Consider the following 61,001-nt stretch of genomic DNA (forward strand, 5'->3'; position numbering starts at 1 on the left):
TAAACGGCGGCAGCTGTACAAATACTAATGTGGTTAGATGCGGATGTCGTAGGGCGGTTGACCGGTGAGCATCGGGCGGTCGTAGGTGGCGAATGGTCGGAAGCCATTCTTCGGGGATGTCAATGCCGTTATCCCTGTTGACATTATTAGGATGTAGACGAATTTGGATAGCCTCTTTAACACGCCGTGCGTACCAGTGCTTATCCCGCGCTATGCAGCTCACCTCGTCCCAATTGGGAGGGTGATCTGCATTCCAAGCATGCTCTGCAATTTACTGCCAAACTATCTATGCGCCGGTGCTTGACATCTCTGCGATGTTCTAGCATTCTTTCGCTAACGGGTCTGCCCGTTTCCCCGATGTAAACCTTGTCACAAGCCCCGCATGGTATCTTGTATACAACGCTATCGAGTCTGCCGGGCGCACTAGCTGTTTACAGATAGTAGTGTCGGACTTGAAAACAGCGCGTATGCTATGCTTCTCTAAGCTGGCGGGAAATAGAATCGACAAACGGTAGGACAATCTAAGAAGTTCAGAGAGATCGGTACGGTCGGGTAAACTAGCGTCGGCCTTCAAGCGCTGGAGGGCGACATCACATGCTTAGCAACGGACGGAGGATTCGATCTTAGCGATAATCTCAACAGCCGGTATACGCTTGGGAGCTATAGCAAAGTTAAGCCCTTTGCTAAGCATGTGATGTCGCCCTCCAGCGCCTGAAGGCCGACGCTAGTTTACCCGACCGTACCGATCTCTCTCCTACCCAGGTCACTGAACTTCTTAGATTCGTGTTGAAGTCCACGTATTTCATGTACAACGGACTCTTCTATGAACAACAAGAAGGCGCGGCCATGGGAAGCCCTGTTTCTGCCGTCATTGCTAACTTATACATGGAATCCTTTGAGGAAGACGCGCCTCACGCTTGCCCACCCGAATTCAGTCCGAGAATTTGGAAGCGCTATGTCGATGATACCTTCATTGTTACCAACAGGTCTACTACCGATTGCCTTTTAAACTATGTGAACGCATAGCAATCGTCTATCCGTTTCACTATGGAGACAGAAGACAATAACCGCATTGCCTTCCTGGATAATATTGTACACCGGGATAGTGAGGGCGGCCTCACCACCACATTGTACAGAAAGCATACGCACACCGATCAGTATTTAGCTTATGATTCGCATCATCCCCTGTCCATCAAACGTGGGGTAGTCAAATGCCTTTATGACAGAGCATCACGCATTGTGTTGAAGCCACAATGCACCGCCGCTGAGAAGCAACGCATTGCTTCTGCTCTCGTTTCCAATGATTATCTGCGCTCCTTTCTCAACCGTGTAACTAAGGGAAAGAACGGCGCCGATAAAGAATTTGTGCAATACAAGTCTACCGTTGTCCTATCGTTTGTCGATTCTATTTCCCGCCAGCTCCGCCGGCACTTAGAGAAGCATAGCATACGCACTGTTTTCAAGTCCGACACTACTATCCGTAAACAGCTAGTGCGCCCCAAAGACCCCGCGCTGCCCGGCAGACTCGATAGCGTTGTATACAAGATACCATGCGGGGCTTGTGACAAGGTTTACATCGGGGAAACGGGCAGACCCGTTAGCGAAAGAATGCTAGAACATCGCAGAGATGTCAAGCACCGGCGCATAGATAGTTCGGCAGTTGCAGAGCATGCTTGGAATGCAGATCACCCTCCCAATTGGGACGAGGTGAGCTGCATAGCGCAGGATAAGCACTGGTACACATGGCGTGTTAAAGAGGCTATCCAAATTCATCTACATCCTAATAATGTCAACAGGGATAACGGCATTGACATCCCCGAAGAATGGTTTCCGACCATTTGCGAACGAACCAAGACCATTTCCCGCGTAGACAATGTGATCAGATATCGTTATCGCTATTGATACTTTTGCACGCAGTCCAAAGGAATTATTTTGGTGACCACGTAGTCATGACGTGAGTGCGCGATTGACCAATCAGCAGTCTCTGATTTGCTGAGCGGAGGTCTATCCGATGTACACAGTTTATGGACAATTTACCACCGTGCAGGATGTGCACATAACTGTTTTGTGAAATTAAACGAAACTTTAAAATTTTACTTTCTTATTTTACATCCGATTTTGATGAAATTTTCAGTGTTATGCTTTTTGGTTAAGAGAAAGTCTGCTGATTAGCAAGAAGTCTGATCATCATTTGTATCATTATATGCCATTTTGGCGCAAGCCTCCTTTTTAATCCCAGACAAAAACATTCCGTGTTCGCCCAAGCATGAACAAAACTAAATTTTGTTAATGGCATTTGAAAGATAAGACCCTAGAGCACCTATTAACACCAAAATATAGACATCATAATTTGAAACAAAAATTTTATAGACTTTTCAAATCTGTCCCATTTTTTTTAATACGCACTGTATTATATGTTTCAGTGCTCCATTCGACCTTGTTAACCACCTTTTTGTTCGATTACACCGATTTACCGTTCTCTTTATAATTTAATAAACCACAATCCTACTCAATGATTATGTCAATTGTTACTCATTTCTTTTCCCCCTGTTCTTACTTTTTCCGTTCCATACGTGTTAAATACTTAATTTTTGATCAACCTAATTCCATATCGCCACTCATTTATGTTTCTTGTTACCTTTGGAAGGTCGAATGGAGGTCACTCTTTATTGTGTATTGACTGGCTGTTTCATATGTATTTTTTATCCATATATAATATATACCTTGTTTGTATATTTGTGTTTTGTGTCAATTTATATGTCATTTTTTTACCTTGTAGTTGTACTAGCATTTGCTATGTAGTTGTACTAGCATTTGCTATTCAGCCTTTGGCTGCAACGAATGTTTTTTGATGTATCAATAAAGACCATTATTATTTGGTCTCTCCGGCTGCTCGATCCTCACCCCCCCCCCCCCCCCACTCAAGTTCTAGATCTTGTTGCAAAGTTGTATGATCATGAATCAAACTCAAAGCCCGATTTGCAAAGGAGTCAGGACTATATTTCCCCCCAAATAACAAAAGCTAGCTAAATTTATCAGTCATGGAGATAAAATATATGGCATTTTCCTGGTTTAAATTAAGTCACCACTCCATTCACTGCTGTTTATTTAATTTAGTCAGCGGCGGTGACTTCTTAATCTTTCATCTCCCACTCCCAGGCATTGACTTTGTACACAACGAGCGCAGACACTCACTGACACACACAGAAGAGAGGGGACTTATTTCAGGATAAGGCCAAATCTACATGATGCTCGTCAACATGGGCGGAAATCTCTCCTTGAAGGTAGAGGGGACACGATTGAGTTTTCCGTTTTTATGTTCTACAGAATTACTAACTCAAACAAACGCACACATACATACATATATATATATTTATATATATATACATATTTTGAAGAGGGGAGGCATTCCTAACTAAAGATGAAAGGCCTCAATAAATAATGCGAGCGCGAAGCGCGAGCCCAAATATGTTGATATTTCATAAAATGTGACCTGCAAATTGAACATTCTGAACATTTTTTATGATCATGAACTAGATTCGAACCTATATACCTTAACCATTAATGTGAGCGCGAAGCGCGAGCTGAAAGTTTTTTATTTTCCAACCTAAAAGCAAGACATTCGTAACTCTTTTTCAAATCATGAACAGGATACAGGATAGGAATTTAACTAAATAATAGATGCTAGCGCGAGCACAAATTTTTTTTTGATTTTCCAGCCTAAATACTGGACATTCATAGCACTTTAAAAAGAATGTGAACAGGATAGAAAATCTAAACAATTAATGCGAGCTTGAAGCGCGAGCTGAAAGTTTTTGATTTTCCAACCTAAAATATTGGACATTCATAGATAGCACTTTAAAAAGAATATGAACAGGATATGAATTTAAACAATTAATGCGAGCGTGAAGCGCGAGCTGAAAGTTTTTGATTTTCCAACCTAAAAACTGGACATTCTTAGCACTTAATAATGAACGGAATATGAATCTAAACAATGAATGCGAGCGCGAAGCGCGAGCTGAAAGTTTTTGATTTTCCAACCTAAAAACTGGACATTCATAGCACCTGAAAAAGAATATGAACAGGATAGGAATCTAATCAATTAATGCAAGCGCGAAGCGCGAGCTGAAAGTTTATGATTTTCCAACCTAAAAACTGGACATTCTTAGCACTTAATAATGAACGGAATAGGAATCTAAACAATGAATGTGAGGGCGAAGCGCGAGCTGAAAGTTTTTCATTTTCCAAGCTTAAGTTAAACTTGACATTCATTGCACCTTAAAAAGAATAAGAACAGGATAGGAATCTAATCAATTAATGCGAGCGCGAAGCGCGAGCTGAACGCTTTTGATTTTCCAACCTAAATACTAGACATTCTTAGTACTTTAAAAAATACATGAACAGGATAGGAATCTAAACAATTAATGCGAGCATGAAGCAAGAGGTGAAAGATTTTTTTTTTCCAACCTAAATACTGGACATTCTTAGTACTTTTTTTTTAAATTATGAACAGGATAGGAATCTAAACAATTAATGTGGGCGCGAAGCGCGAGCTGAAAGTTTGTATTTTCCAACCTAAAAACTGGACAATCGTAACACTTTTTCAAATCATGAACAGGATAGGAATTTTACTAAACAATATTAGATTCGTGCGCGAAGTGTGTGCTGAAGATATGTCATTTCCGGCCTAAAAGTTTGTATTATTAGCATATTTTAAATCAAGGACAGGGTAGCTATCTAACTAAATTTTAATTAATGAGAGCGCGAAGCGTATCCTGATTTTTTTTTTTTTTTCCGACCAAACAAAGTCATCTTTTCACCTTAAAGCAATAAACAGGATAGTATCTGACTCAACCATATTAGTGATGCGAGTGCGAAATGATTTTTTTTATATTCAGATCTGAAAACTGGATCTTTCAAGCACTTTTGAAATAAAGAACAAGCAGTTTATCTCAATAAGCAATGCGAGCACAAATTATGAAAAAGATGGATATCTTCCTAATTAAATTATTTGATTTTATATATTTTTATCTAAAAAGTGAAAACAAATTTAAGCACGTTTTGAAATAAAGAGATTGCTGTGTATTAATGCAAAGCACGAGCGATTTTTTTTATTTTTATACTATGACTTGAAAGTTTTCTTTTTTCCAATTATTCCCCTCCCCTTCCATCATTTAATGTTCTTCCTTGTCCTATCTTTCTTCTTATTTTTCTCCTAACCCTACCTATGATGACCCCTCCCACGGCAGGAATTTTGTGTAAAAATGGAATATAAAAGTCTCGTTAATGGAGTATTCAAAAACAAATTTTGGGGGATTAAACACATAGTTAAAATTCACTGCGAAGGATTAATCATAACTCATGAAAACTATTTTTTTACTGAGTATGCGAACAATGAAAATATTCTTATAGTCCAAGTAAATTTGGAATAAAGGGAAAATGGATTGGTTTAACAAAGGTATGTTTTTACGGGGTGTGGAACATTCTCGTCTACCATCTATGCACTAAATTTTCTTTTAAGTATCCAGAGGCGATTTTCTTTTTTCTGCATTTTTACTTTATGAAATTGACAATGGCCATCGATGTCATCACTCTTTGGCTGGCATATAGGGCTAGATGCGAGTTCGAGAATATAGTCGGGCCGGTATGCCTTTTCTTTTCCTATCCAAGTTCTTAACAAAAACTATCTGTTTATATATATTTCGAAATTCGAGGATACATGTGTACAATTTCAATTTTGAATTATGTATTTTTTACATAATAAAAGACCACAAATAGTACTAGGTCTAGCTAGGGCCCGACATTTGATATTATGTCCCCCCTTTCCAAAATAGTAGGGGGGACGTGTCCCCCCTGGGATTTCCGCCCATGCTCATCAATATTCTTTAATGCCTGGAGTAGCCTCAGCCAGGCTATGGCCGACGTGCTCTTTACACAGATACATGCACTTGTTCACTGCAACCATCCTGCCTGTGGGGAATCTACAGGCAGGACTATGGCATGCCAATGCTGTACAGAGCACACACTTTAAAAATCATTAAAATATCACTTTTGTGACCAAAATTACTAATTTCCATACAGTTGCAATTTATTTTTCATTAGTAACTTGGGAATAATTTTTGTATTCACTAGAGCGCTCAAAAACTTGAATTTTGGGCATATTTTTGTGTACGCCCTCTATTGGTGGAAAGTAATATGGCAAGAAAATTTTCATTATTTAATCTCTATATTTAATTAAGAAAAACAGAGCGCGCGAAGCGCGCTCCCTAGGGGGTGGGTGCAGGGAGGGGGAGTTTCCCCCTCCCTTGCGAAGCGCGAAGCTTTTGGTGTTTCATAAATTAAAATGAAAAGGAGCCTTGTCTCTAGTAGCTATATTAGCTCCAATTCAGTTGACTATATTGTGATTTTGAACCTTGTTTTCATGAACCTTGTTTTTAAAAGTGATTGTGAACGCACAAAAAGGGAATACAATGGAGGAAATTAATATAATAATAATCCCGCGCGAAGCGCGGAAGCTGAAGTGTTTTATCAATGTTTTTGCCATGAAAAGGGTCCAGAGAAAAGGGTATTCTCAATGATATATTGAATACTTCCCTTGGAAAGATCAGATTTGATTACAAACAATTTAGCGACAATGCACATATTTAACTCGCAAAACAGAGGAGAAGAAACTTGTGTATATGCCGGGAGGAAGATATTCCTCCCCGCGCAGAGCAATGAAACTCTGGAATTTCAAAGAGCGGACGTTTCATCAAATGCAGATATCTCTAATACCCCATCGCCTCTAATTCAATTGATTTTCTAAGATGATTGAACTTCATTACAAGGAAAATAGTGCGCCAAAAGTTGAAACTTCTGTGATTTATATTGAAATTACATAAAAAAAGGATGCCTAATTTCTTTGACTTATCCTAAAGCGCTTCATTTTGAATTATAAAGAAACTTAAGTGTCATTCAAAATTTCAAACTGAGGGCGCAAAACAGGACAGGAGATGAATGTGCAGGGAAATGACATGAAGTTTAATAGAATTTGATAAAAAATATTGTACTTTTTTATTCAATACGACACGAATTTTATACCTTCCTCTTTTAGAATTAGGAACCTGTTTGCCCCGAAATTATGGTTGTTTAGTAATGAGCTGAAAAGCGGGAGAAGTTGACTTCATGGAGGTGACGGCAGAAATTGATATAAAGATTTTACACACCCGGAGCCGACCCGAACAGAAGTTGCGCGATCAATCAAAAAAAAGATAACTTCATATACTTCGGCCTAACCTTACTCTAATTCCATGCCCTAATGTATACATTTGAACTTTAAGTTACTGGCAAGAAACACATATAGCTGAGGTGGAAAAACAGTGTTGGGAAACAATGGAGAACTTCAGTATTGTCATTTAACCGCGCGCAGCGCGGAAGCAAAATTCATATATAAATTTAGAGCAAGAGTGAAGGAGTTTCTCTTTGAGAAAAAAAAAATAAAGAATAAAAAAAAAAAAAAACACAAACTTGACAAAGCTACCTTTCTTCCCTTTCCTCCCTTCCCTTTTCCTTTTCTCCTCTCTTTTTTCCCTTCTTTTTTTTTCTTTTTTGGGGACGTTTTTGGGGGGGCGACCGCCCCCACCGCCCCCCCCCCTGTCTACGCGCCTGTTGTTCATTGAATGAGTGGATACATGTAGGATGGGGGGTCGGGTGTCCGGACATATTTATATTTTTGAAGCCTTCTTTTTTGTCTTTGACTTTTGATTACACTCAAAATGTGAATTCAATAGTTGTAATCATCTTCTATTTTGTTCTCTATAATATTTTCTAATACTTTGTACTAAAAATTGATGAAACTTCTCTTGTAAATTTTTCCAAATGACTTTCTAAAATTGATCGTCCGGCCACACAACAACTGGGTAGTTTGCGGCTCGATCGCGATGCCCCGGCATAGGCATGGCTAACGCCGTCGCGCCGGGGGCCGAGCCGATCCTGATGCGGCTGCATGCTGTACCGGTACTATATTCTATAATGTAGAGAACATTAAATTGATCTAACTACGCCGGTACCGGTATCTGTTTTATTCCATACCGGTACTTGCTAATTTGTAAATGATCGCAAACAAAATGCGCTAATTAATTACCATTTTCCATCGTGACCTCCTAAAAATTAGACCTTGTCCTTGTTGTTCCACTAGTAGTAGTAGTAGTACGTACGCTGCCCAATTCTCGCTCACCCTCGACTCACAAGCGCGATGCGCACGCTGCTTATTATGATTATCATTTTAAATTCGTCCCAAATTCCTTATTGTTTAGTATACTCGCATAATTAAGCACCCAGGAGGAGACCATTACATGAAAAAACGAAGTGTGGAAAAATAAAATAAATCCCTTAATAAATCATCGTGGAATACTGCGTTAAATGTTAAGTAACCCGATAACTGTTTGAACTTCGATCACGGCTGTACCGCAACTGCACCAAATTAAGGTTTTTTTTCAATCACTTTAAAAACTCCTAAAACAGTGAAAAATGTTATATTCTTATATGATGAATGAAAATGTGAGAGTCGCAGGTGCGGGAGGTCCTGATACGTCGTCATGACAAATTTTTCTAGAATGAATATTTGTTGTGTAAATGAATTAGCGAGGGCATACCTTGAGATAGTAGCCTGCCCTAACTTCGCCCACCCTGATTGTAGTATGATAATCATTGTAAGAGTACCGGTATAGGGCCTAAACGGAATTGTCATAATTTTTCAAGTAGAATTTTCTTTAGAATCTGATTTTTTGTGTCATTTCCTCTATTTTGATGGTGCTGAACATGAATCCGCTTGCCTTGCCATAGTTTCATAAATGCCTCCTTCCGCCGTTGCCATGGCAACTGATTAATATCCCAGGACCAAAATCCAATTGAAACCAGTTGGATTTCCAACTGGTTTCAATTGGTTTCAACTGGTTTCAATTGGTTTTAACTGGAATATAACAATTTCCAATTGAAACCAATTGAAACCAGTTGGGCAACTGGAAATCCTAACTGGACCCAGTTGGGTAACTGGAAATGATTTCTGGAACCAGTTGGGTAACTGGAAATGACTTCTAACTGGAAATGATTTCTAACTGGAACCAGTTGGGTAACTGGAAATGACTTCTAACTGGAAATGATTTCTAACTGGAACCAGTTGGGTAACTGGAAATCCTAACTGGAACCAGTTGGGTAACTGGAAATCCTAACTGGAACCAGTTGGGTAACTGGAAATGACTTCCAACTGGAACCAGTTGGGTAACTGGAAATCCTAACTGGAACCAATTGGGTAAATGGAGATGACTTCTAACTGGAAAGGTGATTAACTGGAAATTAATTCTAATTGGATCCTGTTGGGTAACTGGAAATCCTAACTGGATCCAGTTGGGTAACTGGAAATGACTTCCAATTGGTATCCAATTGGAAATTTTCCAGTTACCCAACTGGTTCCAATTGAAACCAGTTAATTTGCATATTATCTGCCAGTGTGCACAGATTAATGTTTTATGTGATTCATCATCATTTAAAATGTATCTATTTAATTATTTTCTAATTCAAGTACCATACTTGTTTCAGATAAGTGTTTAGAATGCTTAGCAGTGAAAACCATGTTCATAAATGTTATAGATTATAATTAAAACAGATTATAAGATAATTAGTACACCACTAACTGTTACCAAATTACATCAAATACAAATACATATATTTGAAGATCTTTCATATAAATTTATATACATTAAAAATGTCTATTTTATCAATGCCCTTTACATTGGTATTAATAAACATATAGCACTGCTTCTTTGTTGGCATGAGCAATATAGTTAGTGCAAATTCTAATTAATTTGTAACTAATTAAGTCATTCCAACTGGAATTTCCAATTGGATCCAGTTGGAAACCAATTAGTTGAAACCAGTTGCCTCCAATAGGTTTCAACTGGAACCAATTGAAACCAGTTGCCTCCAATTGGATTCAACTGGTTTTAATAGGGAAATTGGAACAACTGGAACCAATTGAAACCAGTTGCCAACTGGTAGCTTAATTGGTTTCAACTGGAACCAATTGAAACCAATTGCCAACTGGTTCCAGTTGCCCAATTGGTTTTAACTGGAACCAGTTGGCAACTGGTTTCAATTGGTTCCAGTTGTTCCAATGTCCCTATTGAAACCAGTTGGCCAACTGGTTTCAATTGGTTTTGCTCTAATTGGTTTCAACTGGATTTTGGTCCTGGGTATGTTTTAAAAAATAACATATTGAGCCTATAAATGGCATATTACCCTGTCAATTTAAATGGTCCAATCTATCATTCTTAAGCCTTCCAAATTCAATTTCTTGATAGGCCTATCAAGTCATCAAGTATTTGCAAAAGATCCATTGCCATGGTAACGGCTTATCTTTCCCGCAGAAAAATACAATTGTCTTGATTGCCTGCGCTGCAGAGACAGGGCGTCGCTTTTTCCGACGGCGCCGCGCGGGCGGCGTCGTAAACATTGAAATTTTAAAACAGGACAAGTTTGTGAAATGTAATCATAAGTTTGAAATAGGCCTATAGGTTTCTATAGCTATTATGAAACTTAGAAATAAGGGAGTCAGTGAAAATCCTATAGTGAGTTTCAGGTCATGCCACGGTCAAATGTAATTTAAGGTCAATGAACTTTGGCCATGTACGTTGGGGGCATTTATTGAATTGCCATCATAAATCAACATTATGGTGGGAAAAGATGAATGGTGGAAAATGACAATGAAAATGCCAAAATCTACATAGGTTCGACCAACTCATTTAAATAAAATTTCGAAAACAACAGAGTGTTCTGCATGGATAAGTTCATTTGCATGCATGGTAATGTATGTTGCCATGGTAACGCCTGATTACTATACTTATTCAACTCGTGAATTAAATATGAGATGACAATTAAGTGTAAACAATGTAGGAATGTCTGAATTTATTTCAGGTCATAATTCAGTATAGGCCTATACCTCATAAGAAACATCGCTTCAATAAGAATAGTGGTGATATTTGCTTGTACAACTTTCTAAGAGAAATCAGCTCGATTGATCAGCCTATAATATTATGCTCATTATGTTAGCTAGGGCAGATTATAACTGTAATGCATGAATAATAAAGTAAGTCTTAAAAGAGATCGAAAAAAGATCGAGTGTCATATGAATTCATGAACAAAATTGTTTTGCTTGTCAAAATTTTCAGCCCCTTGCCCCCCCCCCCTACTTTTTGGGAGAGATTTCCGCCCCTAGAAAAATCGAGACATTTTAAGCACTTTTGTAATGATGTTTCATCTTACAAACCGAGAATGACTTGAAAACAAGACATGAATAATGAAACAAACGGGCAATGCGGGCGCGAAGCGCAGGCTGAATAGTTATTTTGTTCTAAATGAAGGGTAAAGGTATTTGTCGGTCCCCCAACTCTCATTTTCGTATTGTCTTCTTCCTTTTATTTTCCTTCCTCTAAATCTTTTTTTTGTATTTCATTATTTTCCTATTCCGACCTTGATTGATTCCTCTTCCGTTGTTGTCTTTTTTGCGACGCAGCCATTTTTCTCCTTTATACTCTTTTACATTTTCCTCTCACTTGTCCTTCGATTTCTTCTCTATATCTCCCCCCCCCCCCTCTCTGCCGTTCTCCCTTTAGCTGAGGGTGACGGCAAATAAAAGCCCCTCGGTCGTCAACGATTTATCATGGAGCAGGCAGATAAGCTGACGTTTACAGAAATGTTGAAAGATGATCAAAAGAGTTTGTCACTGTTCACCAGAAATATTTCGAGATTTAATTGTAATCATTGTCCCGGCCCAAAGTGTTTGGGCAAAAGTTTTACAAAAATTATCTTGCTCTATAACGAATCGTAGAGTCATCAATGCTAAAAATGAGACGTTTATTAATACCGACGTACAAACAACTTGGAGATAATTTATAGGGATATGTTTTTTTTTTGTTCTGGGGTGAAGCCCCTCACCCGGTTCCGCGGCCCCTGGCATGTCTTCTAGGCTATTATCGATCGTAATGCTGTTTTTTATGTGGCCTATTCATATTTTGATGATTACCAATATTATTTACTCTGAGTATGAAATTTAGGGATAATTATATTGGAATGAAACAAGGATTTTATACACGTCACCTCAAATAGATGTGTAATTAGGCCTGTGTGATAACTTATGAGCCTAATGATACATATATTTAATTCATATTAGGCCCATTATCTGCATGCCTATATCTGATTCATATCTATAAATCTAAATAAAAAAAAAAGAATTTAAATAAGAAAATTTTTGCCACTAATGGGCCTATATAGGCCTTTTGAACTCGGTCAGTAGTTTCCTGATTGATTTGAATAAATGAAACTTTGTCATGTTTCTGGAGATTTCCTTTTTTTAATTATGTTTTGTTTGAAAACGGAACAGGATTTAAATTGACCAATTTATTTTGAACGAATAGAATTTTCTTGGGTGCCTTTTCCCCTCTCCTATTATTGACGGGAGTTCGAATATGAACTTAACCCAGCGAGGTGATTAAATATTTATTGTTGTTTTTCAAGATTAGCTTTTTTTTTTATGAAAGTCAATATAAGGGAATCCCCAAAAAATATCTGAGTTCAGGGTTCAAGGTCTATTTACATCAACATTTCACATTTTCAAAAAATCAACAATTCAATACAAACAATAATATTATATAATACAAGTTTTCATAGATAGCATAAATAAACATCGTAAAAATATTAAATGTATACATAATATAACAATAGAAAAAAAGTACTAGAATGTATTCTTGTAATTGGTTCTAAAATCATGACAAAGAAAGAAAATGAGAGATGTGGATATGAGGGAGCTGAAAGGAAAAGCAAAGCTTGTTGGTTGAAGGCTCCAAAGAATATGCAGTGAGAGTCCCATAAAATATCAATACGACAAGAAAAAGTAGGGGAATAAATAAAGATCGAGTGAACGAAAAAGTAAACAAAAAAGTGGGATACACGAATACATACTTGTAAATAATGAGTCAAGACAGTGTAAAAGCAACAAATTTGAATTAGAACCTGAAGGAGGATGCAAATAATTATTTATAATAGTAAAAAAAATAATAATAATGGAAATGAAATCAATGGTCAATAGCATCAGGGGGAAATGAGCGGAAGGGACGACAGGGGGGGGGGGGGCACTCAAGTTGGATGAGTGGCGAAAATGATTACTTTGAATGGCGAATGTGCTAAAAGAGCTTTATAGCGTTTTATTTATAAGATGTAAATTCACCAATATTGATATTTTAAGTTAATTCAGTTAACTTAACTATATCAAGCATGTTATTCTATTATATATATTGTTCTTTAAACCTTTTTGTTCATGCTGACTCTTTTATCCGCTTCCGATTTTATGTTTCCAAGCACCCACTGGGTGCTCAATCTATACTCTGTTAATGTTGTATTACATTGTTCCAATTTCATATACTTTTCATTTCCGAAATAAATGAATAATAATAATACACTCATAAAATTCATGAATGGATTAGAATCATATTGATATTATTAGATTGAAATCAGCTAAAAGTTTGTCAGGAAAGGTTTTTTGAAAATATGTATTTTATAAAAAATACGGAATAAAGTTTGGAGGATAAAAAAAAATGATATAGGCGTAGATCAGTAACAAAAATAATTGCACTTGGCGAAAGGAACATTTTATACAGTGTATAGTACTATAAAACTTGTAAACAATACATTTAATCACAACAAAATTAAACACTTTCTCACTCAGAAGTGCAAGAAAAAAGGGTAGAAAAAAAGAGTTAGACAGTATCAGGCCTTATAAACTACATGTATGAATGCGCGCGCTAAGTGAGCGGAGTTAAGGCAGTGGTGAGCGGCGAATGGGACAGGCGCAAGGGGTGCCGAAAACGGCGAATTACACAGCGGTGCTTTGAAGACATATAATCATTATCCTATGAAACAATTTTCCAGTATTTTCTCTTTCAGGTGACATATAGAAGTAAGGGTATCATAGCTAAAGGAAAATACGTAAACTGAGCGACGATTGGGCAGCGTACGGTATAGTGAGTGATTGTATTACCGACCGGCCTTGTATTACCGAACACGCGCGCGCATCGTAGCGTCAGAAAATAATTTCATAAGCTCAAAACTTTGCAACATTCTTCCAAATGGAACTTGAATAGAAAGATGATGAAAAATGGTCAAAAACACATTTTCAAAGTATTAATATTCTAAAAATAATAAAATATGGTAAAAATAGCTCATCAGTAATTTTGTTGTTGTTTTCTCAAGTTTTCCCATAGAAAACACACGTTCGGTAATACGATTCCTTTTCAAGTGACCAAAATATTTCACATGCGAAGAGGGGTCCGATTTGAAGCTAATATCGTAAAAAGGAAAAACAATTTCGGCAAAATTTTTACATATTTATATTTTGTAGGTAATTGTGTATTGATGGTGAAAGTTTGGTGAATTTTATGAGAATAATGTGTTTGATATGATTGAATTCATGAAAAGTGTTCGGTAATACGATCCACTACCATACTACGCCTAACGACACTTGTTCACCGTGACTGAGTGCAACCATCCTGCCTGTGGGGAATCTACAGGTAGGACTATGGTATGCCAATGCTGTACACAGCACACACTTTAAAAATCATTAAAATGTCACTTTTGTGACCAAAATTACTAATTTCCATACAGTTGCAATTTATTTTTCATTAGTAACCAGTGAATAATTTTTGTATTCACCAGAGCGCTCAAAAACTTAAATTTTTGGCATATGTTTGTGTATGCCCTCTATTGGTGGAAAGTAATATGGTAAGAAAATTTTCTTTTTTCAATCTCTATTTTTAATTAAGAAAAAATAATTTAAAGAATCAAATTTACTTAAGAGTCAAGTTATATGATAAATAGCTGTAATGGAAACAGACAGTGTAAAAAAATCAAGCATTTGTCCCAAAGAAAAAGAGAAAATAAGCCAAACATTGCTACCCTTATTTTGCAACACATGGAGATGTAACTGAGAACACATTGAATGAGTGCCTGTAACGACAACGTTAGACTATTATCCGTTGTATTATGGTACGTGATCGTGAGCGAGTAGGTAGGTAGGTACTTGTGATGACAAAGTACGCTGATGGGCGATCAAATGTGCAGCTCCTACGTCACTCACAGTGGGACGGTTCGCCGATGAATATTCATTAGCCCGTGGTCGCACGTGTACACTGACAATAAATTGCATTATACACTGAACAATACTGGCGTGTGCCTGTAATCCAAGCTACGTGGGGGAAGTTACAAATTGATGCAGAGGTTCGAGCCCTGGGCTCTGTAACACAAAGGTTTGCTATCAATCGCTAAACATTATTTGTTGCGTGCGGACTTAAAGGGGAAGTTCACCCTGAAGAAAACTTTGTTGTAAAAATAGCAGAAAAAATAGTAAAAAATATTGGTGAAGATTTGTGGAAAATCCATTTATCTAAAGAGTAAGAAAGTTATTAGAGTTCAAAGTTTTGGATTTGTGACGTCATAGACGAGCAACTGCCCCATGTGTTAAAAATATAAAATGCATGAATTTCAAATTTTGCATGGTTCCTGATGGCTTATTTTTGTTTTTTATTCAAGATCGGGTGTGAAATGATTTGTCTATTGATATACAAAAAGTAAAGTGAAAACCATTTTCAATTTTCTGAGAAAATGACATTTCATTGATTTTTTACCATTCGCTATGTAGGAATGCTGCTCGCATATGACGTCACAAATCAAATAATTGGAATTCTAATAACTTTTTAACTATTTGATGAATTTTTCTCAAACCTTCGGCAATATTTTTTATCATTTTTTCTGCTATTTTTACAATAAACTTTTTGTCAGGGTGGACTTCCCCTTTAATTGTCGCGACCAATCAGTGGGCAGTGCGGTTCTTTCATATCCGCGATTCATCGCAAATCTTTGTGTCATGTCTTTCGATCGGATGGTGAATCCATCCCAAATATAAACTTTTTTTTATAAGAAAAAGAAAAATCAGACAAGTTGATAATTGAAAGTTTGAACAATATTGGACAAACAACAAGAAAGCTGTGATTTTTTTATAGTTGTAAATATTGGTAATCACTATACTCATGGAGACTTCAAATTGGCCTCACATGGGATGTCGTAGTGATGTAAGGCAAGGACTACTCTTCCATGTACTCCAATACATATTATGGCTAAAATGTGATTCTTCCCAAAAGTTTTATTTCAAGTTAGGCTTTCATGAGGGCATAAAACAATATACTACCTGGGATATATTTAGATTACTGCCCCAGGGGAATGGGTATACTTAGGAGAAAACCACAAAACCCTGATAATAAAGTACATGGCCTAGGCCTATGGGAAAGTTGTCCTTGCCCCTTGTCATAATTTACCATAGAGATATATCCTAATAACGTAATTAGTATACATCTCTATGTAATTTACTTACCCAGTTGCCAATTTGAAATCTACATAGTACTATAGTGATCTCAATTTTAAAGCAGTTATAACTTTCTTATTGCTTGTCCGATTTCTTTCAAACTTTCACTATTCTGTTTGGTTTATTTATCTCCTTCCCAACACAACACCTTAACGGGGTCCGACCACTTGACCGAGGGTCCGCGAGACCGAGGGCCCGCGAGACCGAAGGCCCGCGAGGCCGAAGGTCCGCGAGACCGGCTTTTTTCCCCTTCATCGGTTGCCGTGGTCGAGTGGTCTAAGGCTCCTCTTTAATTATTTTTTATATTCCGACCTGAAAAACCGGAAAAAACTTTTTAAGCACTTCATTTAACTATGAACAGGATGGATATACTTAAATATTTATATGTGAGCACGAAGCGCGAGCTTAAATTTTGATATTCTGGCCTAAGAACTGGATATTATAAGCACTTTTTGTAATCGTGAACAAATTGGTTTCTAACTAATCAATTGATGACGCGAGCACGAAGTGCGAGTTGAAATTTTTTGATATTTCAACCTGAAAACTAGAAATTTATCTTAGGCATGGGTGTCGATCACGGGGGGGATGGGGGGATATATCCCCCCCCCCCAATATTTCAAGTAGGGGGGATGGCCTGTATTATCATCCCCCCCCAATAATTTAGGGTAGAAAAATTATAATAATGATGATGAAAAAATGAAAAGTTTGATCATGATGATTATAATGATGATTATAGTATGCCATCAATCAGTTTGTTTCCCTCGCAATTTGTGTATATTGTTATTAAATGAAAACATTCTTTTTCAGGACTATTAAACAGATGGGTGGAAGTTCAAGATGAAAAAGAATGAAATGTTTATGTATATGATATTTTTTAACACATGACATAAAAGGACCCCAACGAAAAACAAATTTTGTTGATAGGGTGTTCCATCCCACCAGTGGTGAATGAATTAATTTTAATAAATCAATTAATTCAAAAGGGTGGAAAAACAAACGGGAGTAAAAGGGTGGCAAGATAAATCGTCTAAGGAATGACCATATAGCTATTAGAGTAATAGCCCCACCAATGAAAATATTTGGGGGGAACATATCGTTTTGCCCCCTCCCAATAATTCCGCATGTGCAACTAAAAATAAAATAAGATTGTAATGCTACACTGAAACCAGCAAGCGAGATTAAGATACCAACTCGATTTTGATCTAAAATCGTGCTCAAAATGTCTGCTTTTCAGATCGGAATATAAAAATTTTCAGCTCGCGCTTCGCGCTCGCATCATTTCTGTACCAAAACCCCATACTTTTCATGATTAAATAGGTGAATAGAATGTCCCGTTTTCAGTTCTATACCTCAAAAGAACTCCCGCTTCGATTTGCAATAATCTTTTGTTGGATATATATCTTGTTCTTTATTAAAAGCGTCCATTAAATTGTCTTTTTGTCCAGATCGAAATATTAAAATTTTCAGCTGACGCTTTGCGCTCGCATCTATTGTTCTTCTAGATACCCATCTTAATCATCGGTACCAAAAGTGCTTAGAATATCAAGCTTTCACGTCAGAATATAAAAATTTTTTAGCTCGCTCTCTAGTGAGATACATGTATCTATGCTCCTCATGAGTTACTACAAGCAAACCTAAACAGGTACATTTTTCCTGTTTTCATGTCATACTAAAAATTTTCAGCTCGCGCTTCGCGCTCGCATTGTTGGTGAGGGTGAGATATGTGTCTCTTTCTCATGATTCATATATATATATATATATATATATATATATATAATATAGGCCTATGTGTGGGGGGTGTAGGGGTGTGTGGGTGAGTTTGTTCGTTTGATATGATCGAGTGTCTTTGGAACGTTGATTCATGATTTTGCCCCCCCCCCCCCAATCTGAAAAATGGATCGATGCCCCTGTGTATACATCATGCTCAATCAACAGATCACTATGTACATGTTCCAGATAATTTTTGTCATTTTTTCTTTCGTATGAGTTTAGAATAGGCTTACTTGTAACACAAATTGGATTTAAAAAAAAATTATATATGTATACAGTACACTACAACAATGAAGGAATTTCCAAGAACACCATGCATATCAATCACTCCCAAATGTCCTAACTTGTGATTTTAGTGGGGGTAATGTTGAAAGATCCCCATCCACAAGAACTTTTGTGTCATCATCCCCCCCCAACCAAGAATACTGATCGACACCCATGATCTTAGGTACTGTATCCAACTAAAAAAAAATATGCGAGCGCGTAGCGCGAGCGAAATATTTATTGTCATAATTATATTGCCTGAAAATTGTTCTCTACATTTTTCCTGTCCCTGGTCAGCCCAGTCCGTCCTCACTATCGGCATGATCGGTACAGAGAGCTCTAAAAGTTGCATTGTGTAAAATTCACAATTCACCGATAAAAGTGTACATGCAGTTTCGGTTTAATTGACATTTACCGACAAAGATGGTGGAACTAAAAAACCGAATCAGTTGGAACAGCCCCGTGTGCCCTACAGTTTATCATTTTTTCCGACGGGTCTGCAGTCCAGTTTTTGTTAACCCTTTCTCTTAAACTCTTTCTTCTTTTTCCCCTTCTTTATCTCTTTCTTTTTTCCTCTTTTCTTTCCCTTTATTCGCTTCCTTTTTTTTCGTTTTGCTTGTGACTCGTCAGGGGGAAAAGCATTTTCTCCCCCTGCCCCCTCCCCTTAGGTACACTATAGTGGTGGGATGAGTACGTGTGTGTTTCTATGAAAAATATGGTTAAGATATTTCAAAAAAAAAATTTGAAACTTGCAACAGCCCACTTCGCGGCGCCACTGTATATGGGTTCATCAGTCTAATTGTTGTAACATTTTTTTGGTTTCACCTCGGTTGTGTAGATTTCTTCAAAGACTATGGTATGATTTCGCTAGACGATGAAGTGAGAGAGGGGATGGGGTGTCCGATTTCGTAGTATTATGACAAGCATTTTTTGCAAACTATTCCCAGTCTAATAATACTCCGGCAGAAGCTGAAATGTTATCTAAAAAAATGATATTAAAAATGAACAATTATATTTATTAATTGATTACACCCTCGTAGCAAAAAAACAACAACAAACAAACGCCACCCCCCCCCCCCAAAAAAGGGGGAAACGTGAGCGAGAAAATATAAAGGATACATGTAGGAGTACGTAAGACCTAACCCTACCCCCCCCCCCCCGCGGGAACACGCTAATTCGCGTGCTGACTACCCCGCCCCCTTGAATTAAATCCTAGCTTCGCCACTAATTTTAGACTTAGTTAACGGACAATTTTTGGCTGTGCCCCTCTCCATTTCAGGCAGAAATGTAAGAAGAGCGGATGCAGTTACTGGCCCACCTTCTTTGACTGGAAAGCAATTGTTGAACTGGTCTCCATATCAAATGGTCCAGTAAACATATACTAGAAACCAGTAAAAATCTACTGGAAACCATTTATTGGACCATCAGAAACACCAGTTTGATCAAAAACAATTTAACTGGTATTACTAATTGCTTCAACTGGAATGCAATTGTTGGAACTGGTCTCCAGTTGATTTTTACTGGTCCAGTTAAAAATCAACTGGCCCAGTAAAAATATAGTGGAAACCAGTAAAATTCTACTGAAAATCAGTAAAAATTCTTACTGGTCTTACTGGTTTTTCCTTCTGGGCAAGCGCTCTCTATATATATTTGTATTTATCCCTCTTTTGTAAAACCTAATTGTACATTTTTATCTTCTACACTTTACATACAACTACTCATTCTCTGTTAATTATACACACATAAACACCAGACAACTCTCTGCATATGCACACTCAGTATTGTACACACACGACCACGACCTAATGAATATTCATCGGCGAACCGTCCCACTGTGAGTGACGTAGAGCTGCACATTTCATCGCCCTGGCCCTCGCTCGGTGTACTTTGTCATCATAAGTGCCTACCGCGCGAGCTTGAGTGAAGTTTTAAATATGGCGAGGCCCATGGTAAGCTTTTTCCCAACACGTGTGCGTATATGATCGTTTTTTTCCTCCGAGATCATAACAACAATTGGTATAACTAATTTCTATCAGGTGTTTTCTAATGCAGATCTTTTTGCCTAGATCTAACTAAGTTAGCTAACTTAGGTCTAACTTACTCTAACTAGAAGTAGAAATAGAACTAGAAGCTAAGTTAGAAACTTATATTTGATACTTTGATAGTCCCACGTGCCTTTACTTATGTTGGATGACATTGTTAATAATGTTATTCATCCTGATTCAGATTGTGTTCAGAGTCTGAACACAATCAAACGTGCAACCACTTGTTCACTGCAACCACCCTGCCTGTGGTGAATCTACAGGTTGGACTATATGGGCATGGCTTGCCCCGGGGACCTCGACACGTCTTAAGACAGTGTGCCAATGGCAATGCTGTACACAATGCACAGACACAGAGCACACACTTTAAAAAATGATTAATTTAAAATATCACCTTTGACTTTGTCTTTGATTTTGTGACCAAAATTACTAATTAATAATTTCCTGTTTTTCAATACAGTCACAGTTGCAATTTATTTTTCATTAGTAACTTGGAATAATTTTTGTATTCACTAGAGTCTAGAGCGCTCAAATACTTGAATTTTGGGCATATTTTTGGGTACGCCCTCTATTGGTGGAAAATAATATGGCAAGAAAATTTTCATTTTTTCATCTCTATTTTTAATTAAGAAAAAAATAATTTAAAGAATCAAATTTACTTAAGTTAAGGGCCAAGTTATATGACGAATAGGTGTAAATGTAATGGAAACTGTCAGTGTAAAAAAATCAAGCATTTGTCCCAAAGAAAAAGAGAAAATAAGCCAAACATTGCCATCCTATTTTGCCACACATGGAGATATAAGAAAAAAATTATAACTGAGAACAAGGTTATAATCAATCATGTTCATTGAATGAGTGCGTGCAACTAACGTAAAGGGTGAATTGCCAATTCGTCTACTGCCATCCCGTCCACTCACCACATGGTCTACTTTCGGCAATCCTGTAATGTATTTTAGGGGTCTACTCTAAATTATTTTAGCCTAGGTTGCTAACTTCAGGCAACGGCTCCACGACCGCTGTTAACGGTAGTTCAGTAGTGCGTACGTACGTGCCGGGTATGGCGGGCCGTTAATGCCATTATTATAGGACTACTAGTATACAGCTACACGCCTATGTAGTAGATGTAAAGTTGTATTTACCAATGGGGTATCATGTGATATATAGGGGCCGGGGGGGGGGGGGGGGGTGGTGGTATTATAGAAATAGAATAACGGTATAAAAACCGTATACCTAAAGCCGTCGGTGTGTCACGTGACCCGGGACTAGTCATGGCCGGCCGGGCCGGGGGGGGGGGGGGTATGCAATGAAGAAATATAATGCCATGCAGCACGCCTTGGTTTAGGGGGTTTTATTATTTGGGGCATAATAGGGGGTATATCTGAGCACTTATGGGTGAAGGATGAAGAGTGTAATGGTATGGTCAGTTCCCCCAAGTCTGCGCACCCGCGTATCTGCGCGATTCTAGTAAAAGAAGATACGCAAAGAGCACGAACTTTACACATGCAATACATAGACAGGTATTCTTTAAAAAATCCGACTCAAAATGGTGGAAAAATAATGAATTCAGGGCATTTCATGTGACGGCCTCATAATGCAGCCTTTGTCATCAAAATCCCTGAATCGTGTGCAAAGTTAACGAGTGCGCAGACATGGGGTACCATTTTTTTTTCAATCTGAAAATGACTGCCCAAAGGTTTTTTAAAGAAAATCTTATATTTTCTTTCATTTTTAATGAGAAATTTGGTACACTTACTCTTGATAATATAAGGAACACTATTAACCAAAAGATTTGGCCGCTGAAACTCGATGTTGAGTTTCCCGTCGCCCGCCAGCGTTATGAAATTTGGCCCGCGTTTGAAAATCAAATTCTGAAAATAATTCATTATTTTACTATTTTGTCATAGATCTAGATTCAAAACTGATATAAAACATTTATATAAGCTTTTCACTCACACAATTACTTGTATGTCTTGTAAATACCTGTAAACATTTTCTTTCTTTTTTTTCTTACCCTAACCCAATACACGGGAGCAACGAGCGATTCGGCCCTCGTGTGCTTTGGAGTCACTCTCGCAACTGCCTAAAACTGCAAAGTACCGAGCGACTCCCAACATGAAAATCGCTCCCGTCTGTGCCCATCCAGTCTCCCATTTATGACTGCATATTAGTAGTCTGACAGCCAGGCCAGCACAGCTGCAGTTTTTACTTTCATGCATCGTTGCATTCTGACGTGTAACTGAGTGGACTTTTTAGAATCACAGGCGCGGCGCTTCAGAAAAATGCGTATCGAGTTTCAAACCTTGATCCCTCGATATCCCCTGTACTATTTTTCAAAACACTGCACGGCACTATCGCCGTAACTTTGATAGAAAAAAATTTCCTTTTCTATTGGATAAATTTTGTAAGATACCATCCTAAATTTGCAAGAAAATAAGATCGTGAACTCTGAAGAAAATCACAGTTTTTTTACAAGATTAATTTTCGGATACTCCACTTCTCAAATCTGAACTTAAGCCACTTGGTGCCAAGGAAATTGGCGCAGATCCAGCAGTTTTCAGTCCGAAATGAGGATTTCCTGTGGGGATTTTTGGTAACTGTCAGTGCCCGAGCGTATACATAAATTGGCGTTAATGCAGTTTCATACCCTCCTGTGTTGCGGTGATAATTGACTGTTAGCTGTGTTGCAGTGGTGATTGACTGAGAGCTGTGCTATGTTCAGTGTCTGAGCTGCGCTAGCCTAGCCATAGCCTAGCCTAGCTTGAGAAATAGTTGACATGGTGACGTTAGCTGCTGGGCTGTGATGCATTCAATGTTTCATAAAAAAAAATTAAAGTGAGTTTTAGTCAAAATGTATTTATGAAAAGGATTCCTCTGAATACAAATTCTGTTCAAATTTGATAAACTTCATCCTTTTCAATTTCAATTTGATGTACAAAAATGGATATTAAAAAAAGAAGTTAGAACGTCCATTTAATTTAATATACAAGAAGTAATGAGAAACAAACAATAAACATTAGATCTACATGTAAATGGACAACAATAAAGAAAAATTAATAATTCAACAATTAATAACAATGAAGAGAAAATAAATGGCAATTAAATAAACAATGTTTAACATTAAATAAATTTGTAAACAAGCAGGAAAAACTGCGATGCGAAACCATGCGCTGAATCACTTTTTTAAAAATGGCTCTCGAAAACTGAAAATGGCTCTCGTAAAATTAAAAATGGCTCTCCTTTATTTTTCAAAATGGCTCCCTAAATATAAAAAGTAATTTCAACACTGTCCAGTCCATGTCATAAGGTAGGGAGGCTTCTCAGTGAGAAGGAATATTAAAGGGACATCCAAGCAAAGAATCGGTGTTATGTGTTAATATGTGACGTATCCCCTACCACTATATACCAAGCCACCATAGATCTACAATTATGAAACAGCAATACAATCCACTCCATTTCAAACATAACTCAAATGAAGATATAAACAGTGTTTATGTTGAGATATTACGTATTTATTGAGTGTATTGCAGAAAATGTCAAAATTAACAAATACAAGTGCGCTAAAAGGTTACAAAAGGTCAAACTTTCATCTTCTGGAAAATAATGAATAATGAATAATGAAATCGGTTCCTCATTATGAGCTGGAAAAAATGGGACGGGAAACTCAACATCGAGTTTCATTGGCCTTTTGTGAAATAAGAAGGAATTCATGTTAAATCTTAACTCAAATTGTTAGGTGCGCATACTTGGGGCCCACCATCATATATATCAAACCAACGCTAACCAGCGTTACTTGTCATGGCGGGGGGGGGGGGGGTTATAGAATGAAGAAATAATAATGCCAAGCACCTCCCTGGTTTAACGGATTTTTATTATTAAGGGCTCGGTGGGGGTAGGATATGATGATGAGAAGGGTATCCAGCCAATTGGTTGTCACGCATGATACCCCATTGGTAAATACAACTTTACATCTACTACATACGCGTGTAGCTGTATACTAGTACAGACTTGCCAACCAGTACGTTTTAGCCGTATTTGGTACGTTTTTGCAACCAAAATACGGCAGTACGTTTTTTCTTTAAAAGATACGTTTTTTGTATTTAAAAAAAAAAAAAAAAAATCGTTTTTTTTTTATTAATTTATTTATTTTACAAAATCGTAATTTATTGAGAAAAATCATCTCTATATGTCTCTATTTCATAAAACGTACACAAATATGGTTATTAGATCAATGTAATTTCAGGTAACTTAACCAGGGTGAGATATACACAAGTTTCAATGGGTTTTTTTTTCATCTGCAAGGGCAGAGCGCATTTTAGCTTGCATGCAGCTTGAGCGCCGTGATGGGCGAGTGCGCCAAGCATTTTATTATGAAATACACTTTTTTTGGGGAAAATACAGTTTTTTGTATCACAGAATACAGTTTTTCATTCCCAGAGGTTGGCAGGTCTGCTAATAGTCCTATAATAATGGCATTAACGGCCCACCATACCCGGCACGTACGTACGCACTACTGAACTACCGTTAACAGCGGTCGTGGAGCTGTTGCCTGAAGTTAGCAACCTAAAATAATTTAGACCCCTAAAATACAGGATTGCCCTACCTTCATTTAGGTATGTGACAAAAAATGAAAATCATCAAATATCAATATTATAAGGTGACAGCCCGCGAGACCGAGGGTCCGCGAGGCCGAAGGCCCGTCAGACCCACTCACACGTATTGCGAGGTTAGTAGTATACTAACCTCGCAGATCGACTTTTTTCCCTTTATCGGTTGCCGAGGTCAAATGGTTTAAGGCGCCTCGTTCCAGCGGCGTAACAGGTGCCTGTTAATGTTATTGAGAAGGGGGCGGGGGAGAGCCAAATATTTCCCAGTAATTCCGTCTAGAATTTTAGTGGCATAACTAGGATTTCAGTTTAGGTGGCAGTACTAAGTACTAGTAGTGAGCACGGGAAGCGCGTTCCGGGGGGGGGGGGGTGCAGGGAGGGGAGTGTATACCTACCCCCCCCCACGAGAAGCGCGGAAGGTCCGATGTTCCTTTTCTGCTCTCCAGTCAGGGTTTTTGCATTGTTAATGAGCTTGGTGCTGACAAAAACACCTCTTTTTATTCGGCCATTGCTGCTCTAAACATTGACCAAATTGCATGTTTGTGGTATCTTTATAAAGAAGAGAAATCATGGGTGTCGATCGGTATTCTTGGTTGGGGGGATGATTGACACAAATGTTCTTGTGGATGGGGATCTTTCAACATTACCCCCACTAAAATCACAAGTTAGGACATTTGGGAGTGGTTGATATGCATGGTGTTCTTGCAGTGGCGTACCGTGAGTCACGACATTGGGGGGGGGGGTACCAGCAAAATTTTTGAGTCACTTAGTGAACGCGCGAAGCACGCTCAGTTGCCAGGTATACTGACCTTATAGGGACATTTTAAGGACAGTGCCATTAAACGGATATGTTTCTCACTGCTCAAATAATGCGAGCGCGAAGCGCTAGCTGAAAATTTTTGATATGCAGACCAAAAAAGGACATTATAAGCAAATTTTTGTAATCATGATGCATACCTGTCTCGCTAAACAAACGATGCGAGCGCAAAGCGCTAGCTGAAATTTTTGTAAATATTTACCCCAAACAAGGACATGTTAAGGACTATATTTTAGGAATCCATTAAGAGTATACATATCTCACCATAGTCATCTAATGCGAGTGCAAAGCGCTTGCTGATTTTGCTACATCTAAACACATGAAGCACTTTTTGTAGTCATTGTAATCATGATAATACGCATCTCACTCATCAAATATTGCAAGCGCGAAGCGCGAGCTGAAAATTTAGGATATTCAGACCTGAAGAGAGGCATTCTAAGGCCTGTTTGTAAGAATTCACTAAGACCATACGATACGTATTTCACTAAACAAATGATGCGATCGTAAATTTTTGATATTCAGATCAGAAAAAGGGACATTTTTAGGAATTCATGAAGAGCAGTCATATCTCACCAATCTACTAGTGCGAACGTAAGCACGGACAGGATATGTTTTATATTAACACCTTAAAATGGGGCAATCACTTTAAGTAGTCATGAAAAAGAACCATATGTCACTACATAAAACAATAATAAGTCGAAGTGCGAGGAAATATATTTGGTGTATATTGACTTAAAAACGTTAAACAGACAATGCGAGTACCGGGAACAATGAAGAAATCTAGGCCTGAGCAAAATAAAGTTATGAAAAAATGTTTCTTATGTATTATAACATAACATTATTATAATATAACATTATAATGAACAATAATTTCTTCATTCCCACTACGTTTTAATTTCTCCTCTTCCCCTTTTTTTTTTGCCAGCCGATTGGGGGGCACGTGCCCCCATGCCCCCCCCCCCCCCCCCCCGTTAAAACGTTAAACAGACAATGCGAGTACCGGGAACAATGAAGAAATCTAGGCCTGAGCAAAATAAAGTTATGAAAAAATGTTTCTTATGTATTATAACATAACATTATTATAATATAACATTATAATGAACAATAATTTCTTCATTCCCACTACGTTTTAATTTCTCCTCTTCCCCTTTTTTTTTTGCCAGCCGATTGGGGGGCACGTGCCCCCATGCCCCCCCCCCCCCCCGTAGTTACGCCACTGTGTTCTTGGAAATTCTTTCATTATTGCAGTGTACTGTACTTATAATTTTTTTTGAAAATTCAATTTGTGTTACAAGTAAGCCTATTCTAAACTCATACGAAAGAAAAAATGACAAAAATTGTCTGGACCATGTACAAAGTGATCTGTTTATTGGACATGATGTATACAACTTCTCTCTTAAATCTAACCCGACTGGCGATATCTTTTTTCTTCTTTATAATGCATGATGATAAAATGCAGATTCGGACGAATTAAGACTAGCACAAATTACAAACTGTGTGGCTTCTCGTGCGCCATCGGGCTTACCGCCATTCCTTAGACGATTTTAACCCTGGATTTTAACATGTTTTAAATGCTTTATAAGTGCATAAAACAAAAACAAACATAAAAACAATCAAAACTCAACTGTCATGTTATGATATTTCTCCAACATTTTCTTGAACCATCAGTGTGTAATATCAGCTAATATATGTGTTAAAATAAAATTTACGTACCGCACGAGTGTGCTCATATAGAATGCAAAACTGTCATCCCTTTCCAAACTCAAAAGAGATTTCTTTTTGCCAAAATAAGAAAGAGCCAATCAAGATTAGTAATTCAAGTCCATAACGATAACAAGAATAACATGGAAATAAAAATCCGATGTTCATATCCGAAGATACGCTTTAGAGAGAAATGAATGATTATTCTTTCTGAAACCATTAATTGATTTCACTTATTAAAAATTGTAAAAATGTGATCATATTACCACTGGTGGGATGGAACACCCTATCAACAAAAGTTGTTTTTCGTCGGGGTCCTTTTATGTCATGTGTTTAAAAATATCATATACGTAAACATTTCATTCTTTTTCGTCTTGAACCTCCACCCATCTGTTTAAAAGTCCTGGAAAAGAATGTTTTTATTTAATAACAATATACACAAATTGCGAGGGAAACAAACTGATTGATGGCATACTATAATTATCACTATAATCATCATGATCAAACCTTTACATTTTTTCATCATCATTATTTTTAATTTTCTACCCTAAATTATTGGGGGGGATGATAATACAGGCCATCCCCCCCACTTGAAATATTGGGGGGGATACTTGCTTTTCCGTCAAAATCTTACGAATTAGCGTCGGTATGGCATCGTGTTCGTTGGAATTTGTAGAGTCTATCGTAACGTGCACAAAGTCAATTGGCTTCCGGGTTTCGGAGCGTCGCGTGAATATGCATGAAATTGCAGAGTTTCGATAATTTTTGATCGATACCGGAGCGATCCGATCACGAACCAAGACCATTTCCCGCGTACACAACGTGACCGGATATCGGTATCGATACTTTTGCACGCAGTCCGAAGGAATTATTTTGGCGACCATGTAGTCATGACGTGATCTGCGCGATTGACCAATCAGCGGTCTCCGAATCGCTGTGCGGAGATGATCTATCTTTTGTACATAGTCTATGGAAAATTTTCGTTGTGCGGAGGGGGGGGGGGGGCACAGCCAAAAATTTTCCGTTAACTAAGTGGCGAAGCTAGGATTTAATCCAAGGGGACGGAAGTCGGCACGCGAAGCGTGTGAAACACAGCGCGCAAAACGCGTTCCCGGAGGGGGGGGGATCATGCATGGAAGGAGAAGCTGTGACGATCCCTTGAACTAATCCTTGTCTGCTCTCGCTTGTCTTACGTTCTCCTATACCTTTTTATTTTCTCGCTCAGGTTTCCCCCCTTTTTTTGGGGGGGGGTTGGCGTTTGTTTCTCTTTTTTTGCTACGAGGGTGTAATCAATTAATAAATATAATTGTTCATTTTTTTATTTATTCATTCATTCAACTATTCATTAATAGATTCCTTTTTTAATATCAATTTTTTAGATAACATTTCAGCATCTGCTGGAGTATTATTAGACTGGGAATAGTTTGCAAAAATGCTTTTCATAATACTACGAAATCGGCCACCCCATCCCCTCTCTCACTTCGTCTAAAGAAATCATACCATAGTCTCTGAAGAAATCTACACAACCGAGGTGAAACCAAAAAATGTTACAATTAGACTGATGAACCCAAATACAGTGGTGCCGCATCCGAAGTGGGCTGTTGCAAATTTCAAGATTTTTTAATAGAAATATCCTAACCATATTTTGCATAGAAACGCACACACTCATCCCACACACTGATAGACACAGAGCACATTCAAATGAATTGGAAATTCTTCCAAGTTCTTTTCCTCTGTACTTTTCTCACAGCTCTTTTTACTTTCAATTTCTCTTATCGTTCCTCTTGAACCCCCTCTCTCCTCTGTTCTCTTTAAGTATGTTAACATCTTATTCTTAAATAATTTCGCTTCTTTTTTTCTTCGTGATTTTTGTCTACGTCTTTTCTCTATGCTCTAGGTGAACTCGATGCTTCTATTAATTTATTTTCCTTCCCTTTTACGGCCAATTTTTATTATCATTTACCTCGTCTACCATTTTTTTCTTCATCTGGATTTCAGAGACATAACTTTAACATACAGGACTGTTTAGAAAAATATTCATCCATTTATTTGGAGTGCCGGTTTTTAAAATTTATTGAATAAACTAAAGTGATGAATAAAACAAAGGAGACAAAATGAAACAAAGCGTACAAAAAATGCCGAATAATGTTAACGACTTAAATGATAGTAATAATAATAATAATGATAAAAACAACAATAATAATATAACTGCTCCTACTACTACTACGACTTCTAATTCTACTACTGCTGCAGCTGCTGATATCATGATAACAAAAATAGTAATAACAACAATAAAAAATGGGCTTTAGGACAACTCCCCGAGAGGCCCTCCGGATAAACTTGAAAGGCACCAAATTATTAGTTGAAAGAAAAAGAAAAGAGTGGTCTATTTCTTTCAAAACAAAACAAAACGAAAAAACAACCAGGAAAAAACAGACACCAAAGCTGCAAACAACCACTCAAAACAAGAGAAACAAAAGTGACACAAAAACTTGTACCAATCCCATCCCCATTTTCCAGTTTAAAACACAACCCCCACCTGCACCCCTAACGAAAAAACGGAAGAAAAGGAAATAAAAAAATAATAATAAAATTAATTTAAAAAAAATCATAAATACAGGACTTAGACCCATCTGGAAATGAAATATTCTTTCCTCTCAGTTTTCATGTATTTTCTTACAAGAGTGAAACAAACAAAAAATAAAATAAATAAACAACATTTTAATCAAAAAGTTAACATTTAAGATATTCCCCTTTCAAAAGCAAATCCAGTCTCCAAATAATGAATCATAAAAAAAAACAATTAAAAAAATAAACAAAAACAAAAAAAGAAAAAAAAAAAAAAAAAAACAATTAAAAAATAAACAACATAATTTTTGCATTTTAATTAAAAATATCAGTTACACCATATGTGTATTTATATATATTTTTTCATATACATTTCTTTTTTGGATATATTTATATACATATCACTTATAGATACATATTTACACTTACCTTCTTCTCTTAGTTTGTTTAATGCTTTATCATATATACTTATGTCTTTTGCACATTATCAGTTGTTCCCCATTCTTTTCCTTTTTTTTCCCACTCTTATGTACCAGTTTATTATGCCTTTCTTTCTAATCTGTTTGACCCACCTCTCACTAATTCTCTTCCTCATACCCTCTATCACTGTTTTGTTCCAGATCCTGTTTGATGTTGCCTGCCTCATTATCTTAATCCCTCTTGGCTTGAGGTCTTTTACTGGCCTTACTTACACCAACTTCCCTTTGTGTCTGCCTACTCCTTTTCTTTCATCCCCTTCACTAACCTGATTGGTCTTCTCTACTCACTAATGCCCCTTTTGTCTCCTTGTTTCTAGTGTTGCTGTAGCTTGTTTGTGGTCTATATTATGGTTGTTCCACTTTATATGTTTGCCATTTTGCCTCCGACGAAGATTCTGCTAGGATTGAAAGCTTAGGTCCCTTTTGACTTTCTAATTTACTCCATTGGCTCTCTTTTATTAGATAAGCAGTTTTCAGCAGCTTCTTTTTGCAAAAAAAAAATCAACATTTAAGGTATTCCCCTTTCAAAAGCAAATCCAGTCTCCACATAATGATACATAATAAAAAAGCAATAAAAAAAATTAAAAAAAACAATTAAAAAAGAAACAATAAAAAAATGAAATATAAACAACATAATTTTTGCATTTAATTAAAAATTCAACATTTAAGATATTCCCCATTCAAAAGCAAATCCAGTCTCCAAACAATGAAACATAAAAAGCAATAGAAAAATAAAAAATAAGAAAATAAACAATGAAAAATAAACAACATAATTTTTGCATTTTAATTAAAAAGTCAACATTTATGATATTCCCCTTTCAAAGCAAATCCAGTCAAAATAATGAAACATGATTGAGGTTTTTGAATATATATTTTTTCTACCAAAAAAAAAAATAAACACTAGATGTTGAATTTTTATTTAAAAAGTCAACATTGATATTCCACTTCTAAAATAATCCAGTTTCCAAATGATGAAACATGATTGAACAATCGACCACCTTGACTCTTGAGTCACACACAACCTTGGGAGGAAAAAATATTTTTGTGACAAAATGTATGTATTGAAATCAATATCGGAATAATAATCTACGGTATAATGACAGAAATTTTCAGAAAAAAGCACAATATTATCAAGTAACAAACAATTCAGATCCAATTCAGTCCAGCATGAATGACTCACTATCGACCCCTCCCGTCACCCAGCCCTCCGCAGCGGGTAGCTCGACTGCCGAGAGACCGGCGGGAGCTAGCCCACCGCATCGGTCAGCTCGACTGCCGAGAGAGGAGAGACCGGTGGTGACAAGGGTAGCTTGCGACTCTTATATCTGGCCTGCGTTTTAAAAGAATCGGTTAATTTTTTTTTATTTTGAAGATCAATACCAGTAGTTAAAGAAAGACTAATATCCTTGTTTGGAACTTTTTTCTGCTTACCATCACAAAATTTTGATTATTTACGCATCCAAAAATTTGATGAACTTTCAAGCTCCGATATCCATACTTGACAGGCAAGTATCCATATTGAAACTTATATGTACAGAAAGTGCACATCGTCGACTCTCTGAAAAAATGTTGTTTGAAGGTTTGCATGGTGGCATGTACAATCGCTGATGTGGTTTACGGTACACCATGTGGAGTATTATAGAAACAGTGGATAGAAGAAGAAAAAAGAAAAAGAAATGGATAGGCAAGAAAGTGGAAAAGACCACATCGGCGATTGTCTGAAAAAGGAATAAACATTAAACTCCATTTTCGAGGAGCCGGCCAGACAGAGGCCACTTGCAGCAAAACCCGCGCACGGCCGGTGCAGCCAAAACCAGCGCTCGCGATTATGTGCTCGCCTTAGCGACACTCCTGTTATGGAAATAGCAGAGATGTCCTTGTGAGCAGTCTACCAGCTTCATTTCTTCTCCGATCATCTTTGGCATGACTGTCCATTATGGTAAAGCAAAGCTGCCTATTTATTTTGGTGTGGGCGGAGACATTGTCATGGTAACAAGAGTTTTTGTGGAAATAGCAGAGATTTCATTTTGAGCGCTCTACCAGCTGCATTTCTTCTCTGATCATCTTCCAATGTGGCATGAACGTCCAATATGGTAAAGCAAAACCGCCTAATGATTTTGGAGTGGGTGGAGTCATGGTTGCCATGGTAACCATATTTTTGTAGAAAATTTGGTGAAACCTGTACTCAGCAGGAAGAGCCCCGGTGAGTAGCAAAAATGAGTTTTGGTAAACTTTACTTCTGTTATGAAGCAATGTTTACCGACTTCTCAAAAATCCACCGTGAAATCACGCTCGTAGTTCGAGGTTAGTATAACTAACCTCGCACTAGTGTGAGTGCATTGTCATTTACTTACAGAGATCTGTACCAATGTTTATGTGGATATTACAAATATTAAATTTTACAGGACTATTTCCAAGTGTAACTGTAAACTTTTTTTGATATACACTGTAGAACAGTGATGTGTAATTTCTAATGGAACTGCACATGTTTTGATCTTTGTGGCATGACTATTTGAATTGTGATTATCAATGTTTCACTTGACAATAATTGCCTTTTCAGAAAAAGATGGTTGGTAGAGGAAAGAAATTGAGTAACATCAAGAGAGCTAACATCGGGACAAACAAACGCCTAAAGGAACGTCGTACTCAGATCATCTCATCTCGGGAAGCTTGCTCTAAACCAGGAGGATTTTCTAAAAATGAGAAACGTGGGAAACCTAAGAAGGCTATGTTTGCCTTTGCCGCAGCACAAAAGGCAGGATATTTCACTAATAAAAGGTTTGTGATAATTTTCACCCGTTCACTTCTGAATTCTTTAATAGGCTTTATACAACCCTTTGGTTTTCTGTAATTCACATGCACTTTACACAGAGACCAGCAACGGGTTAACTTTGTGATTTCTGTATTCTGTAATTCCCATACGCTTAAAGGTCAAGTCCACCCCAAAAAAATCTTGATTTAAATAAAAAGCGAAAAATCAAACTAGCATAACGCTGAAGAATCCATCAAAATCGGATGTAAAATGAGAAAGTTATGTCATTTTAAAGTTTCGCTTATTTTTCACAGAACAGTGATATGCAGAACTCAGTGACATGCAAATGAGTCAGTCGATGATGTCCATCACTCACTATTTCTTTTGTTTTTTATTGTTTGAATTATACAATATTTCCTTTTTTACAGATTTGACAATAAGGGCCAACTTGACTGAACCATATATATTAATGTTAATTCCACATGTTCAGGGAGGAATAATAATCGTTGTTTCACTTGACAACAAGGAGAAAATTAGAATATTTCATATTTCAGATAATATTATACAAGAGGAAAAGTGAGTGGATGACGTCATCAGTCTCCTCATTTGCATACCGACCAGGATTGTTTTGTGAAAATAAGCAAAACTTTAAAATGTCATAACTTTCTTATTTTACATCCGATTTTGATGAAGTTTCCAGTGTTATGCTAGTTGGATTTTTCTCTTTTTATTCAAATCAACTTTTTGTTGGGGTGGACTTGTCCTTAAATAGCACAGAGACCATCCAGTTCAATAAGGTTATGGGTTAGCCCTAAAAGGACTGGGTGGGCATGATGGCCCCCTCAACGCTTGCGCTCGATATTTCCAAAACGCAAATAGAGAGCGCCGCAAAATTTTATGACTATTTTCTTTGAAGTCTCGCGCTACTTTTGAGACCAAATTCGCGACATACGGTTATAGCATCGCAAAGTCATATGGGCTATTCCACGGTTACTCACTTTACATTTGAAGACACCTTGACTCATACTTGGAGCTGTAACTCCATTATTATTGATGGGAACTAAACATCTCTTTATCACAACATAGTACGCAGTCTGACTATCCTTTGTATAAAAACAAAACTTGGGAAATTTCATTATGCTCCTGGCAAATCTTTGAAATGTGTCGGTTACTCATGTTACATGATTTGGACATGCATAAAATGAAAAGTGGACATAAGTGAAAAGTGTCCTCATGCAAGGCTTTTATGAAAGTTGATTATATCCATTTCAAAGAAGTATATTAGGGAGACAAATTTGTATATGATTAAAAAAATAAAGAACACATGGTTTTTACTAGGGGTACAGATAAAGTGGTTACTCACGTTACGGTTCAGATGGGCTATATGTACAAAGACACATTGAGCTCATGTCCACCAACCTATGGAATTGCCCATATGACTTTTTACGAGACAATGTCATGCCGAAAATGGCTCATTTTTATACTTTGTGTACAAAGTCTATGGGAGATGAAATTTATAAAGGGGTGATTAATTTTTGTTCTAATTAGTCTGCTTAATCAATTTAGGGTTTAATTTAGTTCTTAAATGGTCTGTAATAATTTCCATTGAAAACAACAATGAAAAACAAAAGATGAATAAACAGAGAAATACATAAGAAATTCTAAAAACGAAGAAATACATAAGGAAAAAATTGGCTTTCACAATTTTTCTTTAAATTAGATTACAAAGATGACATCTGCAAAAAAGAATAACATTTGAAGTGAAATTGAGTATTGAATAATGTTTTTCATGAATAAATTTGCATATTTTATTCATAATAAATAAAAAATAATCATTCTAAGAATTGTTTAAATACCAGCTTGTAGTTAATGTGGTAAAGAATATGCGTGCCAAATTTCGGCGCGATCGCGGGAACGGCGGCCAAAATCATAAGGGGGGGCATCATTCCCCCCCCCCCCCCAGTCCTCAATACATCTCAAACCGCCCAGTCCTTTTAGGGTTAATGCATAACTTTTTCATCTTCATAGATGTACATGGGTCTTTCTATGAAGTTGGGGCATGGATTGTGTCATTTCAGCCTAACTCGAGACTGATTGTACTATATTGTTTGTAGGCTCTACATTTTTATTAAAGGCATATATTACTGGAAATTTGGGGCCATACATGTAGACTAATTTCCCATGAAATTATTAAGCAAAACAGAGAATGATGCTGTTACAGGCACATGGTTACCTTTCAGATTATAAGCATTATTTTAGGGTTGGATGAAGTTTTATCGATAATTTTCGGGCTTTTTGGACGTCGTTCTTAGCAGTCAACGTCTTTCGCCTATCCGCCATTTTGATATTGTGATGTAGGGGAAGGCGGGGTAAGTTGTGACACTTTTTGCATTTTGCATGTTAGAATTGATATGACTAATAATATTATAGAAATAAGTACCTTGCCTTTAAATGTGATTCTTGGAAAATATTTTTCACTTATATATAACTTTGAAAAAACTATTTCAAATGGCTCAACTTGCCCCATCTGTGGGGTAAGTTGTGCCACCTTCTGGGGTAAGTTGAGCCACAAAAACTATACATGTACAAAATGTATGCGGGCAGAAGTAGCATGTCAATTTTTAAATTAAAGTCTTTTCACTTGCTAATTCTCTATAAATACTATTACATCCTCTTAAAGTAAAGAAACTGTCATTTGAATTTGCTCCTTTCTGCCTGCATATCAATGGCTTTTTAAGGTTTGTTTGTTTTTTATTATACATTACCATAAGAATTACCATGGCTCAACTTGCCCCATGCTGGCTGGCTCTATATTACCCCAGTCCGAACTTCATGCGATATTTTCACATCCACACATTTCTTATGCATTCATCATGTAAAAGACTATGACAAGAATGAGAATCCATACCTGGACTAACAATATTGTTCTTATTTCTTTGTTATATTTAAATACGTGTGTGAGTAAAAGCACTGATCTATTTCACACCCTTTGTTTACTTTTTTGCTGAAATTTGTATATTTCCCTCTAAAAAAGTACTTTTTGTTTCAAAGTTGAAAACAATGTGGTGGGTTAAGGGTTATGTAATGGGTCATCAATACATGATGCCACCATAATGTCTGACTCATTCATTATTGGCCCGGGGGTGGTGGCTTAACTTGCCCCTATGCTCAACTTACCCCGCCTTCCCCAACATATTCGAACGTAGAGGACAGCAACACACGGCCATTTACGTTGGTACTTCACTAAAATTGAGCTTGCGCTTGTGTGAATGTTCTGGATATACATGTATATTTCACCACAGATGGACACAGAGGCAAAAAAATAAAGTTGATATTCATGTCAAATGCTTTATGTTTTTTAATAAAACAAGACCTGAAGTTTCTGAGACAATTTTTTTTTCCGACTCTGGCAGCCATTTTTTATTTCAAAATGGCTGCCAAAGTATGGATACAAATTAGTGTTGAAAATAGTATATTGATACATATTTTGTTTTGACAGATTTTTAAAGAACAGGTTTGATCATGATGTTTTCGCCTTTGATTTAGCTTGCTATTATAACACTTTTTAAAATCCCACAGAAAGAAACACCAGTAATTCATTCATCTGATAAAAAACATTGATGAAGTATGTGATATGGTATGTAATGTCAGTTACCGAAAACATGAACTTTTTTTTCTCATTTCCTGGAAAAGAGGATATATTATATGAAACTTGGTAGATTTCCTCTCTAGGTAACACCCCTCCCTTCTACACCAAAATTAAAGATTACCAATTAACAATGAAGCAATAGGGTACCATTAAATATATGTAATGTCAGTTACCAAGTGGAAAATGTAATGTCAGTTACCGAGATGTAATGTCAGTTACCATGATAAAACGTTGGTTACCAATATTGAAATGCAAATATGTGGTCAATATTATGGTGATGAAATATTGTATACCGGTACTTGTTATTTAACCCTAAGAAGACTGGGGGGGGGGGGGCTGATTCAGGCCCCCCCCTCGACATTATTCGCGATAAATCCACTGCTCGAATGTTTTTGACCGCGTCGCTAGCTGACTTTTTACCTTCAAGTCTCGAGCAACTTTTGAGACCAAAATTACGCAACATTTTGTAAGTGCATGCAGACCCAAAATTACTCAAAAACGTGAATTTGTGTACAAATCCAATGCAAATGGTGTTTTCAGCCAAAATTCATAAAATGTATCATTATTTTTCCTTTTACTGCTAAAATCAATTAATTTTATCTTGTATAGAGCCAAAATAAAGTCCCTGACAATTTCCATTGAAAAACAATAAAAAACAAAAAGTCCAAAAAACAAAGAAATACATAAGAAATTTAGAAAATAGAATACATAAGAAAATAAATGTGATGTTGAAATTTTTGAAAAATAAATTTGATCAGATGCCTATCTAGAGTATGTGAAACAAAAATTAGCATTTTAGGGTCATTATTTTATTAATTAGATCAAACTTATGATTTTATGCATAAATTAGCATAATTAATCAGCAATGAGATTTTCTGCAGAATTTGATTTTATAGTTTTGTAGATAATGCCATGGGCAATGCGTGTGCCAATTTTCGTTGCGATCGCGCGATCGACGGCCGAGATCATAAAGGGGGGCTGAATCAGTTGCATTCCCATCGTGCAAAAAAAAATTACTATGAAATTGTTTTGTACATGCACTTTACCAAGTACCTAATTGTTTGTATCAGACAATTTTTTGTTTGGTTTTCGGGGGGGGGGGTACTTTTCCCAACCTATTGCCTAAATCTGCAACATTTTTAAAGCTTAACATTGTGATGAAGGGGATTTCCAGGGTCCCTTTTTGTCTCGCCCACCGGAGGTGAAGGCGAGACTTAGGGATCCAAATGTCGTCCGTCCGTCACAAACTTAATGACACATAACTCCACAACCGTAAGTCGATTTTCAACCAAACTTGGATGGTAGATGGACTTGGGGGACCTGCGTGTTATGCTGCAGTCAGAGGTCACATGGTAAGGTCAAAGGTCATTTTCAGGTCAACGTTAAAGTTTACATGCAAGACTCTCTTATGACACCTAACTCCGCAACCGTAAGTCGCTTTTCAACCAAACTTGGATGGTAGATGGACTTGGGGGACCTGCATGTTATGCTGCAGTCATAGGTCACATGGTAAGGTCAAAGGTCATTTTCAGGTCAACGTTAAAGTTTACATGCAAGACTCTCTTATGATACCTAACTCCGCAACCGTAAGTCGCATTTTAACCAAACTTGGATGGTAGATGGACTTGGGGGACCTGCATGTTGTGCTGCAGTCAGAGGTCACATGGTAAGGTCAAAGGTCATTTTCAGGTCAACGTTAAAGTTTACATGCAAGACTCTTATGACACCTAACTCTGCAACCGTAAGTCGCATTTTAACCAAACTTGGATGGTAGATGGACTTGGGGGACCTACATGTTATGCTGCAGTCGGAGGTCACATGGTAAGGTCAAAGGTCATTTTCAGATCAACGTTAAAGTTTACATGCAAGACTCTCTTATGACACCTAACTACCCAACCATAAGTCACTTTTCAACCAAACTTGGATGGTAGATGGACTTGGGGGACCTGCATGTTATGCTGCAGTCAGAGGTCACATGGTAAGGTCAAAGGTCATTTTCAGGTCAACATTATAGTTTACATGCAAGACTCTCTTATGACACCTAACTCCGCATCCGTAAGTCGCTTTTCAACCAAACTTGGATGGTAGATGGACTTGGGGGACCTGCATGTTATGCTGCAGTCGGAGGTCACATGGTAAGGTCATTTTCAGGTCAACATTAAAGTTTACGTGTAAGGCTCTTATGACAAGTGTTATTCCATCCCAGTCATTTCACAATGCAGTTTCGATATAATTCTCTTGCGTGCCCTCGCAAATCACAATATTTCTGGTCATTTTCATAAGTGGGCGAGACACAAAATTGCTTTTGCCTTGTTTAGTTTTTAGGATTCTTTTGAGCATTGCCTCGCTAAAAGTAAATTCCTGGATTTTATACCTGTTAGTAGTGTGGATGTGTGATACAATTTTCTTTTTGGTTTACAAGTATAGATGAAAAGTGAAATTTGACAGTTCTGATCAATGTTGCATGGATCTACTAAAACTGTGGTGTTTTTTTCTAATTTACAAATAGTTCAGTTTCAGTTTAGAAGCTGGAGTTTATTTTTTGTTGACAGCTTATAAAAGAAATTAGCAAAGAAAATTATTAAACAAATTATGAAGAGAATTGAAATCCAACAGATACATGTATGAACAAGCATTGCTTGCACTGACCAGAATAGAAATCACTAAAACTACATGGCTGCATGAGATTCGGGGGAGGGGTACATGTAGCCTAGGGGAGGAGACCCTTATTCATTTTGCCTTTTTTGAGGGGAGGGGGAGGTTGGAGAAGGAAAAGGTTTAAAAAGTCAATATAAAACTGATGAATATATTATGGGTGTATAGTCAGAAAAATCCATGTGTACAGTAAATGCAATATTAAATTACTATAGGAAAACATGTAGCTGCTATGACCCCCCCCCCCCCGGGTAAGTAAAACATACCTTTCTTATCTTTTGATAATTAAAAATGTGAAGTATTATGAAACTCTTATGATTTTAAAAAGCCTTACATATAAGTACCAAGAAAATTATGCCTTTGAAAATCATATAGCACTGGATAATGTTAATGTGTATTGTCAGTTACCGCCAAGTAATGATAAAAATGTTCAAATCAAAGAAAGGCATTAAGAAAAAGAAAAAGTTTTTTCATTGAAATGTTCCTAAAAACTTGGGTATACTTTCACATCAAGCTCACTTTCATGTGAAGCCCTGCACAGAAGATACAATGCAATGATTCCACACATTTGACTTCCATGTGTTATCTCTATGGCAAATTAAGTGTAATGTCAGTTACCGTAATGTCAGTTACCAGCATGGTTGTGGAAAAATTATCATAGTCCCCAAAAGACAAAAACGAATTATTTAATATTTTGACACATCTTAACCTAGTAACGGAGGTATATTTACATATTCAAATTATTTCTCTATCTACTCAGGGACATGAGATATTTCAACTTTAATGAACATCCTGAAATTGCATGTCCTTTTGCGTAATGTCAGTTACCGACACATTTTTGCTTGCTGATGCGTAAAAAAATGTGGTTACATAGGAAAACTCAGTATCAGAGTATACAGCAAGGTTCACTTTATTAACTCTATCAAAAGCAAGCTCCCATCATTTGTTGTTTTAGAGATACACACAATGGAAGGTGTGAAAACATTGTGCCGTGTAATGTCAGTTACCGTGAAAATGCCCGTATGATTGAATGGAGTCAAGTGCAGTCACAATGTTTGAATTGTCATGATTATAGTGAAGTGGGATAGTGTTTTATAGCTAGTATATATTTGTATTTTGTTGAGATTTTGGAGTAATTTCAGTTGCTGTTAACTGTGTATTTTGAGGAAAGATAGTTTTCTATGATTTTCTGTTTGAAAAGCCACTTTCAAAAGGCCAATTCCGTGAATTCCTCTTTTGGACTGACTATATATTTATTTTGTTTAAAAGAGGACTGACTATATATTTATTTTGTTTAGTTACATATATGCTGTAGTTTCTTCATATACATTCCCCCTCTCTCATACAACCTCGGCTTCTATATTTACTCTACGCTTTTACTCAATATGCTTCTCCCTTTTCATATATACATGTCTTGTTTCTACTATACAGTGCGTCCCACAAAAAACGAAACCGAGATTTATAGATGATTTATCATAACTTAATCACAAATACAATAGACAAATGACCTACCATTGTAAAGCTTAGAATCTCCTCTCTCATCTGAAATTACTTAGATTATTTCTCATTCACGCATGAGTGAGCAAAAACAATTTGAAGAAGGGATACCAAAAAGTCATTTGGCGGGCTGTATCTGGGTTTCAAAAAGAAAACCACATTTTTAAAAAGCTCAATATCTACTCTTTAATTTGATACCTCAATTACAGAAAATGGTCTAGAAAAAAAAAAGTTCTGGTTATTTGAAATAAGGCTTGAATTTCCTTAATTTCATAAAATTTTGAGGTTCTACAGGCTAGCGTTCAAACTCACTTGAAACTCTGTTTTGTTGACGATCAGCCATGCATTATGTCTTTTGTTAACCATGCGATTGCTTCTGTGGGAAACCGGTGAAAACACGTATATTTTATGAAATTATGGAAATACAAGCATTGTTTCGAGGGAACATAACTTTTTTACTTCTTGACCATTTTTTGTGATTAAGGTATCAAATAAAAGAGCAGATATTGAACTTTTTAGGCATGTGATTTTCTTTTTGAAATTCAGATACCCCCCGCCAAATGAGTTTTTGGTATCGTTTTTTCAAATTGTCTTTGCTGACTCATGCGTGAATGGGGAATATTCTTAGTAATATCAGATGTTTTACTTATGTACCTTATGTATGTTTTTCATGTTTTTATTGAGAGTGTAAATAAATTGAATTGAATTGAATTGAAAGAGGAGATTCTAAGCTTTATATTGGTAGGTCATTTGTCTATTGTATAAATTTGTGATTAAGTTATGATAAATCATCGCTTAATCTCGGTTTCTTTTTTTCTGGGACGCACTGTATACATGTAGCATTATGGGTTTTTTCCCCTCACCCCTAGCGGATTTACAATTCTATATTTATATATGTTTTTTTTTTTTGCTTTTTCATTTATACTTATCTTTTGCACATTATCAGTTGTTCCCCTTTCTTTCCCTTTTTTCCCCACTCCTATGCACCAGTTTATTATGCCTTTCTTTGTAACCTGTTTGACCCACCTCTCATGTACTAATTCTATTGTTATTCATCTCTTCCTCACACTTCCTATCACTGTTTTGTTCCAGATCCTGTTTGATGTTGCCTGCACAATTGTCTTAATCCCTCACAGCTTAAGGTCTTTTACTGGCCTTACACTGACTTCCCTTTGTGTCTGCCTACTCCTTTGCTTTCATCCCCTTCTCTAACCTGATTGGTCATCACAACTCTCTAATGCCCTTTTTGTCTCCTTGTTTCTAGCGTTGCTGTTGCATGTCTATGGTCTATATTATATTTGTTTCACTTTATATGTTTGTCATTTTGCCTCCGACGAAGATTTTGCTAGGATCGAAAGCTTAGGCCCCTTTTGACTCTCTAATTCCTAGAAATCGCGGAAAATCACTGTCATGTCCCTACATAATAGCGGGTATTATTGTCAAGGAGAGAAAGGTTATCGATATCGTTAAGTGGCAAAAAACAATTGATTATTGACAAGACTAGCGATAAGTAGGTTGTTGATAACAGCCCTAGTATAGGCCTGTTTTGCTTAAGAACTTCATGGAAAATAAGTCTAATTGGCCCCAAATTTCCAGTAAAATTTATGGTGTTCATACAAATGTGAAGCCTACAAACAATAAATGTATAGTATAATTAGTGTTGAGTTATGCTGAAATGCCACAATTTGTGCCCAAAGTTCATGGAAAAGCCCACATCAAAGAATGTTCCACTTTGCCAAAATACATGTCCAAAAATATTATTTTACAAGTGAGATCAGTTCTAAGCCATACTTATCTCCAAAATCAAATGTATTCAGGGGAACTCTAAATAATATTTTTTAGTAAAAAAAAGACAGAGAAATGGAAAGGGAATATCAACAATTCATCATCTGACATATTGTAAGATCTACAATGTATCCTTGGTTTTTATTTACTGAGAAACCTCCGGGGCTGTTTGCATAAAATGTTCTTTGCAAGGAATGACTTTTGTGTGGCTGATATAGTGTACATTAAAAAAATTCTTATTAACTATTAAAATTATTTATCTCAGTTTTTATTACAGGTAGTTCATTATTATTAAAACATTGTGTTTTTCATTTGAATTTAAATAAAATTGAAAGTACAGTTGCAGTATACACTGATTTTAACATTACCAGCCACTATTTCATCTTGGATCTAGATCTGGTACAGCTACATAAACTTAACTTTGTGAAATCCTGAAAAGCAATCAAACTGTAGATAGCAAACACAAATAAGCACATGTTGGAGAGTGTCTTATTGCTTGGAATTATATTTTATTTAAGTCACCTGCTTATTTTGCTAATTTTTCAGCAATTCTCCAATTTCTTCCAGAATCCTATGGCGAATATTTTGTTAATGCAAACAGACACTTGGGTGTGCTTTCTATTTGCATTCTGTACAAAATAATTTTGAAATCATTACCACAACTGGAATTCTCTTTAAGGTATATGATAGGTTTGCAAGAAATTCATTAAAAAGGCATTTCTTGTGGGGCATCACAATAAATCGGCAACACAGAAGACAGTTCTTGCAAAGATTGTTTTATGCAATCAGTCTTGGTGTCTCACTGCTATATATGATGGTTACTTTCAGAACTTAGAGATCAAATGGTCCACTGAAATCTGGATTTTACATGATATATGAGGAAGAATGTTTATGTTAGATTTTAATAAGTACTGCGCATTGGAAATATATGTATTTCTCATTCCTTTATCATATTGCAACGTGTCAACATTTTAATGTTTCTCTATATTTTTTGAGGATTTCTCATCTGTTTAAAAAAAAATTTCAATCTTAATTTTATTTTAATTGATCACCTTTTTTCTTTAGAATCAACTATCAGTCTAAACCATCTGAAATTCAGGAAGAGAGAGAGACAGAAAAAAGGAGTGATGGAGAAGAAGATGATGAAGATATGATAGAGGAAGATATGGAGGAGGAAGATCTGGAATACATTCAATCTTTAGGAGGAAAATCAGCTTTTCTTTCAAATATAGAAGACAGGTGAGGTACCTATTAAATGTGTTACTAAATTGAAAATTATAACATCTTGGCTCCCCTTATCTCAGGAAGCCTCATTTCTCAGTAGTACTGATATACAAATAGGGAATAGGCATGAGTGCGATGGTGCGAGATTTCGCATGAGGTGAAAGAAAGATGTTTCTTTCTTTCACCGAATGCGAAATCTCACACCATTGCACGAATAAGAATATTCACTAGTTGTGTTGTTCAACGCCTCAGAATCAAGCAAAATATGAAAAAATAAATCAAGAGTTTTTCCTTGCAGTAGTATATATGAAAAGGGAGCAAATATATTGAAAGCGAAAAGCAAAATCTGGTGCAAAATCAATCCCACAAGCGCACATGACCTTGGGCAGCATTGCGCATTTAGCCAGCAGACTTTACGCGTATGCACCTTCATTTTTACTGAGCGCATTGAATTCAATCGTATTGTGACGTTACCTCCTAAAGACGTGCAACGGTACGACTGTTTGGCTATGGCTTATTTTTAAAGTTTCTCCTTCTTTTGTCATGTGGCTCCTTCATACCTTCCAACACTTTTATATGAATAGTTCTTTTCTTTGAAATTCTTGAGTTCAGAGTATTCAATTACATCTCTAAAGATAGTTTCTGAAGTAAAAGCTTGATTTGAGAATTGTTCCACAGTTCATCTAACCATTATGGTTATAATGCTACAACTAATACAGTGCAAGTAACCACTCTTCAAACTGCTCAAGTACATGTTGTTTTCATTCTTTAATGATTCCATCAGTTTGTCTAATTGAACCATTTCTGGCCTTGTATTTCAGCATGCCAGAATCTTCCAAGTCGCGCAAGGGAAAGAAACAGGAAAAAGATAACAAGGTAGCTTCTTATGAGGAGCAGCCCCGTAGCATGAAGCGTAGAGATGGTCAGCAAGCTACCAATATGAAACCACTTCTTCCTATCAAACATGCAGGAGGTCTAGAGTATAGATGGACAGAGGAAGAGAAGGAGGAAGAAGAAGAAGTAATGGAAGACGGAGATGCAGAGGAAGAGATTGAGATGGAACAGGGTGAGGGATGAAAGGTTTTCTATGTAATACTTGAAGCTATGCTGATGAAGATGCTAGTGATTAAAAGACCAAATATTATGTTCATTTGATTGAAAGTATTTGAATCTAATTCATTATAAAAAAAATCTATTATTTCTGAAAAAAATTCAATTTGATATTGTTAAAAACAGAAATACACCTCAAGATATCCCTGGTATTACCCCTTTGACACTTTTTAGTCTCAGTCAAAACTGAAAAAAGATATTCCATAGAAGATAATGTGAGTATTGGCTTTTTGTTCATCTTGTTCTAAACAGGCAACAGATCTTTCTCTGTTTCAGCCCCACATTTATGGAATTCACTCCCATGGGATATTAAAGCTTGTCAATCATCAGATCATTTTCCCAAACCAAATTAAAGAGTACAAAGACTCACTTTATGGGGCAAGTTTACTTGGCCCTTTTGACCTTCAACTGATAACACATTCTGTAATATTTCTTGGCAGTAGTTAAATTTCAGGTATTTTTTTAATTGAATTTTTGTCTTGTATAAGTTGTTAAATTTCACTGTGTGCCTTGAGTGTCATTATTCGACATGTGTGCTTTATAAATCTTGATTGTTATTATTTAGTAGTAGTACTATGTAATGAGTTTATTAAATCAGCAATTGGCTGCAACTCATTTTTTTGATAAACCTTGAATTGAATTTTTATTATTGTTATAGGTAGTGCAAAATATAGATTATATAAGAAATTTTATCATCCATTCTTCTGTGATCATTCTTATGTTATAATGAAAGAGACCTAAATTTAAAATAATTTCTTTACCATTGATGGTTCAGAGAATGATACAAGCACGCTGCCTGCCATCACTACAATACAGCTCTTTGCAGAGCGACAGGATAAAATCAATCAGAAGAAACAACGTATTGCAACATTGGCCAGTGCAATTGTCGAGGACCCTGAAAAAAATGTAAGTTTGCATGATTTGAGAACTCTACGGTATGTTATAAAGCAGGGTGCCTAGTATCAGATCATTGACTTTTTACCCTATTTTTCACAAAAAAGGTGAATGGGGCTAAATACCTTCCCGCCCCCCACCTCCCCACGCTGTATAGGCAGAGCTGCTAACCAGTACTACTGTTTGCAACCTAATTATGGAAAAAGTTTTTCTGCATTAAGTATGATTTTCTTTTTAGAAAATAGATGGTCTGGATTTCATTAAAGTTTAAGACAAGTTTTATTGGATAAATGGACTATCAAGAATGGCAATAATGAAACGGAACAGTCATTTGTGGGTCAAAATTTCACAACACAGTTTTGAGGATCACTAAAGACAATTTCTAATTCCCATAGGTTTTTTTTTAACAGGATTGTTTTTGAGGGCCTTGTTGAGAAATTCCTTTTTTCATTGGAAATTCCAATTTTTTGCCATTATGATTTTTTTTTGCACATGGTTGGCAGTTCTGTATAGGGTTAAGATTTGTCCCACTATGTCTGAAAAAAGCCTTTAGACTTGGTGAGACATTCACTTAATCCATTCGAGCAGTTGTTTTTATTCCTATTTTCTATATGTATCAGGTAACTAAACTGAAGGATTTGAGGATCCTTTTAGAAGAAAGGGAGCCCAGTATTATGGTGACGACTAGGAAGCTAGCCATGGTGTCCCTTGGTGAGGTCTTTAAAGACATTGCTCCAGGATATAGGATCAGAGAATGGGGAGATAAGGCTAAATCATCACAACCTCAGGTAATCACTTAACTAAGATGGGAAAAAGACCACAACATCAGGTAATCAATTAAGATAATGCTAAATCATCACATCAGGTAATCAACTAAGTTAGGAGATAAGGCTGAATCATCACAACCTCAGGTAATCACTTAAATGAGATGGGAAAAAAATCATCACAACCTCAGGTAATCACTTAATTAAGATGGGAGATAAGGTTAAATCATCATAACCTCAGGGAATCTCTTAACTAAGATGGGGGGAAAAATCATCACAATGTCACAATAATTATTGCCCGCAATAGAATCATTGGCCAAAGTCATTAGATGAGGGCATTAGAAGAGCAATATATTTTATTTTCCCAGAATGAAAAGCCTGTCAATATTGTATCACTATCCAAATCAGACATCTAGAGAAAAAATTGTAAAAAATTAGATATCTTACGCTTTAAGAATGGGAATCTATTTTGTCATGTTGAGCAGACTGGGCCTCTGAACTTTACCATTGTGACTTGATTGAAATAATATGTCCCTGGCCTGGGGTCGCAGTATCCAGCCTTGTCTCATCTTGGTTAACATTATGATGTACATCGCTGCACGGTTCAGTAGGACGCGTATTCGGACGTGGATGTTAGCTCTGCCTTATTGCCCGCTACATGTCCATGCATTTTCTCATTGGCTTTCCTGAGCAGGCAATAATTTGGGTCCTTGGATAAACAATTGAAAAATTATTGACCTACCATTTGATCACAGTCATAAGCAGGTAATTATACTGCATAATGAAGTTATTTACTACGATGATAGTGGAGGCAACACTTATAATGGTGGTAGTGATGTGACCTTTATTCTAAAAACGTAAACAAAAATGTAAACAAAATGTAGTGCCCTAAGTGCATGTACATTCACTATTTTCACACGCTTTTGCAATGGAACTGCAATTAGCAGCATTTGCGCGCCGTTTACAGGTGAATTGCAGCTGCCTCACGAAGCTCGCGCGAATTGCAGCTGCCTCACGAAGCTCGCGGGAGCGCCATAGGAATTGTACTTCGCACCGGAGATTGGACTGCCGCACACTGAAGAATGCTATCCCAGTCTAAAGTGGTGGTCAATCTTGACTACCGCGATTGCTATCGGCCAATTTTCTTGATAACAAAGGTAAGTACCATCAGTCCTTTTTATATAATATGTATGGATTAAAATAGTTTGTGCAAAATAGTTACAGGTTGGGAAAAACCCTTAAGCGGCCACACACCGGCACAGATACTCTAATAGAAACATTTTAAAGAATTAATTATTTATATTTTTAATTAATTCATTATGCAAATAAGCATATTAAATTTGCCCTAAATTTGTTTTTTGAGTATGTTTTTGCCTATAACTCAATATAACTAGAAGAATGCTAATTTTTTGTGAGAGTATCAATTTTTACATTTCTAACAAATATTGACAAAAAATTGCCAAAATGTAATTAGTTTCTTATGTATTTTATTGTTTTTGTCTCACCTGCCTCTCACCTGCTTATCAGAGTGAGACTAGGCGCTGCTTTTCTGATAGCGACGGCGTCGTCAACATTGAAATCTTAACCAAGGTCAAGTTTTTGAAAAGTCATAACAACTTAGAAATTATGTGGACCTAGTTCATGAAACTTAATCATAAGGGTAATCAAGTATTACTGAACATTCTGCCTGACTTTCAGGTGACATGACCAATAATGATAATAATAAACAAGGCATTTAGGAACGCTATATATAGTAAGCTTTATCATGGCGTTTACACTGTAGATCAATTGACAACACTTAAAAGCTACATCTATACTGGATAAAGTATGATTTCAACTGTTTCTTAAATCTATGAAGAGAAGTTTCAGATCTTAATGTAATGGGAAGCTTGTTTGACCAAGGTCAAAGGTCATTTAGGGTCAATGAATTGAGACCATGTTGGGGGGAATCAATATCGAAATCTTAACCAAGGTTAAGTTTTTGAAATGTTGTCATAACCTGTACAGTATATGGACCTAGTTCATGAAACTTAGACATAAGGGTATTAGTGTATTGATCACTGAAGATCCTGCCTGAGTTTCAGGTCACTTATTAAAGAGGGTGGATAGTTTTGGTAATTCCTCGAAATTGGCCTGTCACCATTCTAATTAATTTGTATATTATATGAACGTGTATGTCCTAAAACAGTCGTGATGTGGATGATATGAAATGAAAAGGTGTTTTTCATGGTAAATTATGCTCTTATATGTGTGAATTTTACTCTCTCGGGTTTCCCGACAAAGTAATTTCAAAATTGTAACATACAGTACCCCCTCTATCACCCAAATCCAGTTATCCACCCCTCTGCAGACCACCACCACCGCTGCCGTGAGTGTGCTACGCAAGAACGATAATGTAGTCTGCTACATTGCCTTGTCACTCGGTGAACGGCAGAGCAGACTTTAGATCTAAAAACCTTGATCGCATATCGACATTAGGATCATCGATCAGTAGTTCAGTACGTTCCTCAGTCACATGCACAACATGCAACACCACTCTGTTTTCCTACCTTCCTTGCTCTTGCCTTGGCTGGCGGGGGCTGGGGCTTGCGAGTACATCCCCGATTGTCCCCATTTAAAAAAAGTGCAACCACGATAATTATGATACGCTAGCACATAAATATCTGCTCTCTAAGTCTAACTTCCAATATAACACGGGAACAATTTAGAAAAGTGATTTCAGAATGAACACTACGTACAGCACAGAATTGGAAAAAAACATTCTTTTTCGGTCATACTCTCCGACTTCCCGCGTTTTAGTCTCGGCTCATATGTTGTTTCAGATTGATGAAAAAAGTTTTATTATGATTCTGATGAATCAAGAGAAAAAAGGGCAGTGAACCCAACAGAAAGAAACCCTTACATACAAAGGAAATTCCAAGATTATACATACTGTTTATGTTTTGGAAATGCACTGTTCTCTCACTAAAATGTTATATAAACCGTCTTTGGGTAAATTGTGTCTGAATTCGTAGACTAGTAGGACCTACAGTATCCACGTTGGCTGCACTGTCCTTTCTATGTATGCAGTAGGCCTGGCGGAATTGTATTCATTTGTGTGTGTGTGAGGCCGGAGTGTGTGTAAGCATAGAGCTATATGGTGTAAGGTCAACATGTATGACACCATGAACTGTATACTATATAGGCATACTAGTAAAAGGTCATGAAGGGTTCAGTCCACTGGTCATGTAGATGGAGATGTAATTACAACCCATTGCTCCTGACCAGTGGTACATAAAACCTTGGTCACATTTGTTCTACGGCGGCCGTACGGCGAGTCGATCAAAAACAGTTGTTTTATTCATTTTTATTCAAACCACCTATATACATGTATATGTGGTAGCTGGTACAAAAAAATGTTAAAACGGCTGTTTTCGACTCGCCGTACGACCGCCGTAGAACAAATGTGACCAAGGTATAAATGAGTACGTGTCCTGAGATAATTCAATCGAGCTCTAACTAAACCATGCATGGACCTAACAACTAGCATGTCAGTGTCAAGTTGCGGAAAACTGGAAATCCTATGGAATTAGTAATGAACTTCATTTTTTGTAATTCATTATTGGATAAACTACATAATTCAGTTCGATCGTATACTTTTCGATAATTGGATGAAGACCATTTCACATGGTAATAACCACTATATCACTAACTAAATAGACCTACCAAAATTTAATAATGTGCAATATGTAAAAGTCATGACGGATGTCACGTCGATACTAAGGCCGCGATCATCGGGCATTTTCCCCCATATTTCAAATACCTTTCCCCTTTCTCTTTCGAAAACTGGCAATGGGGAAACACTGACGCCATAATTTGTTTTGTGGGACGCCAAAATGTTACTGTCATGCAGATCTGTCTCACTAAGTCTCAGGTCTCTATTATTTAGTGATCGATGTGCAGGATTTACCTTCTCTATTTTAGAATGAAATAAATGTATGATTTTTATAAAGTTTTTTTTTTTTTTTTTTTTTTTTTTGGGGGGGGCAGGGGGTCATTTTCACGTGAAAAATATGGCGAAAGCTGAGTCATTTGATCTGCTACTATATAACTTCTAGTTTTGTATCTAAATGAAGCATGAATTAGGAAGCACAGCGATGGAGCGATCAGTCCATATCCCAACAAAAAGTTTATTTGAATAAAAAGGAAAATCCAACAAGCACTGGAAATTTCTTCAAAATCGGATGTAAAATAAGAAAGTTGGGACATTTTTTTATGATCAAATTTCACAGACCAGTTATATGCACATCCTGGTCTGTATGACTACATGATGACGTCACACACTTAATTGTATTCTATGTCAAATATAAATAAATATTCTAATTTTCTCCTAATTGTATGTGACAAAAGTTTGATTTTTTCATTAATATATAACCGCTGTGGATTATATTTCTATGGTTCAGTCAAGTTGGTCCTTATTATTTTGAAATCTCTACAAATTGTAATATAATTCAAACAATAAAAAAAATAAAAGAAAAGGTGATCGATCGGACATCATCAACTCTCATTTGCATATAATTGAGTTGTGCATAACTATTCTGTGAAAAATGTGCGCTATGCGAAATTTTGAAATGTCACAATTTTCTCATATTTTACATCCGATTTTGTTGAAATCTTCAAAATTATGCTTGTTTGATATTTCTATTGATTCAATTAATTAACATTCTTTTCTGGGGTGGACTTGACCTTTAAACATTGAACTATGGTCAAGGTGCAGCGGCGTACCCAGGATTTTCCAAAAGGGGAGCAAATTTTTTGGAGGATATTTCGTCCGCGAAAAAATTTGACAAGCAAAAAAAGAAAAGGTCTTCAACCACAAATAAAGGATTTCGTACCACAAAAAAAAACGACAAGCCAAAAAAAGAAAAATGGGGTCTTCAAGTTCAAAAGAGGGTCCACACGTCTGTTTTCATTGCATTTTTACATTACAAATTATTAATTTTGCTTCTCAAAAGGGGGGCATGTCCCCTGGATCAGTTGTGACTCGTCAGGGGGCAGGGGCATGTCCCCTGGATCAGTTGTGACTCGTCAGGGGGGCAGGGGCATGTCCCCTGGATCAGTTGTGACTCGTCAGGGGGCAGGGGCATGTCCCCTGGATCAGTTGTTACTCGTCAGGGGGGCAGGGGCATGTCCCCTGGCCGAGTCAGTTGTGACTCGTCAGGGGGCAGTCTGCCCCCCTTACATGTAGGTACGCTAGTGGCGAGGTGCAAAAAAAACAGGGACACTGATTTACAAGTCATTATATAAGCACTGATTTTCAAGTCATAAGCACAAGGAGGTGAAATTGAGAACGGTGCGCAGAGAAAAAATGCAATGAAAGAAAGAAATTAGTATAAAGAAAGAAAAAAAACTGGAGAAGGGATGGGGGCTGCATGGGATTGCGTCGTTGGGAATTTCTTTAGTCTGACAAACTTTATTGCATTTTTTTCGTTTCTAACTTGACAAACAAGCCATGTACACGCCCCTCATTATAAAAGGGAGAAATATCCGGATATTGTCAATCGGACTGTTATGAGAGAAAAGCAAAAAAAAAATGTTGTGATATCGGCATCATAATTGATAGTGCATTGAAATAATGTTATTTCTTCATTAAAAAATAACACACTTTCTTGTGAATAGGAACATGGCTTACCGCTCCCCCAACCTTACCTTCGCAGAGGGTGGACAAAATTATACTGAGCAAGTATATAGTTGACCTTCCTATAAAACCCCGCGGTATATTAAACGTGTAATTTTTGTTTGTCAACGAAACATAGCACGAATCTCTTGTAATGAAAAAATATCTGAGCTGACTTTATAATTTTATAAATTACAACATATTTTATGAATTGAGAAAGAGCAGAGGTCGAAAATACAGTATATAATTGGCGGATCCAGGCTGGGGGCACCCCAGGAATATTTTTTTTGAAATTTGCTCATGGACTTACATTTTTTATTTATTTACTTTAATTAATGCATTTTTTAATCTATTAATTAATTCATTCATTTATCATGTATTCTGTTTCATTTACCCAAGGTAAGAGAGTCTTGCACAAGAGAGCTATATGTTCGAAAATTGCCATTATGGGCCCGTCTGTATGCTATTATCCACCACTTTTTATTTCAAAATCCACAATGATACATTTTCTATTGTTCTACAGTTTCCACGTTCCAATAAAGAAAACAAATCTTGACATCTGACACGAAACGAGTGACCATTTTCGAACTTTCTTCACAACGTTAATTTTGTATAAGAATCTTCTACTATAATTGGCGTGCTTGCCTGACACACTTCATTCCAATTTGATATTGACCGAACATTGCCATAATCATGATAAACTATACTGATAAATCGTTCTTGTACCATGATTGTTAAGAAAAAAAGAAGCTGTTCACCTATACCTGGCAAAATGGCATTTAATGCATGCTCAGTTTCAAGTTTCCAATTTGCACCTTTCTAATGAGTCTAAGTAGAAACACAAGTAAAGAACTATATAGCTCTTGAGGCCTGTTCAGAAATAATATGTTGGATACAGGGGCAGCCTTCGTTGATGGGGGGGGGGGCAATTTTGTCACCCCAAAATTTTCCCTGATCGGCCTCTCGAAGTTGATTTGTTTATGTTTATTTGAAGGGGTAGTCCTAACAGTGCATCTCTTAGCTTTATTTTAATAAATCAGCATAAACATATAATAATCTCATAAGCCTTATATACATAGTTCGTGCGCAAAGCGCGAACTAATTTTTTAAATGTATTTTGTCCTAAAACTTGAACATTCTGGGCAATGTTTGTGAGCCTGAACGTTATGTAACTAATTAATTACTGCGTATAGCGTGAACAGAAATTATAAATATACGTTTTGATCTGATCGAAAAGGGATCCTGTCAAGAACTATACTTGCAGTTGGCCATGAATGCGTTGCATATTTCAACAATCAAATAGTGCATGCGAGTGCGAGCTGATTTTTTTTACATTTCTACCTAAAGAAGGGAAAATCTAAGCTCTTTTTGTCAACGTGAACATGATAGGTATATCACTGAACAATTGATGCGTGAGAAAAGCGTGAGCGTAAAAGATCGAGATTTAGCCAAAAACGGGACACATTTTTCATGATTTGTAAATCATGAAAAGGATGAGTAATTTTGGATCTTTCTACATGAATAATGCGAGCGCGCCAAACGCGAGCAGAAAACTTTTGGAAATCTGAAATGAAAAGGGTCCATCTAAGCTCTCTGTTTCAAGTTTTTTGGAGGAAAATTGCTAGGTGGATATTGATCGCACTTAATAAAAAGCTGATATTTTGTTTTATTTTCAAAGTCGTCCACTCATCTTATTTTATTCATTCGCCTTCCTCCTTTTATTTCTTTTTCTTCTCTCTTTTCCCCCTTATTTTTCAATTTTCTTTCTTTCAACCTTTTTCTTCAGTTTTTTTTTTTGCTCCGCCAAGGGGGGCGGGCACCTTGCCCCCTTTCCTGGATCCGCCTATGTAAATATTTAAAGTAAAAATGTTCTGTAATGAAGACAGGATCATTCAGAATTGTGCTAAAAGATGTACATGCATAGGCAAGGCATGCAGATCCATGGGGTCGAAGCGGCCGCTGGCAGCCCCCTACCTCTATTGGCGGCGGAAAAGGAGGTTAAATAGAAAAGAACGAGGAATGAAAAGAGGAGTAAGGGAAGAAAATGATAAAAGAAGGAAGAAAGTGTAATAAAACTGGGGAGGGGATGATAAGAAAATAAAGAAGGAAATCAGGCCATAATGTAAAAAAAAAAACGTTTAAAAACGTTGCTCACACTTCGCGCTCGCATTGACTTGAGCGAGATAATAATCTGTTCAAAATGTTCTAGAGGATATCAACTGCCCTAAAATAGTAATTTTCAAGTCTAGTCAATATGCACAAATTATTCTCGCCATTCGAATATTAATTATCTTCTTTTTATTCAGCGATACATATACTCTTCATGATTACAAGAAAAGTTTTAAATTCATATTGCAAAAATATCAGCTCGCGCTTTGCGTTCACAAATTTAGTAAGTAAGTGCGATCAATATCCGCTTCACAATTTTCCTATAGTGGTCGAAGGTAGCTGAAGGTTGAAAGGTAATCTGAAAAATAAAAAAATTGCACTAACTTTTTTTGTGAGAATGAAATTAAGCAAGCGAAGCGAGAATGCCGATGGTATATACTGAATAAAAATATAGCACCGCAGAATAGAAAAAAGGAGCTTGATTTAAAATCTGTTATAACAATGGCAATATATACAAAAACATACACAACACAATATATTTAAATTTCATTTTTCATAATAACATATTTATGAATTTCCATATATATCTGTTCACACTAAAATTACACTACTGTACGAAAAAACAACACCTATAGAACAAACTATGAATAACCCATTCTTACCCCTTTCAAATAAATTGAGATCCTTTTACACGCATGCACACTCCTTACTCCCCCTTTCCCCCATTTTTCTTTCTCCTGCTCCTTCAATACCCTCCAGGAATTGCTCAGGGTTCGGGGAGGGGGGGGGGGGTGTCGATCTCCCTTTAAACATCATACTTTTTAATGAATCATAATGGCAATCTAATGGTAGCATCTAAACTCGCTCGTCGCGCTTGCATAAACTTATGCACTCCTTGTGAGCATAAAACTTAGTCTTGTTCTATCACCCCCCCCCCCTCCTGGTGACTTGGAACCCCCTCCCCATTGAAGAGAAAAGAATGATAAAGAGATATGTTTTTAAAGTATCACGTCAAAATCTATCACAAAGTTAGATTTTTGTAGTGAAGGGTGATAAAAAATTGCTCGCCTGCAGCTTTTCTAGTAATTATTTTATAATTTATGCAATTCTGTCCCCCATAGAAATTTTAGACTGGTAGTGCTACTGACCACCGCCTCAAAAAAAGTAATGATAATAATAATAATAAATTACAAGTAAAAATAGGCCTAAATGTAACAAAAAACTCCTTTCAGGGACCAAACTTAATTGTGTCAGTTATCCAATCTCCTCCAACCCCGTAAAGACCGACACTGGACACCCACGTTATTTTACATACACCGCGATGAAAGCAAAAATTGGGGGGGGGGGGCATGCCACCAAATTCTTTGGCTAGGATTTAACATTATCTAGGATATGTTAATGCTTGGATGGTATCTCCGAAACCTCTTCGGAATTCAGCAGGGTTTTACGACTTTTTTAGACTTCGTGGCACATACATGTACATTTTCCCTCCCGTTCGTTTTTTTTTGTAATCCTCGATCGTCAACCTGGACGTCTTCTTATATGCCTAATTCCACTTTTCCTTAATCCCTTCTCTTCCTTTTTTAAATTCAGCTTTATCGCTATCTCGTAGGCGGATCCAGGGGGCGAAGTTCCCGGGTCCCCGTAAAAAAAAGGAAAGTAAAAAAAAGGAAAAGGGAAAAGAGAGGAGAAAAGGGGAGGAAAGGGGGAAGAAGACAAGTGAATAAAACAAGGCGAGCTGTCAAAATTTTGTTTGATTTATAAATTGATTTTTATTATTGTGCAGCCATAGTCCGTTTTATGGTCTAAATATCAATGCAGCTCCCGCTACGCGCTCGCATTATTTGTCAAGTACCCTAGTCTTCGTATATTCAATAAATTCTCAAAAATATTCATATTTAGGTCTGATTGTCAAAACTTATCACATGATTGTCAAAAGACAATTTAAAAAAAAATTGTTTCGTGATTTGCGCTCGCATTAATTGTTAAAGATTATATCGACCAATGCCTTTATTCATAAATACAATGCTTACAATATCCAGTTTTCAGAACTTGATATTAACAAATTTCTCGCTCTCATCGGGCTTATTAGTTATTAGAGTAACAAATAAGATAAGAACATTTTCATGAATTGCTAATAACTATATTGTATTTTTTTCAGAATAGAATGTCGACAAGTTTCATCTCGCGCTTTAATAGGTAGATAATTACCATTTTCATTATGATGACAAAATGTCCTTAGAATGTCCCCGTCCTAGGTCAAAATAATTTTACAAAAATATCAGCTCGCGCTCACAGGCTCGAATCATTTATTAAATGCAATCCACATCCAATTTTCATTTTCAGTGTTTGAAATAGTGCTTATATTAATTGAGATTATAATATAAACAATATTCTGCTCGCACTTCGCGCTCGCATTATAAATGTGGAAGATGCCAAATTACCCATCTTCACGAATTACAAAACATGAATAGTGTCCCGTTTTTAGCTCTAAATCTCAAATTTTTCCCCATCTCGCTTCGCGCTCGTATTGTTTAGTGTTTAGTTATAAATACCAATTCAGTTCAGGATTACAAAAATTGCTTAGAATATCAATTTTCTTGGTTGGAATGTCAAAAGCTCAGCTCGCACTTCGTGCTCACATTATTCGATTGTTGAAATAGGCCAACAAGAATGGGGGGGCAAATTCGTCCACCCAAAAATTTGACAAGCAAAAAAAGGGACTTCAAACACAAATAAAGGAATTTGTACCAGAAAAAAAAAAAGGCATAAAAGAAAGAAGAAAAAAAAAGGTCTGAGTTCACAGGAACGGGCCACTTGCGGGGGGGGGGGGGGGGGGGGGGTGGGGGGGGGGGCAGGGATACGTTCCTTGCATGGGTTGTGACTCGTCAGGGGGGGGGGGGCAGTCTGCCCCATCTGGCCTCTGCCCCGGCCCCCCCGTAGGTATACGCTAATGGGCCAAATATATATTTTAAAAATTCTACTCGCGCTTCGCATTTGCAGTAGTTATAATTAGATATACGTATCTTGCTCAGGATCAAAACATTACTCTTTATCTTTCCCTCTCTTTCTTTTCTCCCTATTCCCCATTTCCAAATTTCCCGTCCCCAATGCATGCGCTGAAATATGACATGAAAGACATGAACACAATCATTGTACACACAAAAAATGTGTATGATGGGAATGTCAGGAGGCCGAGCTGAGCGAGCGTGGCCACTGTCCATCGCATCGCGCAGTGCATGCAGCATGCAGTAGTTGTATACCGTAATATCAATAAATCTTGTCGAACGTGGAAATTTGAGCCAAAATTTTGACAGAAACATCTCCAGTACGTTTTCGTGAACCTCAAAACAAACTAGAGTAACATGTGAACTACAGGTTAGAGGGACAGCATAAGGGTAAGTTAGTCCACATGTTTTTTAAAATTCTTTAACCAATCTAACGATAACGTTATGGTCGCCTGCGCTCCTCGCCGAACTCGCCGGGGGAGAAACTCGACGGAGGTCATGCTATAACAATGACCGACGAGCGTATACGGAATTAGCAGACTACGCTCGCAGGGATATTTTGGTTTCCTAAAAGTGGAACGGAATAGCGATCGACGAACAGGGGGAAAAAATCAGTCGTGGACGAAAGTGGGCGCTATATCGGTGCGCATAAATTCAGCTAATTGTCAGTGAATTCAGCCGAGGAAATTGATTTTATTTTTCAGAGTTAATTAAACTTTGATATTTCCAAGATGAAATTTTGTCAATTTCACATTGATTTATTATCAGCAATTGTTATTCAACAAAAAAGATTCATTCAACTGGAATTTTTGTATCCTTTACCAACACTATCCACGAGCTTTAAGGTCAATGATCTTTGGCCATGTTGGGGGAATTTGTGCAATTGTCATCATAACTTTAAAAGTTTATGCATCTAGTTCATGAAACTTAGACATAAGAGCAATTACGTATCCCTGAACATCCTGTGCGAGTTTCAGGTCACATGACCAAGGTCAAAGGTCATTTAGGGTCAATGAACTTTGATAATGTTGGTGGTCTTTGTGAAATTGTCATAACTTTAAAAGTTAATGGATCTATACACAACAACAAAAGTAAGTCCCCCTAAATCAAATTGCTGTAACATTTTAACGGAATAATTTTGAAATATAATATTTTGTAGGTGGTTTTCTACAGTCATTAAGCAACTCCTGATTAAGAATGAGATTGATCGGTTGAGTCGTACATGAGTAATCAAAGATTGAATTAAGTCACAAGAGTCGTTTCTCAGATTGTGTAAATACAAAGTTGGGCAAAGGTTGTTTTTAGGTGAATTTCATGGTGTTAATGCTGTTTTACTATCCATCATTTAGCCAATCCACACACAATTTTGATAACGTATATGTTTATGGTTGAGTTAGCACAATTTTTTGTGACGTATCAAAAGTGATATGAGGGTTTGTTTCATGGACGGTTTTTGTAACTTCTGCCAACAGTTTTTGTCTCGCCTGCGTAGCGGAGCGAGACATAGGTATCACTATTTCCGGCGTCGGCGTCGGCGTCTTCGTCGTCAACAATTGTGTTGTACACCCAATAACTTTCTATAGCTTCGAGGTGGGATCACCAAATTCATACCAGAGGTCCATCTCCTGAACGCACAGGTCAAGTTCGAATATGAGTCAAATTGGAATAAGGTCAAAGGTCAATGAACTTTCCATGACTGGCACTGTGCTGTGTTGTACACATAATAACTTTGTACACCCAATAACTTTCTATAGCTTCGAGGTGGGATCACCAGATTCATAACAGAGGTCCATCTCCCGAAGGCACAGGTCAAGTTCGAATATGAGTCAAATTGGAAGAAGGTCAAAGGTCAAAGGTCAATGAACTTTCCATGACTGGCACTGTGCTGTGTTGTACACATAATAACTTTCTATATCTTCGAGATGGGATCACCAAATTCATACCAGAGGTCCATCTCCTGAAGGCATAGGTCAAGTTCGAATATGAGTCGAATTTGAATAAGGTCAAAGGTCAAAGGTCAATGAACTTTCCATGACTGGCACTGTGCTGTGTTGTACACATAATAACTTTCTACATCTTCGAGGTGGGATCACCAAATTCATACCAGAGGTCCATCTCCTGAAGGCACAGGTCAAATTTGGAATATGAGTCGAATTTGAATAAGGTCAAAGGTCAAAGGGCAATGAACTTTCCATGACTGGCACTGTGCTGTGCTGTACAGACAATAACTTTCTATATCTTCGAGTTAGGATTGCCAATTTCAAACAAGAGGTCAATCTTTTGAAGGTGAAGGTCAAGTTCAAATGTGTGTTGAATTTGATTAAGGTCAAAGGTCAATGAACTTTCCATGACTGGCACTGTGCTTTGTTGTACACATAATAACTTTTTATATCTTTGAGGTAGGATTGCCAAATTCAAACAAGAGGTCCATCTCTTGAAGGTGCAGGTCAAGTTCGAATGTGAGTTGAATTTGATTAAGGTCAAAGGTCAATGAACTTTCCATGACTGGCACTGCTGTGTTGTACACACAATAACGTTCTATAGCTTCGAGATGGGATCGCCAAACTCGTAACAGAGGTCCATCTAAGTCATATAGCATACATGTAGTTTTGACATGCAGTCTCTTCATGACTGCAATATGCAGGCGAGACAACGCTTGGCGTTTGCCTTGTTTCATGAAACTTTGCACGTGGCTTCAGAGTAACACTATCCAAAAGGTGCGCACACCAAAAAAATAATTCGATAAGGCACAGAGTGGGGCCAAGGCCTTGAACTTTCTTCCCATTTGCATATTTTTTTGTATTATGTGCTCACTAAAGCATTAGACATCAGGATTTTCATAACAATGAAATCCAATGAACTATGCAAGGAGGTTTGTGACAGATATCCATAGTTAGCTATTGCATTTTTTCCATTAACGTAAAAAAAGAGCTAATCACATTCCACATGTTCATTCAAACGTGAATGTTTAATTAAACGCCTTTGAATCATTGAAGCATGATAATTGGTCATGAACTTAAAGAAAAAAAAGTTGAGGAAAGATGAATTCAATTACCAAAATGAAACAGTACTTGCCTATGATATTTGAAAATCGTATTTTTGTTTCCATTAAATGTTCATTGAACCGTGAAACGATGAGTATTGTTGAAGATACTCTCCCCCAAAATAAATGTCATCATATATGATCATTTTTATCGATAGAAATGTGC

At 36.9% G+C, this 61,001-nt stretch overlaps 2 protein-coding genes and 1 long non-coding RNA gene across 6 annotated transcripts in view; 2 read left to right on the plus strand and 1 right to left on the minus strand.

The window, feature by feature from the left end:
- The window catches only part of LOC129273120 (ADP-ribosylation factor-like protein 3), a 27,226-nt gene extending 18,999 nt beyond the window's left edge, over positions 1-8,227 (minus strand). For all 4 annotated transcript variants that reach the window (XR_010295259.1, XR_010295257.1, XR_010295258.1 and 1 more), the window contains exon 1: positions 8,123-8,227. Coding sequence is in view for 1 of the 4 variants with exons in the window: in XM_064107489.1 (XP_063963559.1) it covers positions 8,123-8,125 (3 nt within the window). In the remaining 3 variants the exon portion in view is untranslated. The remainder of the gene's footprint in view (positions 1-8,122) is intronic.
- Positions 8,228-22,545: 14,318 nt separating this feature from the next.
- On the plus strand, positions 22,546-33,466 carry LOC135156115 (uncharacterized). Its single transcript, XR_010295241.1, has 2 exons — positions 22,546-23,352; positions 33,250-33,466. It is a non-coding gene; the product is annotated as an uncharacterized LOC135156115 (long non-coding RNA).
- Positions 33,467-43,205: 9,739 nt separating this feature from the next.
- On the plus strand, positions 43,206-47,878 carry LOC129272817 (nucleolar complex protein 3 homolog). Its single transcript, XM_064107822.1, has 5 exons — positions 43,206-43,246; positions 44,093-44,266; positions 45,073-45,317; positions 46,137-46,267; positions 46,876-47,878. The coding sequence occupies exons 1-5, from the start codon at positions 43,206-43,208 to the stop codon at positions 47,053-47,055; spliced, it is 771 nt and encodes a 256-aa protein (XP_063963892.1). The 3' UTR covers positions 47,056-47,878.
- Positions 47,879-61,001: the final 13,123 nt, after the last annotated feature.

This window comes from Lytechinus pictus, chromosome 12, assembly GCF_037042905.1.
Source record: "Lytechinus pictus isolate F3 Inbred chromosome 12, Lp3.0, whole genome shotgun sequence".
NCBI classification, from domain to species: Eukaryota; Metazoa; Echinodermata; class Echinoidea; order Temnopleuroida; family Toxopneustidae; genus Lytechinus; species Lytechinus pictus.

Excerpts from the sequence above, each read along its gene's own strand:
- LOC129272817 (XM_064107822.1), top strand. The coding sequence starts at position 43,206 with ATGTTCTTTGCAAGGAATGACTTTTGTGTGGCTGATATAGT. Across the intron at positions 44,267-45,072 it reads CTTTCAAATATAGAAGACAG|CATGCCAGAATCTTCCAAGT; the intron begins GTGAGGTACCTA and ends CTTGTATTTCAG. Across the intron at positions 46,268-46,875 it reads TCGAGGACCCTGAAAAAAAT|GTAACTAAACTGAAGGATTT; the intron begins GTAAGTTTGCAT and ends TATATGTATCAG.